This window comes from Akebia trifoliata, chromosome 11 (assembly GCF_017979445.1).
Source record: "Akebia trifoliata isolate Shusen 1 chromosome 11, ASM1797944v1, whole genome shotgun sequence".
Lineage (NCBI taxonomy): Eukaryota > Viridiplantae > Streptophyta > Magnoliopsida > Ranunculales > Lardizabalaceae > Akebia > Akebia trifoliata.
The window spans coordinates 47,828,200-47,900,288 of NC_141385.1; the positions used below are offsets into that span (position 1 = coordinate 47,828,200).

Below are 72,089 nucleotides of genomic sequence, written 5' to 3' on the forward strand. Positions count from 1 at the left end.
CTTGACAATAAATAAAAAGTGGTGAGCTTGACATTGTATAAAAATTTTAGAATCTTAACTTCGTTCTACATTTTAAGTATAAAATTGTCAAATTAAATATAAAAAAATACATTTAAGTGATCAAAATTAGAAGTATATAATTTCCATTAGTTATTCTTGATATATAAAAAAATCGTCAAAAATGATTGCAATCACCGTTGGAAAATCTAAGTATGTAAAGACAATGAGAAAATGGCAATTTAGATATTTCAAGAATAATATAGCGTGATCATTAAGAAATAAAAATTTTACTACATTGACCATCAAGTTACCGTCCAAAACTTAGGGACTATTTAAAAAGAAATCCTTCCGCCAGGTCCTTTAAGTAAGTTTTCCAAAAGTATTTCACAAGATATTGGAGGGCTTACATAAGCTTTTTGTGTATAATATGAGGGTGGATCAAAAAATTTGTGCTCATAATAACATGTAGAATTCGGAATCTAACCAAACCTAGTAATAATTTTCATCTGTTCATCATGGATTCATTATTCAACTTTAATAATAAATATATTAATATAAAATTATAAATGATGCAAGTGGTCATTAAATTATACAACAAGACAGGTTGTGAGTTGTGACCCCTTAATGTATTTAGAATGGGTGATTAGCTAGGTTTTGTCTTTCTAACCTTTAGGGGTCTCTTCCATGTTTTTTACTTAGGTTTTCACTAAAGTAAGAAAACAAAAACATGTTGAAATGATTTTGCCTTGTTTGTTTGTCTAATTTTACTTTAATTTACAAAATTTCACCTTATTCCCCATTGGTATGCTATTTTTGGGACAACACAATCCACATCGTACACAATGTGTCATAACGCCTTTTATAACAGCGAAGGAGTGATTTTAGTCCCTATTTTTACCTCTAAACACTAATAATAACCATATGTATATATTGTGTATAACGGTCGTTACGCCATTTTTTTTCTTTTCCATCAGATAAAATAATTTATGTTTTTTTCTCTTTTTAAATTTGATGTTCTTTGTCAAAAATACTTTTGGGAGGACTTCATCTTTCATAATAAAAATATGAATTTGATTTGTTTTATATTTTTATATACTAAGCACATAATATATCGTTTAGTAATAAAAATGATTTACCATGGATTAGGATCCATAGACTCGGATAAACATGAATTCTAAGGTTGTCACATATACTTAAGAAAAATACGGATTGTTGGATTACGTATTTTAACAATGAGATTGTTTGTTTTTATATGAGTCATTTTTCATGCGTGCGGATGGCAACCCATTAATGATGGAGAGGGAGAAACAATATCTATACTTTATATAAAGCGGACCCACAACCTATGGATTTTTCGAATAAATTCCTTAAAAATAATTTTTGTTTATAAATTAGATTTTGCGGATTTAGACATACATATTTTGGTGAATATTTGAAACACCTTTGTATTTTCAAACTGATGACATGCACCTTTTGACAACAATATTTTTTGTAAGAAAATAACCTAAATGTCCTTATTTTCTACGTCTTTCAAAAAATCATTAATGCGTGTGTGTGTGTGTGTGTTTTCCTTTCTAAAACCAATCATCTTCAACCTTTTGAGTAATAAGTTTTACTGTCATCTTCGACCTTCAAACCTTAAGGCAATATATGATTTTTGGTGAAGTATAATATAATAAAATTGGGGTAGAAACATGAAGGATTTTTTATTTTTTATTCTTTAACGAAGCGTTAAGGTGATGATGGCAATAGTGGATTAAAGATTGAGACGTGATTTTCTGACGCCCCTTGATGTGGCATGGGCTAGAATCATAGATTTTTCCCTCGGGATTCACAATTGTACATCCCTATAAATACTTGCAGTTGTGTTTGCCTGAGAAAAATAATCTATGGTTCTAACACACATCACGTCAGGGAGGCATATGGAGGTGTGTGTCAGAGCAGGGCATTAGAAAAACATTATTCTTAAAGATAAGGTTGAAAATAATTTACCATAGAGTTGAAGAGCTTCATGATGACGATTTTTTTCCAGAAAAGACCCACGTCAAAGAGTCATGTCATTGATTTAGAAACATGGGTATGTCCAATATTCAACAAAATGTGGATGGTGCATGTCTAAATCACCCATTAGATTGTGATTGAATGATCATTAATAAAGTTTATTATAACTCTAATATATTTACTAAATTTGCCACACACACACAAAACTCCTTTTATTTAATTACAATCTCTCTCACTTTCTCCATCATATTAATTAGGAACATATCAAAGGGAAATTGTAAAAGATCCATATATCTATCGAGATGCCAATTTTCTACAAGTAGAAAAAAAAATCCCTTAAATCTAGCTGTTAAATTTCCCAATCAAGCACATCAAATAAAAACACATATTTAATGACCCAATCCATACCTCTATTCTTCTTCTTCTTTTCTTTTTTCGTAAAATCTGTGAGCAATAGTACCACATCGCCTAGGTATAAGGACCTTGGGCTATATATAAACTTGGGGCAATCCTAAACTTACAAATCAATTTTTTGAAGATGAGATAGGCCCATGGGCTTCTACAAAATCTATTCATACATTCCTGATTTGGGTTTGGGTTTGCCTGGGCAGGTGCATGAAAAGCTTTGTTTTGGGCTTTTTACAATAACTTCTTAAAAGAGCTAGATTTGGAAAATATCCCCCATAAAGAACCTAGTCCAACTCTAACTCCAACTTTCATACAAAAGAACCAAATCAAACTTATAACTAACTGTAGACATTCTTCTTCTTTCTTTTTTCCTTAGATAAGATAATTTATGATGGATTAGATGGTCTTTCAATGGGCTGGATTGTAAATGGCCCGTGTTAATCGATCTTGTACTCCTAACTAGGGCTGCAACCTGGGAGGGTTGGAGGATAGACCAAGTTCAGCTCAAGTGACAGAGCACCCAGCCCAAGCTGACTAACCCAAACGCAGCCTGAGTTTGACATTCTATACTTGGTTAGCCCAGGCTAGGTAGTTTTGGGAAAGTTGGGCTCATTAAACAAGTCTAATTTTGATTACTTTTCTTTTCTAATTTTGATTTTTTTTTTTTTCCTTCCTACAAACATATTTAGCAAGAAATAATTAAAAAAGCACAAAAAAAAAAGTATAATTAGCCTAGTAACAAAGTTCGGATTTGGTAATTATTCGGTGAAGGTTCAATTTGGATAAATTTTGGAAAAAATCAGCAAAATTCCGGAGATTATACAAAATATTTTATTGGATTTCTTAACAAAACCTATCATCTTCAACCTCTCTCTAAATCCTATCTTCTTCTTGATGTTTGAATATTGAAGAAACTAAGGCCCTGTGTTGATACACTTCTCTGCCGCAAGAGCAAAAATCTATCCAAACATTTGCTAGCTCCCTGTAGGAGCAGAAGTTGTCAAGAAGCTCTATCCAAACAATGAAATTTTTTGGGGGTGAAGGGTAAAAATTTACCATATTTCATGATTAATTGAGGGATCATCGATTAATTTGTCAATTCAGCCAATTAATCGGCTAAACTCTAATTCGGAGAATTTTACAAATATTTTGAAAATTTTGGAGAATTTTGTGACTATGATAATTAGTATAAAATATTCGTGTATTATTATTATATAGCTTCGGATTTGGTTAGAGCTGGATTGATCGAGCCCTTAACCCAAGCTCAACTCATGTTCTACATAATTTGGCCAATCGCTCTCCTATAATCGAGTTTAACACAGGCCAGCCGCTAGCCCGACCAAGTTGTAGCCCATGGTTATAGCCCAAGCTTGGCCCGTCTAATAGTTGGGCTTGACTTCACCAAACCTGCAAATATTTGTCCTCCTTTTATGGGCCAATTGCAAATTTTCTTATATTATAATTAAAATCATAATATCAAATGTATCATTAGGCTTTAAAAAGAATATTTGCTTGTTATAGCGTAATGATATTTTTATGAATAATTTTTAATGATTTGTTATATTGACAAAAATGCCATTCTACAATTGCAATAAAACCTTACCTTATAAATTGTAAAATGCATATTATAATTATTTTTTGAAGGGTAGTTATTGGAAAAAAAAAATAAAAATACAACGTTAGAATTTTCTTGTGTCCAATACTTGCATTAAATATTATAAGATTTGGATCTTTTGACTCATGAAAAAAATACAAAATCGTAATCACTAAAACACAAAATCCTACAATCAAGATAAATACAATCGTGATTGGAGGATCCTAGATTCTATGAACACTATGAGCAAAAATTTTCCGAGCAATCGTTGAAATCCAAAACCAATAGTCGAGGAGCAATACATATCCTGAACATGGAAAAACACTAATTCCCAATCGTTAAAATCCAAAATCTAACAATTGAGGAAAAACATAAATCCTGAAGATATATCACATATCCCGAAGAAAAATTCCATCTGTTCGATTTCATGTTTTAACATTTTCGGGATTTCGTGATTTCCCATGATCATCTTATTAGAATATATGGTTTTGTCGTAACCAATTAAGGAAATCAATAACAAAAAAAAAAAAAAGTAAAAAAAACATGAGTTAGTATACTGAAAATGAATATAAACAAAATTAAAAATAATATTTAATCAAATAAGATAGAGAGATATGATTGGTTCAACTAACCCAAAAATTTTAACATTAAATATTAAATAATCGGTCCTTTACTTATCCATAGCTAACCCTAACGTCACCAAAGATATTTTTTTATTTTTAGTTGATCAAAATGGTGTGCCGTCCTATACAATTATTTAACTTATATAAATATCAAAATCCAACAACAAATAAGAAATTAGAAAATGATCTAATGGGACGGCGCTGACGGCTGACCCTACACTTCAAATTCTATCATCTCCACTTATATCTACTATTCTAATATCTATCTCACTTTTTTAATTTAATAAACAAAAAAGACTAATGATAAAATGACACGCTGTGGCTGATGTGGCAAGTGCACAGAATCATAGATCTTTGTTGTGTATCCCGAAAAAAGATCTATGATTCTGTGCAGTTGCCATATCACTACTACTCAATAAACAATCCAAGATATTTTTCAGATTGATCTAAACTATTGATTGGTGGGCAATAGATAGATTAAACATTTGCTTTTGAATCATTGTATTAATGGATTGGATCGAATGTGATGTTTGATCCATCGCGATGATTTGATTGGAAAAATTCAAATTTGGATTTTGATAGGGATCCGATTCAGTCCAATTTGTCAAACTATCAAATCCATCAATAATTTGTTGATCTGTTAGCTTAATTGGTAAAGTCTTTGGGTGATGTACGAGAGACTTGGGTTCAAATCCCACCAACACCGATTATAATTAAAAATAAGATTAACAATAATATATAATAATAATAATTTTCCAATCTGATAAGTATTAAGGAGCCGATCTAGTATGTGAGAAATTTTATAAAATATACTTTACTTTTAAATTAGATAGTAGGATTATCATTCATATTTTCTTTATATTAAATCAAATTTGATCTAATCTAGACCTGACTCGATGACTAATTTAATCTGATTTGGACAGATATACTAAATTACAATAAAAACCCAATCTAGTGATTGATCCTAAATTGATCCAATTCAATTCAAATCCATTGGTAACCCTTAACCCACCAATAGAAATAGAGATGTGATTTTCTGACGTCCCCTCTGACACACACACCCTTGATGTGGCATATACTAGAACCATATATTTTTTCCCTCGACATTAACAATGGTACATCCCCATAAATATGTGTAGTTTTGTATCCCGAGGAAAAGAATCTATGATTTTAGCACATGCCACGTCAGGGGTGTATGGGGGCGTGTATCAGAGAGGGGCGTCAGAAAATCATTATTCATAGAAATATACTTGACCACCAATCAAATTATGCTATAATGTATGGCAGAAACTTCATGGGCGTGTGTGACTGGTCCCCTTGTTTCTTTCTCTTCTTTATCATTATCAATAATGGAAACTAGTATCTATGTTTTTTTTTTTTTTTTTGAAAGGTCAACAGGGTTAAGGCAGACCTAGACCAACTACAACCTCAGGAAAAGACAACTATCTATTACCAAGGTGTCTTGTACATTTTCTTTCCACGTGCCACTATTTCATTAGTTGGATCTCGAAAGTTTGGCAAAATTTGGTTGAATCCTATTATTAGGTACAACATGGCCAGGACCAACCCTATCTTGAACCAAGCATAGGAGTGTCAATGGTTCAGTTTTGATTAGCTTCCTATCAAAATCAAAACGAGAACTGTTAATTTTTCTTGGTTCTGGTTCTTATTGATTTTGATTTGATTTTCAAATCAATGGAATCGGAACCAACCTCAGCTCTCAGTTTTTATCGGTTTATATTGGACTTGGTTCTCATTTGATTCAATTCCAAGAGACCTGACTCTAATAGGTTCCTCTATAAATTGACTCGGGTTTCAATTCGGTTATCGTAAAATGGGTATCCAATTATACCCTTTGGGTTTAATTTTTCCTATATTTAGTGGGTTTTGGTCAGATCTCTAAATCTAAGTTAAAATTGGGCAATTCTTAGTCTCAGCCATGGTAATCCAACCTAGTTCAACCGGTGTGTCTCTTCCCACATGTTTCCTAATTTCGTTTGTTGAGGCAAGTTTGGCAAAAATTTGGTATAACTTACATACATTAGGAGGTGCAAATTGAATATTTCTGAACTACGCTTTGACGAGATTTCAAAATCTAAGGCTAAATCGGGCGATTCTAGGATTATAGCCTTAGGCAACCAAACCTAATCCAAGCCTCGTATATCTAATATAGGTAGTAAAATTGCCATTTTTTTTTTCTCTTTGCTGAGACTTGATGTCATTAATTAATAATAGTATTTTTATTTGGACAATTTTACTAATTTAAAAAAAAAAATGTCTTTTTGTATTATCTTATGGGTTATGTAGGTGAGACAATCTAAAATCTCTCTTAATTGTTTTTTTCTTATTTTAGAAATCAAGATAAACCCGTAAAAGGTCACCTGAAATTCACTCAACTGCATAGAATCATAGAAAATTTTCCTCTTGTAACCTGAGGAAACAAATCTATGGTTCTATTGTGCACATGTCATGTCAGTTGAGTGAATTTCGAATATTTTTTTTGAGTTTTTTCATGCTTTTTATTTATTTGACTAATTAGAGGGAAGTACTTAGACTACACATGATCTTTAAGTAGTGAAATAGTCACCACATCATAATGATTTAAAAGCCTTGAAGTTATCCATTCAAAGTGAAGATCAACCTTGGGGGTGTGCCAAGAAACATGTGACATGAGACAAACATAATTTCTAGAAGTGCCAAGATTTTTATATTGGAAGTAGAAGCAACATCAAAAATTGAACTATTTTATTACTGAAAACAGGAGCAAGAATATGATTTCATAACATAATCAATTCCTACTACAAATATTTACGATAAACAATTTAGATTAGGGATTTTTTTTTTTTTAAATTTTTAATGCAGTCACTAAACACTTTTTTTTTTAATAAAATTCATCCGACCATATATGATCATGTAACTTGACCAAATAATGCTTGATGTTCGGGTTAAACACCTCGGGTCAGGTTGGAATTTGGTTGATTGGTTTGAGTTTTGGGTTGGGCACCGGTTGACACGTGCCATCCCACCTGCCACTTATACAACATTAAATAGCCATCTTTTGATGGAAGGGTATATAGAATTTCGAAGGTATGTCATGAAATCAATTTGAAAAAAATAAAATCAAACTAATACTTTATAATAATAATTATACAAAACATTTAAAATTCCCTCTAAAAATAGGGTTCAAACATGATGAAAATGTACAAGAAACATACAACAAAGCCCTATGACGGACTTTATAGGAGAGGAGATCACAAAACCGTCTCCTGCTTCCTTGATGATCCCGCATTACATCAAACTACATAGCTATAACAACTACTTCTAATTTAAAGACATTTTTTTCCATTTTAGGGTACATATAGCTTGGGATAAGGCATCGATGAAGATAATGGGATAAATAGGCTTTTGGGTTTTAAAATTCACCTAAACAAAAGCTACAAGAACTGCTAAGAAATCACTGGTTGTCATTGAAAAAAACTCTGCAACCAATGTGATTATAAAGGGATGGTTTAATATTCAAATGTATTTGTGAATATGTGTGAGAGAAAGAAAAAGGGTTACTTCCAAAAGAACATCTCCATGGGACAGGTCGACGAGGAAGAAACCGAATCCCGGTTATCTTGCCCAATTTGAAAATCCGAACTATTGAATTCTAGTTCTTGAGAATTGGGGATGGCAAGGTTGGATTGAAGAAACAGATTATTTGAAGCATCGAGATCGTCCCAGGCTGGACTAGTTGGACCCCAACCAGTCGATATCGCATTGAGCCAAGCCTCCTCCATATCACCCCAAACCAATTCCGAAGACTCGGTAAGGCCTTCTTCCCCTGTTAAAGGAGCTTCACTATTCGTAACCTCACTTAATCCCAATCCCGAAGGTGAATTTTGCTCGAAATTGTGCTTATTCGAATCATCATTGGAACTATCTTGAGGTGTGGGCGTAATCTCCTTATACTGAGGTTCCAAAATCGGGCCTTTTTTAGATCGATGGATTTGGTTTGGTTGCACATTGTCTTGTGGAGTAGGTGGTGGAGACGAGGATGAACTAGGGGCCGTCATGGTTGATGTGTCGCTCTTAGTCTTGCCAAGGAAGAGGTGAGGGAAATTGAGCCGAGCGTTCTCGCCTCGTAATTTGAAGGCCTCGCGATCGTAAGCCAATGCGGCGTCTTCAGCCGTGTCGAATGTTCCGAGCCAAAGGCGAGTCCTGTTACGAGGGAGACGAATTTCGGCAACCCATTTGCCCCAATGTCGCTGCCTCACTCCTCTATAAAGCTTGGTAGCTGTGGAGACGAATGGGTTTGGAGGCCTTAAAAGAGTCTGAGGATTCTGACCCAATCTGTTCATCATCATCATTTGACCTCGAGGGCTGAGATTAAGAGCTTCACTCCAGTATTGGAAAATCTGTTGCTGCTGATTTGAAGCAAAGGAGATCATTTGTTGTTGTTGTTGCTGTAATGATGGTTGTGGTGGATGAGCCATTGGAATTGGTTGAGACCCATTGTAGGAAAATGGGAATAAAGGCTGAGAAGTACTAATTGGAGTAGTAGAAGAAGAAATGGGAAGATGGGATGGTTGTTGATTGAGTGAAACAGAGGAGAGAGAAGGGTTTTCATATTCTGGACTTCTGGTCTTCTTGAGAGGTCTAGGAGATATGGACGCCTCTTCAAAAATGGGCCTCCATTGATGCCTCTCTAACCTACTCGGATCCTGATTATTGTTGTTCTCAGCTTCCATTTCTAATTAGAAACAAAACTCAAGAAATTTGATTAACTAAAAAACAGAGGAAATCCACAGAAGATTTTTTTTACAGAGAAGGGGAAGAGATGGGTTGCTAATTTGAAGAAGAAAAAACTGATTTAAAACAATTTAAACAAGGAAAAAAAATAAAAAACCCAGTTCAAGATTTGGTCAAAAAAGGAAGAAAAATCCCAACTTTCAGAGTTTGGATTCAATCTCAATCGATAATCCAATCAGATCAAGATGGAATTGGAAGCAAACCCATTACCCCCAAAGAGAGAGACAGAAGAACCCAGAAAAGGATCTTTGAGTTTCTTCTGTGAATCTAGAATCGAATCAAAATCTAAAAACGTAAAAAAAGAGAAGACTTGAATGTGGTGATTTGGCAGTTAGAGATGGGAGGAGTGCTTTATATAAGAGAGACAGAGAGAGATGGACCCCTCACCTTCAGCTTTCACATTTTCTCTTCTTGCACTCCAACTTCTCTTCCCAGATTTCGACTTTTGGCAGATAAACACGTGGCGCATAATCAGGGTGTTGGGCCCACCCACTCCGTTTGGTGTAGCATTCTTTAGAAGCGTCGGAACTATCCGGACTCCTAAAAAGTCAAGAAAAGACGGTGCATATTTTCTAGCGTGCGTATCATTGCGTTGAAAATATTAGTTGGAAAATTAATTTCCTAGAAAAAAATTATTTAGGAAAAATAACTTTTGCAGATATTTTTGCCAGTGCTTGATTCACAAAAAGGAAAATGTCAAAAAGAGTTGATTTTGATTTTGGATGGAGGATTTTCCCTGTTGATGGAAAAATCATTTTCCTTCTAAGTCCAATGAAGAAATATTTTGGACCAAAATCATAATATTTGTATACCAATCTATTTAACTTTCAAGTAATGAGGTAAATGAGATTCTTTAGTTGAGTCAACCTTTTCCTTACCAAAATCTAAATTCGAATTATTAGAGGGTCTATTTATTAAAGTATCAAAATCAAAATTACCTTGTTTTTAAATAGTTTCATATACAAATCAAGTCGATAGACGAGGAGAATTGATCAAAGTTGAAAATCTTAATCTTTTAAAGAATACACATCTTTTCGATATTTGAAACCGTTGAAAAATAAAATAAAAAAATAAAAAAATAAAAAATTAGAACAAGTTTGAAGGTGTCAACTAGCTTATTTGATAAAAATTATGGGTGATGTCACTATAAACTTGGGTTCAATTTTCACCATCATTAAGTTACTGAACTCATTATAAACTAACTTATTGATATAAAAAAATGATTATGACAATTTTGATATGAACTATACTTAAAAGGGTTAATACATCCATAAAATGTCAATCCAAAGGGACTGGTTCAATGACAATTTTAGATCCAATAAGCGGTGAGAGTTTGTAGGTTGTGAGTTGGATGTCTAGTATGAGTGATATTTCTTCAAAGCCACCCATGAGGGGTCACCCTTACTTACCCGGTGTGTGTGATGGGCGGGTGTTGCATGTGCTCGGAGGAGGGATCCATATGTATTGGCTCTTTTGGCCCCTGTTAGTAATTCAAAATATCGCAAAAATTTGATTAGTGAAAATTTTGAGTTTTATTCGATTTTGAATTGTAAAAATCCAGTCTAAAATTTGGTCAGAAATTCAATAAATGAAAAATATACGACATATACTTTCATACGTATATTATTTGTTTTATTTTAAAATTTTGAAAACCAAAAGTCAGACATATAATAGTGCTGGTGATAATGAAATTGGTGAGGGTAATAATGATGGTGGTGACAATGAGGACATTGAGGTTATTATTTCATTGATTTTTAAAATAAAACCGAAATCAAGGGGCAAATCATCAATTTGAGAAATTAAGGAGTAATCTCAAATAAAAGTAGAGAGTCATGTCATTATTTTTTTTTAAAGATAAACTAGACATTTGTCACGTAAAATTTTTTGAAGCATAGTCGCTTCAAAGTCAATTTGTACTATACATCACAACTTACAAGTTTACACTTTGCAACATACACCAAGTTATAGTAACATTTTTTTTTTCTATTGAATTTTATAAAAATTCGATAAAAATGTGTTTTATTCTTTTCAAACTTAAAATCCGTGAATTATTCAGAATAGTACAATAATCTGGAGAATAATACTTTCATTGAAAAAAAAAATGAAAAACTTATAAATTTTTCAAGAATTAAAAGGGAGATTGCTAGCAAGGCTTCCAACCCCCTAATTAGACATAAGTTCAGACACCTTTGTCATAAAAAAAAAAATTCAATGATCCATATTCATGATAGAAATCACAATTTCTAACTACAAAAATTATAGATAAGAATATGAAATTAAACATCGGATTAGGAGCTTAACTTGTGCTTTTTAACTCGATTTATATAACAATAAATAAATAAATAAGATAATATTTAAGAATTTATTTGAAGGATAAACATGTTAAGTCCTATATAACAAAATAATAAAAATTGTTATAAATTTATTTGATGGATGAACATATGTTGTCTTTGTCAAACTCTCCTAATATTAGGAGAAAAAGTATATCATGTTTTAAGAGACTAACGTGCGCATGTATAAATGCTCGTGAGTTCTACGGGAAGGGGTCAGTCTCGTGTTCAACGTTTAGGCTCTCACTTTCGGTGTCAAGTCGAAAACAGGGGCGGTTACAGTCGGTGGAATTCCCTGGTCCACCTGTCACATCTTCCAAATCATTTCCATTCCATCAAATATTTAAAAAAGTCAAACATATAGGACAACACGCGTCACCTCTTTATTGGTTGTTAGCCTTCCCATAAATATCTGGGTAATGCTTTCCTTCAACTTAACCAATGGAGAGTGGACCGTCCGGAGGACTTGAATTTCATGTTTTCTTATAGTACTCAATTTGATGTCTTTCCTCTAGAAATGATTTTTGTTTTTCTTGGATGCTCAATTGTGTCTTGTAACTTAAAAACTCGTTGAGTCGAATCAAAACTTGATTGGATATTGAGTTAATTTGGTAACAAAACTCGATAGAACCAACTTATCAGGTTAATTCAGAAACTTCGAAATGTAGAGGTGGAACTAGGATTTTGCTCTCGTGGGAGCAATTAAGACTAAAATTATTTTTGTGGGGTCAACAAATAAAGAAAAAGAAAATTGTATGGAGGTAGTAGCTACCGATTTTTTTTATTCATAGTTATATTTATTGTAATAAGTCATGTATACTCAAAGACTTTAAAAATTCTTATGGGGGCAAGTGCCCTATTGCCTCCACTGTAAATTTGCCCCTGTTGAAATGCATTGGATCAGAGGCTACTTTTAATTATTATTTTTTTATTTTTCTTTCAAAAATTTATCATCTCTAAGTTGTTTAACATATTTAATCTCATTTTCAATTCATCAACTTCAGACTCTTGAAGTATTAGTATCTATCATCTTTTATATCTTAGGAAAATTTACAATATTTGTGAGATATTAATGTTAAAGGAGATCCATCTTAAGGTTGAACAAGAGGGTAGATTGAGGATGCATTTGAATAAACAATGAAGAGGAGTGTATTTTGTCATTTAATGTTTAGTTTGATTCGATAGTTTTCGAAAACTTTGCCCAATTTGAGGGGCATGCAAGTCGAGTTTCTGAGTTCTAAGCTCCAACCCCGTATCCACTTTGATGGATTTATACCCCAAAAAAAAAGTAACTTTATTGATGATTTATATATTATTTTATTTGATATATTTATATATTATTAATTGATTTATATATTATCAATAGAATATTTTTTGATGTTTTTCATAATTTATTTTGACAAAAATTTTCCTAGGTTATAAGTTTTAAGACAATCATATTACATCGATCCCACTATTTTTTTAATCCCATTAAATATCAAGAATTGTTATTTTTCTGTGGTTGTTTTTAAATTTTAAAATGTCTAAAAGTAAGGTGAAGCTTTTAATTCAATTGTATGATAAGAGAAGTGCCATGGCTATTGACATTAATACATTTTGGCGCTTTTTTACAACTTAAGAGAGCGAAACATTTTTGAAAATAGGGGTTAATAAGTTTCAGAAAGGACTGATTTTTTTATATTAGGATGCTCTCTATGGTGAAGAGACCATCTTTACCAAAAATCAGCTCATTCCAAAACTTCTAACCCTAGTTTACAAGTTGAAGAATCGTGAACCGTCCGACTTTTATAAATCACTTTTGATGGGGTTAGAAATTTTAGAATCGGCTGATTTTTGGTGAGGGTGATCTCCTCATTATAGAGATCATCCTCACTAAAAATCAGCCCATTTTGAAACCTCTAACTCATACATTGATAAGATGTTTGGCACAATATTTGACTCTCTCTTTAGGGCCTCGGAAACACCACCCAAGTTGTAAAGGGCAAATCCCCAAGATAATTTATCTAATAACACTCAAACTACAATAATATTTAACGTGGTTCAAGAATGTCTATGTCCAAGGATGGATTTACAATGGGGAACTTGGCCCATAAGAAAAGTTTAAGAGAATAATGATTTTTTGACATCCCCATCTGACACACGCTCCCTGATGTGGTATTTGCCTGAACCATAGACTCTTTTCCTTGGGATACACAACTGCACATATTTATGGGGATGTACGATTGTGTATTTCGAGAGTAAAAATCTATGGTTCTAACCCATGCCACATCAGGGGTGTGTATCATAGGGGGCGTCAGAAAATCACGACTCTTTTTGAAATTACTAGGATATATACATCGACTGATAATAGTGGCAGATAATAAAATTTGCCACTATTGCCCCCACAATTTTTTTAAATTTTTTTCAAAGGCCTTTGTTTCCCCCATGTAAACAAAATCGTGGCTCCCCCTTAACTATGTCCACAAATGAGAAGAACAATTCACTATTGTAAGCAAGAGTTAATGACACAAAGCTTATCTTAAGGAGGCTTTGACTTTTTGGTTTATAGCCATCATTAGTATTAAGATAAACGATAATCAAGAAAAAAAAATTTATCGAGGTTTCAAAATTTTATTGATTAATTTAACCTAGATTTCCTCAAAAATCAATTAAATGGAATCAAAGTCAACCAAAACACCGAGTGGGGAACATAAACCATATTATTAATCCATTTTGGAAATAAGTCAAACTCATATTATCATGATAGATTATTCAATAATGCAATCCCACTCCTTGTTTTATTTTATTTTATTATGTATGAAGAACTATTACAGAAGATATTAGTTAATCCCTTTAGATAGCTTGAATTAAAATCCAAGTTATAAGATATTAATGTCTAATTGTTTCAACGACATGATTACTGGTTTTGACTTAGTTTATTTTTTATTTAATCCAATTTGATCTCTTTACATGAAAATTATGGAAAGATAATTAGGATGAGATGACACCAAAATGAACAAGCCCTAACCGGGTCACTCAATGGATTTGTGCTGTAAAGTTTTAGCCCAAACCTCTTAATATTAAAGATTAACATAGGCCAATCTGAAAACGATTTGGACTTAAATTACTTTTTGAAGCCCATATCCACTAAGAGCAGTAGGTCTCTCAATGGATCGGGCCCAATTCAGATCAGGGTTGATCATGGACCAATACATTCTGGAAAAGATAAAACCTGAAACTGATCCGAATAAAAATTGAAGGGGATACTTGTTTGGATTGGGTTCTATTAGATCTCAATATTAGGATCCAAACCCGATCTAATAACAATTTGGTTAGGTCAAGCCGGGATCAAATCCCATTTGATATACAAAATATAAATAATCTTCCATGTATTTAAACAAGTACATATTTTCTTTAATATTTTATTGGATCATGGCCCTGTTGGATCAAGACATGGTCGATCCATAGCTGATCCAATAAGTTATGAAATCGGATCCTTATTAGAATCAAAATCCGTGATCCATATCCAGAATTATTGCATCCGAATAGATCAAGTTTTGGGTCTGATGGGCAGAGCCACACCCTAATGAGAATATCATGCATGTGATATCAGCTGATGGTTACGGTTTTCTTTGTAAGTAATATAAACAGTTTTGTCGTTGGGCCCATCACTGCAATGTCTAAACCATTGGATGGTCCTCGCGATTCAAATCATATCATGAGATTCATCAATGTATGAATCTTACCTCTAGAGTGTTCTAATCATTTAGTATAGGATGAAGATTTTAGAAGATAGCCAAAGAAAGATTGGTGTGAATATTGATCCAATTCCATGAATAATATTTGATAATAAGGGGTAACACATTCACTAACCAATCATATTAACCCCCGCCCAAGCCATCATGAGTTATGCTTGGCACCCAAGCCCATCCTTGAGTGGTTTGGGCTTGGATTGAGCCCCAACCACCAAATCCACAACCAAACCCAACAAAGTTTAAACCCAAGAGAGAAATCAAGGAGGGGTTGTAGGAACCTAATAATTCCACAAGTCAACAAAAGTTGAAACCTCATAATTCACCATTACATATTTATATTCATATATGATATAAAGGTCAATGAAGAAATCCATAGTAATATCAAAGAAATTTTTTTGGAAGGCCTCCTACCAAGTATATACTAATCAAAGTGAAACTAAAAACAGGCAAGGCAATAATGGATGAGTAAACTAATCAAACCAGAGTCAAAACAATATGATCCCTCGCATGGTGTTGAAGGTGATGGTGGACGTGGTCGAATATCAAGCTCAAGTAAGCTTAACTATAAGTGCCCATCCCTACACCGGTCTCTTTTCCATAGGGAGACTGGAAGCTATCATTAGCCTTTGAGTAGCATACATAATAGAGCTCGGTAAGTATCCCAGTAAAGACAATGAAGGCTGCGCCTGCCCCAAAAACTCCCTTCCTCAAGGTCTCGCAAGAAGGAGGGTCCTCTGCGAAAATTTTCCTATACTTGGTGTGGTAGGCATTCGTCACCGAAGCCGCAAGCAAGCACACCTCAGCAATAAGAAATGTCACCCTAAGACACATCAATCCAACATTGTAAGGTATGTATGGATAGGGCATAAAATGGGTTGGATTTTATCCGAAATCCAAGTGATCCGAAAATCGAATTTAGTGGGTTTGGGTCCTTGGATTAGATCCATGATCTGAGTCGGATATGGGTCCATCCATGTATCTGCCTAGATCAGAATTATACATTTCTTTGAAAAAGTAAACCTACCAGCAGGAGATGAACAAGATGATTGCCCACGCCCTTGGGCCTCCGGGGCGTAGAGCCTTCCCGCAGCAGAAGCATTTGCTTGCCACCATTATAAAGACTTGACTAGCCATGAGGAACAAAAGTGATCCAACACCCATGCCAGTTGCAATATCTGAGTCATAGACACAGTAGTTATAAACCTTCTCATTGTCCAAGACGATGTGTGCCTGCCAGAGAAGATATCAACGGATCAGTTGGGATCAACCAAACCGAGAACTCAGAGTGAATCAGCTAGCCACCCATTACAAAATTAATAAAGATATTTATAGGTCAGGTCGTTCTATGTGTCTTTTATTATCACATAAAAGTATCAGAGTCTGTTGAATCACTTTTTTGCACAAAATACTCTGTTTAAAGAAAAGGGCTTTCAAAAATATCTCTCTTAATGCAAAAATGAAGGTATGTACAACGAAAAAATATACCATACATGGAAAAAATAATAATGTACACCAGTAGTTTTTCTTCAAGACTAGTGTTTTTCTTGGATTACATTCGTGTGTGCGGGGTTGGGAAGTGGGAGGAGGAATTGTATATCTATAAATTAGTAGCCACAAAATATGAATGGTTTAGAGTTTCAAAGCTAGGCGTAGGGTTTTGGTCAAGTTGATGCCCTCTGCTGCCAGGGTACGGGTATATCAGAACACGTGTTATGGGTATGGGTCGAAGTATTCTTAACATGTTCGACCTTCAAATCTTAAGTTACTAAACCCGCTACAACTCAGTAACTAACCCTCTTTCTTATCCCATAAGTCAATCGGGTAGACCTACCTAAATGCAGAGAAAAAAGCAAGAGAAACTAAAAAGAACAAACATCTGAGCCGTATCTAGAATGGATTTGATGGCTTACTGTTCTATCTAACACCGATCTAAACCAAGAAATTATAGATCGCAATTTTATTTAATGATTTTATGATCATTTGAATCGTTTAAGAACCTAGTAACTTGATTGAAGGGGTTGTTTATCAAAAAATTAAGCCCACTACATTTTTAGCAGCAAAAGCTACTCAAGTCATACTGATTAGTGATTATTGATTATTTCAGAGTCACATATATGACTGGAATTCCTACAAAATAGTAGCTAAAAGTCGAATTGCTTTGGTGTTCTTAGATCTGTCAATTAAGTTTTTCAAGGAAGAGGATTGGCTTAAGTTGAAACCTGGAGTAAAAATTATATAAAATCTCCACACATGGATCAAAATTCGTCGATTTCGTTCATTGTGATATAGATCTAGATAAGAGCCGAATGGTGATGTAGGATTCAAGTTGCCTAGAATAAAAGATTTTTCTTGCCCTGATCAAATTGGGTGTTTATGCAAGATCTTGTACAGGAAATTATTTTTGGTTAGAGATTACATCTATGTGCAGATCTGGAGTCTCTCACTAAATACCAAAATGACTACTAATTACAAAGTTGGAGACTAATTCAGGGAATTGGGTATCCAAATTAGCCAATTTCCCTCCTAAATTCCACTGAAAATGGACAGAATCATAAAACAACTTAGCTTGAGATTCAAAATAAAGGTATATAGAGTTCTCTCACTAAATACCAAAATGACCACTCATTACAAAGTTGGAGACTAATTCAGGGATTTGGGTTTCCAAATCAGCCAATTTCCCTCTGAAATTCCACTAAAACTGGACAAAATCACAAACCACATAGATCAAATCAGCTTCGAACCTGGAAAATTGTTAGACGAAAAGAGGATCTAAAGATCTATCAAAGAACAGCTCATCAGAAAACAATAATAATTAGATGGAATAATAGATAGATATTTGGGAGAGTTTCAAAAGGAGAACACAAAAGGACTTACAGTACTCCTTCTCTGCTCAGCCGCAACAGCAAGAGCGAAAGCAATTAGATCAAAGATGAAGACCACTACCAATAGTATAGTCGACGCCATTAGAGTTGCAGATCTCTCTCTCTCTCTCAAAAAGAAAACCACAATGGTGAAGAAAAGAAGCAGAAGAGCCGCAAATATAAACTAAAAAACACACTCTCTCTGTTTTTCTAACCAAAGGATTGTTTGTCGGTGAAGTAACTGAACTACCTACCAGATCTTGCCTCGAGATGCGTGTAATTTTTTCAAAGAATAGAAGTAATTTAGATATACCCCTTTGAGTTTTGATGAATATTTGAGATACCCCTGACGTTTCAAAATTCAAATTTTTGTGTGAGTTTAACTGAAAATGACCAAAATATCCTTTCCTTCAACCTCTAGCCAAAATTCCTCCCAAAAATCGCTCAATTTTCTCAATCATTTTTGTCTTTAAAGATCTAAAATAATGTTTTTTCTCCTTCTAGAAGGAACCCAACAAGATTATCATTTGATCGTGTATGGCATTTCTGACTACTTTATGCATATAGCCATAAAGTATCATAAACTATATTTGAACGCTTGTGGATCACATATACAATTTGTGATTATATTATATGCTCGAATGTTTTATTGTGACACATCTTCACCATCACAACCTATAATTTTTTTACTTCTTAATATATTATAGTCTCGTACTAAGTAATTAAGGCTTAGAGCTTGAAGACGAGAATGTGAAATAACCCTGAGAGGTTGGCTCAATGGTAATTTTGGACCGATAAGTGATTAATGATCGTAGGTCGTAAGTTTGATACCTAGTATGAGCATTAGTTCCTTAGGGGGTACTTGCGAGGGTGCACCCTCACTTATCTAGTGCGTGTGATGTGTAGGTGTTCCACGTGTCCCGGGACTAATCCTAGGATAGAGGTCTATTATGGATTGGGCAAAACCCAAATATGGGTCTGGTCCAATGTCTATAGGGATACTTGATTATTAAAAAAAAAAAAAAAAAAAAAATTGAGAATGTGAAATAAACGATTATAACGTTAACGATCGACATGTGTCATACTAGGTTGGAGAAGGATATATAGACATGATTAACATACATCATCAATGGGATTATGTTCTTGAATCAAAGTAAATATATAATTTTTTAAATTAAATTCATTCCCTACACTTGTTTAATTAGCAAAAAAAGAAAAGAAATCATAATAAAATTAATAAATATTATATTTTCTTTTCAATTTAGAATTTATGAATTCTAAAATACCAATCAAATATGCAAATACAATAAATTATACTCATAATTTTCTTAGATGTATTATGATAATTACAATTTTTTAATTTTTGTATTATTTTTTAATTTTATTTTCAATATATCTTGTGGGATTGCATATGTGCACAGATTACATTGATCTCACGATATGGCATATATTATTTCACTATATTGATTGTCAAATAAATCAAAAAAATTATTCTAAGATTTGGGCAAGGGGTTGTTTAATACAGGAAAAAGGTCAGAGGGTTTGTTATAAGAATAACAAAAACACAGGGATATATCAAATATTTCCTAAAATCCTGAGGGGTATGTTTAAGTTACTCGAGAGAAGAATGTGAAAGGACACCTGATGTGCGTTGTAAGGTCTAATTTGTTTCGTATTCTGGTCGTTTCTTACAACTAATACGTTATCATCTCCTTCACGCAATAAGAGGAGAGTTATGATTGCGTACTTTGCGAGACCACCATTTTAAGTGCTCTCTTGTTCTGAAACCGCTGATCCTTAAAATGTATGTTTCCCAAAAGATTAGTCAGACATTCATTGATCTATGGTCACAGAATTTGCAACATAGATAAGATCCACTTATTTATCTTTGTTTAATAAAAAAATTATTTTATCGAAGATGACATAGAAATGAATGACTAAGTATCAAAGAAGAGTTGTGCTAAAGTGACTTTAAGATTGACCTCATTTCGCCTGACGTGGAGGTGTGCATAGAATCATAAAAGCTTTTCATTCGTAACTCGATGAAAAAAAGCTATGATTTGTATACACCTCCTGTTAGGAAAGTGTGAAATGAGATCAATCTTTGAAGTCACTTCAACATTACTCATCAAAGAATATTTGGGATGCCCATGTGCTTTTAAATTGATGACACGTTCCTTGACCTCAGTCTTTTCAAATATACTAATGAAAAATGATTTAATTGTCCTTGAATTCAACTTCTTGGCAATTTTTTTTGATTTTTCTCCTAGAAACCTATCATCTTCAAGTTCTTTAATTTCTAGGGTGGTGTTACTTTTTACCTAATCAATCACATCTTCAATCCATCCTCGCCAACCTTCACTTAATCTCTTGCATAAAATCTTTGATTTTTTTCTACCTAAATTCCTTCTACCTCTTAAAAAAACCTTATCTTATTCTCGAGCTTTGTAAATTTTTTTTTCCTTGTGATATCGTGGGTATCTCCACCCTTCAGGTGGATTTAATCCCACAGTCACATGTGCCGCCCCCTCAAAAAGTCTTATGTGCAATAGGTTGAATCAAATGTCAAGTCAACCAAACCTTAGAGGGTGGCTCCAAGAAATTCATAGCTTCGTGAAATTTCGAACACTTGGGCTTTATAGGTTGAAATTGTTGAAGTAAATAGAATCTTAAGATTGAAGAAAGGAATATACCTAAAAGTTCTAAAACGATTTGCTTGGAAAGAAAAAACAAATGGTTTTGGTTAGAGGTTAAATTTGAGGGCATTTGTTTTATTTATTTATTTATTAATTTTTTCTTAATAAAAAAAAGAAAGAAAGAAGGAAAAATAGATTCTTTTCAATGAGATACAAGTAAAAACCATCTATGGTTATGTATGCACCTCCACATCAGCAATGTGAGAATCAATTTCCATTTCAATGTTACTCCAGCATACTCAAAAAGTAAAAAAAATGGCAGAAATAAAGAAACTCCCAAGTCCCAACTAACAAAAAAAAACTATTTAGTGATGGAACTTTTTTGGCACGGGCTTCTTGATTAAGATACTTGTTGATGCCAACACCACAACTACCACCAACGGCCACATACTGAGGATAGTCGACTCGAGAACTCACTGAATCATAAGAAAAAACATTGTCGAATGAATCGTTATTTTTATTATTATTAATATTCTGTTTTTTTTTTTTTTTTTAATAAAATAAAAAGGTCTATGGTACTAAATTTTAAATATTAACATATTTTACATATTTAATAAATTTATTTAACTTGGCTGAGTCAACTTGTGAGTTGTCAAATTAACTTGAGTCGACTAGTTTTTAAAAAATGGTAAGTTTTATAAATGTCTTCAACAATTATAAAGAGACTTGTTCGAGTAATAAAAAATAAAAAAGACGAAATGCCAAGACTATCATCTGAGGACAAACAAAAAAAGCCAGCCTGTGTAGTAGTAATATGTGTGTAATATGTATAAGCTTTTGAGCAGTTTTTGTTTTCTATTTAATGTCTTTGGAGCAACTTGATATATTAAACTACTTTTCAGTGTAGTTTAAAATGAAAGTAAGTTAGAGGAGATTGAAAAAAAAAAAAAAAAAAAAAAACTCAAATACACTCTGATGGCAAAGAGCCATAGATTTTTTCCCTTTGGCATCCCGAGGAAAAAATATGGTTTTGTGCACATTCTAAGTCGTTGAGTGTCTTTTGTTTGAGTCACTTTAGCACGATTAATAAAATAATAAGTAAAAATGATAGATTAACAAGAATGTTCCAAACTTTCAAATACCCTAAAATATTGCATAAGACCACCATCTTCAACCTCGATCTTGTAAAAAATCTTTGATTTTTTTTCCTCTCAAAATTCAACATTTTCTATCTTGGGTTATGGTGATAGATCATCCTTTGTTCTCATCATTGTTGGGATAATCACTTAATTTTCCACCTTGTTTTCATATTCTAAATTAATAATGAAACTTGTAAGCGTAAAACAAAACGAAGAACAATTCAATAAGAAAATAAAGATTACACAAAGGAAAGATAATTTATGTGGCTTGGCAGTGTACGTACAACCCTAACCCTAATGATCCCTAATTGCTACACATAAAAGGTAGAAACCTTTTCTCTAATTTAAACCCTAATCCCTCAATCAAGAGAACTTAATTAAGAAATGTTTAGACTATTATTAATGATGCACTGTAATAAGGTGTATTGCAACACATCAAATTATTATTTACGTGATTAGATTAAGAATCTGTCAATATTAAGATTTTATCTAAATCTCTAACTAACAAATTCCATCTAAATATCTATCAATATAATTCGATGTATTGTAGTATATCTTATTATACTAATTCAGACCAATATTTTAACAAAAAATATTTAGATTTTTTTGATAGGGTTATCATGGATGAAATGCACTTGAACCCTTGTTGAAAGGGATCGACCAATGCCCAAACCCCTTGTGGTGCTAGGGAAACCTTCAATATGCGATATTTATCACTGCAAAAGGATAATATAATTTAGTTTTTTTTTTCAAGATTATTTTGTCAAATATAAATAGAGTCGTGATAATCAGACTCCCTTTTTTGTACATTGCCTTTGTAGAATCGTAGATCTTTTGCTTCGAGATACACAAGTAAAAAGATTTATAATTTTGTGAACTGCAAGGTCAGGGAGCGTACAAAAAAAAGGGAGTTATATTATCATTAGTTAGATGGATAATGTTTGTGTGCATGTACTAAGATTTCTGCACACACACATTTGAAACTAGTCAGATTATTTACTCAAGGAGAACTAAGATTCTGTAAGTACGAAGTTGCTGAGGGTATTTACTCTAATTGAAGGCCATGGTCGAAAGGTAGTACAAAAGGATAAGTGTATCTCAAATATTTTCCAAAACCTTGAGGGCATGTCCAAATTATTATCTTGCTCACGCAATAAGAGGAGATGTATAATTCCATAACTTGGGGACCCTCATTTTAAGTGTGACAATTTGCAGCACGGCCACATGGGCAGTTTAGGTCTATTGGATATCATAATTTTGTTATTATGAGAAAGTTCTTTTAAAGTAATTATTTGATTTGTTTATCTGAAAATGTCTTTTAAGTAATCATTTAATGAATTAATTATAACTAAAACCATTTTCTGCTATATATTATTCCTTTTATTTGAGAAGAAGAGGATTGTAAATGCAATTACTCCAAATCATCAAATTAGGTTAAGCGAAAAAATAAAATGGTACTTGTCGTTTACAAATGACACGGTTCGTACAACGTTAAAAATATAATGTAAAATCTACTATATTATATATAAGAGTAATGATTTTCTGACTCCCCCATGTGGCATATTCAAAATACTCAATTGATCATGTGGCATGTGCACCATAGATCTTAATTTTATTACCGGGACACAATTGCAATATTCATGGAGATGTGATGACGTGTATCTCGAGGCACAAAATCTACGATTCTAGCACAGGTCATGTCAAGAGAGTATTTTGAGTATGCCACGTGAGAGAGTCAGATTATCACGACTCTATATGTAAAATCTACTATATTATATGCCCTATCCATTGAGTTATATCGGAACGATGCATTATACAAGATAAAGGGTAAGGTTTGGTGGTTTCATCCAATTTCATTCATGTGGTTTTTAGGTCAAAGTAGATAAAATCTTGAGTTTGAAGGTGAGTGCAGTGTAAATTTTTTTCTCCAAATGGTTGAAGCTGATTTGTTTGGAAAGAAGATTAATTGAAACCAAGGATGTTTGGTTAGAAGTTGAAGGTGGGTATTTAGGTCATTTTTCATTAATCAATCAGATAAGATTGAGGTAAAGGGATTCATATTTTAAGTTAGTATAATGAGGGATATATCAAATATTTACCAAAAGGTGGAGGGCCGAAAAAATAGAGATAAAGAGATTCTAACTACCCAAAACAACTGTTTTGTGCTGGAAGAAGATGGCACGGGCTTCTCGATAAGTTTCACTCTTCTCATGCCACCATGGCGACTACCAACAAGGGCCACATACTAACTTGAGTTAAATCGAAAACTCATTGAGTCTAACAAAACATTGCCCAATGAATCATCATATTTAGATTTATGTTCTTATTTTTTTATTTTTATTTTTTATAACCGGGTATCCTTGTAGGCAGCGGATCTGCCCCATATCTGGGCTTTGTTCAGTCCATAGACAATGGTCTTGTCCAAGGACTAGTTGGGGGCACGTGCAATGCTTGCACATCATATACACTAAGTAAGTGCACACCAAGTAAGTGAGGGTGCGCCCTTGCGGGTGGCCCCTGAGGAATTAATGCTCATACTAAGTATCGAACTCTTGACCTATGGGCATTGATCGCTTATCAATCTGAAATTTCCGTTGAACCAATCCCTTGGGTTTTAATGTTCATAGTTAAAAAAAAAAATAAAGAAATCTATAATGTAAAATTCTACAACATTAAAATAATTTAACTATGGGTTGGTGTAAGAGAGTGGGATGCATCATATTATGATATATGAGATACATTGTGTCATTATCAATGTATCTCATCACAAAACGAAAGTAGTGATGGAGAATAACATATTTAGCAATATCTATTAAGATATTTTATATTAGGAATTATTATAGATAATTGGTATCTCTATATTAGGCTATTGTCTATATCTTGGTTGATGCAATCTCTATAAATATCCTAGAGTGGTTCATGTAAGGATCATCCAAGAATTCTCAATATAGAGATACTAATTATCTATAATAATTCCTAATATAAATTATCTTAATAGATATTGTTAAATACTTTATTCTCCATCACTACTTTCCTTTTGTGATGAGATACATTGATAATGATACAATGTATCTCATGCATCATAGTATGATGCATCATATTATTTAGCTGTTGGAATTCTTTGACTCATGAAGAAATACTAAAACGTATGATTTCAATTGTGTAAACCTTTTTAACTATTTAATAAACTTATTTGATTTGCCCGAGTCAACTTGTTGGTTGTCAAATTGACATGAGTCTACTTAGTTTTCAAAATTGATGGACTAGCTAATTTAAAAAAGGAGAGATTTACCCGACAGACATAACTTTTGCATTTTTATTGCAAAAACTTCCTTAGAGTTCTCTAAGGGAACCTTACTTTATGAAGTTTGTTACTCATCAAACCTTAATTATCAAGTTTGTTACCCAGCAAACCTTCGTGTGGGGATCCTTGTCATAGAGTTCAAATTGATGAAGTTAATTTGTTAGAGTATTAGACATGGAGTATTGTAATAAGGTGCATTATGTTTCACCAAATCGTCCTCATGAGGATTAGGATAAACTTCGTATTATTAGGGATTTGATTAGATTAGGGTGGATCTTAATAGATTAGGATTGATTCTATTGGAATTGTCTTTCTATATAAATCCCATTAGGGGTGATTGTTAATCAACGAAGAATAATCAAGTTTGATTATGTGATAAGTGTTAAATAACCAAATCTGATTGTTCTTCACTGATTTATAATCATCCCTAATGGAATTTTTATAAAAAGACAATTCCAACATAATCCATCCTAATCTAGTAAGATCCAATCCTATTCTAATCAAATCCCTAATAATACGAAGTTTATCCTAATCCTCACAAGAGGATGATTTCGTGAAACATAGTGCACCTTATTACAATGCTCCTTGTCTAATACTCTAACATAATTTGTTACTTAACAAACGTTGGAGTGATCCCTACTGCATCAATTTGTGACATCTAAAAACATGATTTGATGTCACAGAGTTATAAAGGAAAAATTCTAAGAAATGTGAATTTTTATTTGAATAACAAAATTAATTGATCAGGGCCTAGAAAGTTGATTCTAGGGCATTATTTAAAGAGAATTTAATGTTGAAAAATGCATAAAATCCCTTACATAGACATAATACGTTGATAGTCCATTATTATTATTATTTTTGAATAAATTATGTATTTTTGGACTAATTATAGTTATTTATATATAATAGGTCAAAATCGCGAGAGTCAAAAGGATAAATCAGGATGAATAAAGAAGTGCATTGTAATCCAAGACCTAAGACAAAGTTGTAGACCAAAATGCAGATCCATTGGGCCCACAAGCACCATGGCGCGGTGAACCCCTTGAGCGAGACGGTGACATCATTAAGATATACCTTGAGATTCGTATTCTAGTAAGGTGGCTTGATTTGTAACCTAACAAGCTAGGGTTTATAATCCATGTAAAATACGAAAGTATTTGGAATTTTAAAGGAATTCTAATCTGGTTAAATCTTATCTCATTTCTTTTGAGATCAACTTCTCTAGTTCTCTTTTATTTTTAGTTTTTAGATTTTTAGGTTTATTTTTTGTGGAAACTTTGTAAAAAGAAGGATACTCTGCCAAGTTCAATATTTAGATTAATAAATATAATTTCTTTCTCTTCCCTAATATTTTACTCTTTTATTTTTATTGTCTTTAATATGATTTGTGGTTAAATCTCTATTAGAGAGGTCAATGAAGCCCAAACGAGATCATCTTATATAATTATTTATTTTGATTGTGCATGAATGTTATATTATGATGCCAGTTTCTTAAGTAGTAACCATTGAATAAAATTATTTAATCTCATGATTTTGATAGTTTAATCTTAGATAAGATCAAGTTAAATTATGTTTTGTTAGAGATTTAATATTTTATCTTTGATTTGTCTTATTAAATATGATCATATAATTTTAGGATTAATATTTGGATTAACATATTTCATCTTCTGATCTAATGATATTAGCTTTGTTAATTGGATCGAGATAATAAGAAATAAATAATTTGATAAGGTAAATTGTTTTGATGGATTTGACTGATCTAATTCTTTACATTGTGAATCATATTCCTGTTTATTTTAGATTAATTTTATTTTAGTTTTCTTGAATAATTCAAACCTGATTGATTGTTTTAAGTTAAAAGAAATTGCTGAATCAACATTGTTTCTGTGGATCGATCTTTGTTTGCCAATGTTTTATATATTTTTGTTATGTTATTTTTATTGACAATCTATACAACGAATATTAATTAATTTTCACTGTTAAATTTTAGTTTTAAATTTGGGAGTTCGGTAGGCATCCATTTTTAACACCTTCGATCAAGATCAAAAAATATATTTGTTGAATTTTTTTCTTTTGAATATGAGTTTTTCCATGAAATCTAGAAGGCTCTGATATTAGATTGAAAATTTGATAATTTATGTGGGCCCAATGATCTTTATTGAGATTTGAAATCTTACTAAGTTTGTCATGCTAGCCTGATTCATAATTTACGATTTGTTTAATAAAAAACCTGATAGAATAATGCTGAAGTGACCTAAAGCTAGAAGCTCATATCAGACATCTTGACATGAAAGTGTATGGGTTTCTCATTTTTTTAAGAGAGTACTTCAACGAATACTTGGTGATTGCCACGCCTCGATTTTTGGAATCTATGAACTAGTCTATAATCCGTTATCCAACTCGTGGTCCAAAATTCGGGGGGTGAAAATAAAATTAAAAATAGTAAATAAATTGACAACTTTCATATTTTTTTCATTAATATCTAAATCATTAATATAACACTCATGCTCATCAAATGTAAGAGTTTTTTTTTCTCATAAAAAAATAATAACTAATCATATAATCTCTTTTCTAATCTTCATGCATCCACAATAAAATCATGAATATCTTCTAAAATTGAGAAATGCAAAATGTCCTTTGATTTGGGTTCTCCAATTCTTGTCGCCCTGATTCGATTAAATCTAGAATATTGAAAGGATGATTCACGAAACACAATAGGAAAACATAACATTCTTCTTCCAATGATTCAATAATAATATAAAATTAAGAGCACATGGTATAATAATAACAAAATAATACAAAATAATTAATCCGACATTTCATAAATAACAAAATCACATAATAATTTTCTTATCACTCATTTTAGCCATTTTATCCTCGGTTTGGTTAAACCGTCATATTCAATTTAGCTATTTTATCTTTGGTCTGGTGTTACTGCAACTAACCTATTCTAGGCCCTTCCTCGAGAGCTTTAAAATTTTGCACCTAAGAGCCTACACCCTACTTGCTCCACACACACATCAATTTCTCATAATCACATGAAGTACCACATATTCATTTCTTGCCCATGCAATGATCACAACCTTATCATTGTATCAATTTTTACTCATTTGATGTCTAAGAAAATAACAATTGTAATCATTTCAAGTTAATAATCCCACTCATTCTTATATTAACAATCAACTTTTATATTATTCTTTCATTTTCTCTGATACTAAAGAACCATAAATTAAACATATTATAATTTTCTCAACTACATCACCAACTCCCCTATCATTATTATCCTTTAACATGCAAGCAAGTATTCTTTCATCTTCTATTATTAATAAATCATAAGAAAAAAAAAATGTTAAACTTACAATTTTTTATTTTTTTTAAATCAATTCCTTTCGAAATCTCATTTCTCTAGATAGCATATCATTTCTTAGTTTCCTTATGCAATTTGAAGTTGAACAAATAGATTGAGAGATGAAAGTATGGCAAGAGAGATGAGTGTATGGTGAGAGAAAGATGTGAAAGAGAATAGATGGATAGAGTGAAGGGTGCCCCTTTAGATGGGTTAATTTCTTTGTATCAATTTAAAAGAAAAAAAGAAAAATAAAATCTAGGATTGCCATATGTCCTTTTATAAGCTCCCCTCCTTCAAATTTTAATTTGTTTCTTTTTTAGGTTCCCCCATTCTTGCTCATATGTATATAATTTTTTTTTTTTTTAAATAAATCAAGAAATTCTTTATTGAAGGATAATAGATAAAAACTTCCTAAGAAGATTAAACTTTTTAGTATAAATTTTAATTTTAAAAAAGAAACTTCAAAGGAAAGGGAGAAGATTTCAATTTATTTTCAATTATTAGCTTCTCACACTTTAATCAATGGTGAGACACCCCCATGTTCTAAAATTGGCCTTTCAATCAAATATTAAATGACCTTTTGATTTTATTTTAAAAAACTTGAGATATCCTTAACTATAATTATGCCATGTTCATAAATTTCCTTATTATTAAACCAAAAGTAATAAAAATAATAATGTACTAGATCCAGTGGACTTTGGATTATGGTTCACAGTGATCATCTACAACTAGTCGGTCCCTACTAAAACGTTCAATTATCTAATAAAAGTAACACTTTATTTTTTTGCTGAGCAAGCAAGGGATTTAATAAAAGAAAAGATAGGTATAAAGGGTGCACACTCCCTAAATTACATAATAGTCATTCTAATTCTTCTCATCCTTCTTTAGCATCCTGATTTAAGAATCTGAATCATTTAGAGTTGAGGTTAAGTTTGAACAGCTGTAACAAAGATCTAGACTTATATATATTGTTGATCGATGTAGCCACGACGTTTGCCTAGAACTGAAAATAGGTCCAAAAAGATTGAAAAATTTAAGCTCTTAGGACTAGCTTAGATGATATTCCCACAGAGGTATATAAGAAAATAAAAAGTTTTGAATTATTCTGTCTATTTAAAGCCTTTTTTTTATGTTCGGTAAGATATATATTGGGTGAATAGAGAAAAAAAATATGTACTACCTATATATTAGAATAAAGGAGATTTATAGAGCTATACAAACTATCAAGGAATTAAACTTACGAGTCACATTAAAAAACTATCAGAAAAGGACTCCGAATGAATCAATGTTAAAGTAAAAAAAATGAACATATTAGGGAATCAATTTGGTTTTAGCCTGGATAGAAAATCATCGAGAAAATCTTTTTGTTTAGAAAAATTATAGAAAAGGAAACAAAAAAGGAAGGAAGAAGCTTAGTATGGTTTTATTGACTCAGAGAAAGCATACTATAGGACAGTTAATTTAGTGGATACTGAGAAAAAAAAAAAGCTCATGATGAAGATCTAACACATCATCCAACATTTCCCTTTTTTATGTTTGAAATAGACTATTTTCAGATAAGAACACCAATCTCCTTAATTCTTTCAGACAGTAACGGCACCCAGTGCACCAGGCACCATATTTCCTTCTCGAGATACATGTGATATGGAGTATGGACCAAGAAATATGCTGCAGTTTGTCGTCCAAGCACACATGATCCAAGTGTACCCTACACCGGGCCCTTTAAAGTGTTGGAAAGGACTAGATAGTCTGATTCTGGAAGTCTCACATGAAGGATGATAGATTTTATCTATAGTACTACTCATAGAGGACTGCGAACTAGCTACCATTGTCAAGGGCAGAAATCAACAAATTTACTCAATTAATAACCCTCCAAATTGACACCCCAAAAGCCCCACTCAAATCACCACATGTTTCCCTTCTGTACAACCTATGAAATAGAAGCAAACCCATTGCTATTATACACAACGTGAAAAAAGCCTATATTTAACGACCCAAGGCCGTCGAATTTCATAAAATTTGACGGACCAAGGCATAAAAATTTTACGATGTCAATTCTTTTTTCAACAGACCGAAACATTAAATTAATGGAGGATGGGAGAAATTTGATGGCTCTAAGCCATTGAATTGGGGATCATCTAAAATTTTAATGGCCATAGGCCACCAAATTTTGCTTTCTAAAATTTGTGGGTTTGACCTGTCGAATTTTCTTGTCAAAATTTTCAGTTTTCACAGTGTTACACACATTACTCTTGTGGAAAGCCATAACAATCAGTGTCATGGAGGGAAATTTATACTTTGCCTAGCAAAAAAATAAAAATAAAAAATCCATGAGTCATAAAGAGAATCAGGAGAAGCAAGACATATTTATATGGTTCATCACTGCTAAGGGCTATATTTATTGGCAAAAACATCTGAATGTTCCAATAATATACAAACTCAAATAAAATTACAGAATGAGTCCAATACGATGACTTAGGTGGGATGAACCTTTTTTTTTAGTTTGTGTGTGTGCTAAATAAGCAGAATTGTATTAATAAGAAAGGAAAAATGGGCAAGCCCTTAATGTACAATGCGAACCGAGGACAGACCCAAACGATCTCCCATATGGTTCTATTTTAAAATAAGAGGTAAGTTGCTAACCAAAGACAAAACAGAAGAAGCCTTTGAAGAGCAAACATTGCTAATGCATCAGCTGTAGCATCTCTCTCTCCATGCATGTTGAACTTCCCATGTTATCAACGACGACACTGTTCTAATCTGATGAAGCCAAGTTTCTAATCACCATGGAATAGAGCCACCTCTTAGAGCATTAACCAGCAGTAGCGAATCAGATTCCATAAGCACGTTTGTTTGAGCAGGCTCAAAGCTTTCAAGAGCTACAACAAGAGCTTGAAATTCAGCCCAATTATTAGAGCCCACTCCAAAATTCCAGCAATAGGTGGTTTTCTCCAATGGATACGAACAAGCTTTCCAGGAACCCTTACTCAGAGAATTATTTTAAGTTCTAAGAACTTCAGATTCCTCTGAGGTGGGATGAACCTGATTTGCACAGGGGTTGGGATCCGTTGACTCCTAAAGGATGACTCATGAAAAAAACACATGATCCCAACACTTTAAACACAAAATCCAATGGTTGAGATTTATGAGTAACTTGATAACACAAATCTTGGCCATACTTATCCCAAGGATAAATCTCAACCATTGGATTTTTTATTTAAAGGGTTGGGATCATGTGTTTTTTAGTTCATGAGTCATTCTTTGGAGTCAAGGGATCCTGACTATTTATATAAGATCCCCTCTCAATGAAATGTCATAAACAATGACCAGTGCTAATAGAACGATAAGTCTAACACCAAGTTGCATGTGACAACATCCACAATATCTCTTAAATAACTTGTGTGATCTATAGATCTCAAAACAACAAAAAGAAGGCTAGGAACTTTTTTTCTTTGCTAAATGGCAAAGAATTATATTGAAGAAAGAAAAATTTACAAAGGGGAAGAAAACTCTTACTTTGAAAAATGGATTTGAGGAAGAACAAGAAGGCTAGGAACTAGCTTCATATAATCTATGAAGTACAGAAAGGACTTTCACCCATGGTAATGGAGTGGAAATATGGGGTATGTATAGGCCAAAGAGGGAGGGTTAGCATTTAAAGCCATATTAACTTCTTGAGGAAATCTTTCCAATTTAGTTTTAATTTAATTAACTGCAAAATCTTACCAACCTCACAAAATCCTCAACATACATCTGGAGCTGAGTTGTCAAACTCTATCTGCTTTAGTTGAGATTCTACCTCCTTTTTATTCCTCATTGGGTTGCTAATAGAACATAGTTTTACAATAAGTAAAGGGGTCCACTGGTCCTCATCAGAACGATCAATGCGAATATTACGATCGCAATACTTATCAAAAATGAAAGTTAATTATAAAGATATTAAATAGGGTAAATTACCATGTTATGATCCGAATTTGACGAAATTATGATTCCTGCTAATTGTTCATTTTAATTACCAAAACGTGCATGTGCGAAATCGTAGGGTTTTCAAGTAATGAGATTGCGGGCTTAAAGTGACAAACTCACTGGTTTTTCCCCCCAAAGCGACAATCTCGCTGTTTTGTATGGTGAAAATCTCGCTAAAAGTAGCGAAACCAGTGAGATAGTCACTTGATATCTGCGAGATTGTCACTTTAAACATATGAAATTGTTGCTTTAGAACCTCTGATATCGTTACCATTCATGTTTTGGTAATTAAAATGGACAGTGAGCCGGAATAGTAAATTTGTCAAAAGTTTGTCACGTTTCGTAAATCATTCTATTAAATATTACGATCGCATTAACTCAAGTAGATTGAGGAGGAACACTCATGATCCCACCTGGCCCTATGATCGACATTAAATCCAGATTGAGAAGATTTTCTTCTGATTCACTTTATAAATTTACTCAGCTTAAATATTTTTTTAGGGGAATGCCCATTGTAGTTCTTTAAACCTCATTTTATTATTTATTTAATTTCCTTCACTTTCTCTGGAAATAAAAAATGTCACATGATTATTCAGGCATCACTATAAATTATGTTTTCAAGCTTTTAAGCCGATGAAGCACAATGAGTGAAATAATGAATTTTGCTTGCTAAATAAGCTGAGTAAATTTATAAAGTGAATCAGAAAATTTGAACATGGAGGACCTATTTTTTTTGCTAATCAAGCAAGAAATTTAATAAGAAAGAAGAGAAAAAAATACAAAGAATCAAACTCGTCTCGGATTTGGGAGTTCTAAGAAATTTCCCATGAAAGCCTTACGAGCAATAACAGGAAGAGAATTTACGTTGTTGAAAAAACTAGAGGAAGAAGATGAAGATGCATGTACAGCAAGCGCATTCACTACCCCCATTGGCTTCCCAGAACACATGTCGAACATCCTACTCTAAGTGATTAAGAAGATTCAAACTTCTTGCAATTAGAAATTTCAAATTCAAAGGGAGCTTGTCACCCTTTAAAGCTTGAACAAGAAGCCGAGAATCTGATTCAATGACTATCTTTAACCTTCCAAAGGAATCGATTAGAGACCACGGCATAAAGCATAGAAATCAGCATAATTATTTGTTCCATTGCCAATAAAAGTGCTTGCTGCCTTGATAAGCTCACCTGCATCATTTCTCAAAACGCAACCAGCCCCAGAAGGACCTGGATTTTCCAAACAAGAGTCATCAATATTAAGCTTCAGCCAGCCAACGATTGTTAGTCCATTTCACAGCTAAGGATCCATATGTTGCACATATAATAAACATCAACCATGTCACTCAAAGAAATTTGAATGCTAGCCCTCTGCCCATTCTTTTACCATTTTTTCTTATTCTATCTTCTTGCATATAATATAAATATAAATCATGTTCCACAAAGACATATACCTGAATTTTGTCTATTTATCGCTAAGCAACCAATGGTTTTTGAATTAGAAAAAATAAATCTAAAAGTACTAGGGAAAGCTCCCAGATTAGGTTACAGTTCTAATCAAAGGGAGTTGTAGTTTATCACTCTAGAACGGCTTTCTTACAATGACTGGAATCTCACTCAGACTTGAAAAAACATGAAGAATGAGTCGTTAACGCAGAGTTTGCTAAAACATCTGCCATCATTTCCTTCACGCCTAGTGTGTTGGACTCTACAATTTGCGTTGAGCATAGCAACTTTGATCTCCAACAAACCTGAATTATGTTTTGTTATTGATGATTTTCCTACTAAGGTTTTCTAAATCTAGAATTGCTTCACAATTTAACTGCTCAAGTTTAATCAGGTAATTAATATTTTTTTGCTTGTGTAGACTTACAAAATTCCACTTCATTTAAAAATTCTTGTAGACTCATGCTCACACAATGCATACGTATCCTTTCCTGACGGTTGCCCCCTTAATTTTTACGATTTGATAATCCTTCCGAAAGATCCCGGAACTCAGCTACAATAATTGATTCCTTACCAAAGAAGGAACTACCAGTTTCAACATGTGACGTTGAGGAAGAGTTTGCATGGAATAAGAAAATTCTTGAAGCTTAAGAAAACATGCATTTTCTTAGCACTTCAGCTTAAAGTTCTTTTTTTGTTTTGTTTTGATCTGTTAGTGTTGAAGGAAACCCTCCATTTTTTATTAATCTGAAAATTTCACACGAAAGTAGTTTCATATTACATCGTCTAGTAAAATTCTCTCAAGCTCTTGAGGTATGTCATTACCATCCTCTACATACAAAAATGTCTTTCGTAAACACCCACACATGCTAGGAAATATGCAGCTCGATTTGATACTCTAAAAATTATGTCTATATTTATTATTTATGCTATATATTTATTTGTTAATTAATTAGTAAAAAAAAATATAATTGCAGGAGAAAGGCTTTTTTTTTTTCTTTTTCTTTCTGGGTAAGCTGATCTTGAACTCACGACCTGAAAGCTGCATTCCAACATGTCAACCAACTGAACCTTGTGTCCAAGTCCAAGAGAGGTGTTTCTTGTCTTTGTATTTATCTTTGTTAATTAATTACCGAGTGTTCGAGAAATAGACTATAAATTTAAATTAAACCAAAGATAGTCAAAAACACATAAATGGGAATAATTGGACTATTTATTAAAACAAAGTTTGTATGGGGTTTTGGCGGAAGGAAGTGGTGAATGCATGCCACTAATGAGATATATAACTCAGAGTTAAGACACATTCCCCCCAAAAGGTGAGGGGGTAAATTGGCCTAGAATTGTAGGGGATGAGGAACAGTAAGGATATGAGCAATTTTTTTTTTTTTTGCTAAGTGAGCAAATTGTATTTAATGAATGAGAAGATACAAGGGAAATCCCCTAATGTACACATCTGAAATAGGGAAGGGCCAATCTATCCCCCCAGAAGCTTTTTTTTTTAATTTTTTTCTTTTACAATTAGAGGAAACACCCTTTACTGGTGGCATTGCAACACAACCGTAAGGCCTTTGCAGTGCTTATGTTTCTGATTTGAATGTCATAAGATAAACTATAAATCTATCTAGTCTTGAGTTAATTCCCTCCAATTTTATATCCCAAGTTAGCTTTTTTTTTTTAATTTTTTAGGACTACCGGATCGCTCTCATGCTTTTTCTATGTAAACAATTAATGGTTGGTTTCTGTGTGTGTCACTTGCGGTGGACAAAGACATGTTCTGTTGCAAATAAATGAATGTGTAGTAGCAAATCTTAATCTGTTCCATAATCAGAACTGTTCTTTTCTCTAACCAGTCACCACATTGTATTATGTACACATCTTTTTCTTTATGTGATCATAGAGCTTGTATTGTTTTTTAATTCTGACATGATATTTTCTTTGTGTGATCAGGTCATTGGAACCCAAACTTTGTTCTATAATAGTTTATTAATGAAGCACATTTGAAGAAATTCATGAACCCAACTTACAATGTGAAGACAGTGAATGATTATTTTTTTTTACTTCAACTCAGATATTTTTGGAAGTAGTACTCACAAAAGAAAGGTCTTAGATATTATAGTAGATGAGATTCAAACTTCGTTTGAAGGTGCTACCATTGAAGATGATTCTTCAGTCTAGAAGACAATTCTTGAATAAATGGACTGTGTCAATGGATTTTACCCCTTGGATTAAGGGCTTGCAAAATAAATATTGATGGTCCTCTATCACTAAAGGTCGATGCATTGGTTTCATTGGGTTTGATTTCACTGCCACAAACCTTCAATGGGCTGGTTAAGTTAAGCTGAACATAGATTACTCGAGTGTTGAAAATCAGTGTCCTTCTTCATGGCCTGTAATTGATTCTTATGAATGGTATTAAAATTTTTATTGAATCAAACTCAAGCTTATTGGTCAAGGCGCTAAACAGTGGAAGCTTTCCTTGGAAGTTAGAGAATTTGATAGCTAAAAGGTTAGCTCTCCTTCACCAGATCGAGTGGGGTATCAGATATGTGTTTAGGGAAGCTAACGGAACAGCTGATGCTTTAGCAGTCTATTTGTCATCTACATTGTCTGTCTTTCTCGAGTCTGTAGAAAATCTTCCTTTCATGGACATTTAAGCGATTGTCTTATCTTTTTATTTTTATTAATCTATACCTTTGCTTGCTTAGTAAAAAAAAGCGTTTGTTGGAGACCAAATGAGTCTTTCAAACCCTAGGCGGTTGTAAAGTTGTAAATTTTAATTTTTTAATAAAATCTTTCTTTCTTGATTAGCAAAAAAAAGTATTCGGGTGATTGGGATGAGTCATTGATGAAGCTCTTAATTTCACAAGGCCTAGAGTCTTCTTCCAAACCCTAGTGTAGACATGTCTTCTGCCATTAGCAACAATTTTTTTGGACAGATTGAGATATCCTGGAAATACCAAAGGTTCGTGCATCAAATTAAGGCGAAATCTCAGCAGTTTGCCTTTTTTTTTTTGTCTTTTGTTTGACGATATGTCTTGTAGTTATACACATGATATTTTCAGATTTCAAATGAATTTGGGGGTGGGGGCACCAAAACCCTAACTTACCTATAAAAATGGTGAATACCACAATTTTTTATATTGATGAGATTACAATCGATTTAACATCTTTTTGCGAAGAAGCCCTAATGGTTCACAAAACATCCTCCGATCCAAACTGTGGTTCATTCATTCAATTATCAGATTGTATTTGAAGATCAAAACCAATATTCTTGTAGTTAAAATCTTACTTGTGAAAAAACACATAATTACTAAAGGAACACAGATAACTGATTTCATTAAAAGAAGAAGAAGAAGAGCAACAACTACAGAAGCATAATAAAAGACCTAAAAATGAGACTTGAAACAGATCAACACACACTATCACCGAAAAAAAAAAAAAAAAAAAAAGAGAAAGAAAAAGAAAAAAGATAGACAAACATCTGATAACCTCACTGAGGAGGAACATTTTTTTTCTTTCTATGCAACCAAGTCCTAAACTGGGTACGGGAAACTCCGATCTCTGCAAGGAAATTTCGGATTTCAGACTGATCACCAACTCTCCCAGGCATCTTCCAGCCAAGTTTTGCTCCGAAAGCTGTCATCTTTTCCTTTTGTTCAGGAGTGTACCTGAACACTCCTCCTCTCCTCGGACTAGTCTCAGGCTCAGCTAACTCTGTTGGGCTGGGCTGTTCATTGACGCTCCGGATATGTTCATTGATGCTCCGGATATGTTCTTCTACACCAACCACTATAACTTTGGCGTGAAAACTCCTGTGGCAACCACAGGCTTCACAATATAAGTCACCGGCTGGTCTCATATGATTGGGTTTGAATTCACCGCATCCATCGGTTACGTGAACTCCCAGGCAAGTAGAGTGATTCTTTTGGCAGCTCCCATATATCTCCATCACTTTCTCACTCACTCATTCACTCAGAGGCACGCACACAGACTCCCTCCCAAATTCATCTATTTAATGGAGGACCAGTAGAATGAGAATTACCTTTTACCCCCTGAGGCCTTTGCAATTTACAAAGGGCATTAATGTAATAATTGATTCTCTAGTTGTCAATGATCCTAATTGTTAGACTGAATAGGAATGTTTAGGACCTAATCAGTTATTGGTGTGTTGTTTTTGATTCTGTAGATCATTTGCCATTATTGGCTCACAAGGTGTTTGTGTACTCCACCGTCTCACACGAATCAGCTCGATCTGATCAATAGCCCCAATCATAGATGTTATGATCATATAGAGGATTTTTTTTATTATTTATAATTAATGTGCTAAGGTTTTTTACCTTAGTTTTGAATCTATAGTATTATATGATAGTTTGTGTATTCTATCATCTCACACGAATCAGATCAATAGGCCCGATCAAATATGTTATCATGTTATAGATGATTTTTGGAGGGAAAGTGAGGGTTTTATTAAGACCAAAAGAAAGTTAAAGTACTACAATTTTGAATCGTTCTAATCACATAACTGATTAGATAAGACCATAATAATTAAATAGAAACAAAAAAGTGAAATTTTTTCCATAAAAGTAAATTAGTATAATCAAGATTTTAAATTTTTTCCATAAAAGTAAATTAGTATAATCAATGTTTTAAGTTGCAGGGCATTATCTCAAGCTTTGGAAAACTTCATCAACTATTTTTTTTCCTTTTTTAATCGGTAACCTGAGGCTGTAATGGGCCTCCCCATTTAATAATAAGCAAAAATTATACATGAGTATATATGTATAGGGCGTATCATGGGACATATGTAAAAACAATGGTTTTTCAAAATATGGGTTAGAAGTTTCGGATTAAGCTGATTTTGTTTGAGGATGGTCTCTATGATGAGAAGATCATCCTCACAAAAAATCAGCTTAATCTGAAACTTCTAAGTCCATCAAAAGTGATTTACAAATTATTGATTAAAAATTGACGGTCCACATTCTAAATCACTTTTGATGGGGTTAGAAGTTTCAGATTGGACTGATTTTGTTTTAGGATGATTTTCTCATTATAGAGATCATCCTCACAAAAAATCAGCTCAATGTAAAACTTCTAACCCATATTTTTAAAATTTATTATTATTTCATTGTTTTTACATATGTCCCATATATATACATCGTTGACTCTTAAGAATGACTCATGAAAAAAACACATGATCCCAACCCTTTAAACACAAAATCCAATGGTTGAAATTTATGAGTATCTTAATAACACAAATCTCAGAGATACTTGTCATGAGGATATAAATCTTGATCATTGGATTTTTCATTTAAAGGGTTATGATCATGTGTTTTTTCCATAAGTCATTCTTAAGAGTTAAGGGATCTTGATCGTATCCTTTAAATGCAAAATCCAATGGTTGAGATTTATCCTTAAGATAAATATCTTTGAGATTTGTGCCATCAAGATTCTCATAAATCTTAACCATTTTTTCTTTTGATTAGTAAGTTGGATGGTAAAATCTGAAATAAATATTCCTGTCATTTAAATGGTATGGGACCAAAACTATGTTGAAGTTAACTTCCTAAACCCAATCCTCAAAAAAATTCATAACCAAAGAAAAAGTCTAACCATAAATTGCGACGATATAAAGTAGGTTTGTTTTCTATTCATTTCTTCTATCCATTAACAGCGACAACAAAAATGACTCATTTTAAAATATAATAAATTTTTTTAAAATTCAAAAAAAATATATGAATATGCACATGCGAGTTGCAAAATTCTTCCAAGTGGTATTACATCATTTGAACAACAAATGAAAATTCTATAACCTTTCTCGTGAAACCTATTAAAAGGAATCAACAACACTACAAATCTTCTTTTCTAAATCAATTAATAACCAAGGTCTTTAAAATGAAAATTCTAAACATTTATTCGATAAATTAGTTTTAAAAAATTCTAACAAGCATAAGATAACATCAAGAAATCTCCCTAAAACCCCATACACCCATAATCATGAAAGGAAATCAACTAAAGAAATAAAACAAAGTAAATCACCGAAGACGATCTCAACACTTCTAATGTGTCTTCATCGAAATCTGAAATTTTTGACATAAAACGTCGATGAGCGACAAAGCCCAATTAGGAGCGATATGACACCCCTCCACATAGTCAAAAAAATAATAGAAAATAATATATCAAATTACACATAATGTAATGATAAAAAGAAATAAAACAAAACAATTATTTCACCACTTCATAAATAAGACAATCGCTAAATCATTTCTTACTAAACATTTTATCCTCGGTTTGGTTAAATCGTCATATTCAATTCAACCATTTTATCCTCGGTCTGGCAAAATCGCAAACTACCCTATTCCAGGGTCTTCCTCGAGGGCTTAAGGGTCTTGCACCTAAGGGCCTACTCCCTATTTGCTTTACACCATCATTTGTCCTCATAAAAATTGTATCTTTTTTATATAACTTAAAAATCATGTGAACCATTCATCCTTAGTATAGAATCACTAAAATCATACCAACATTTATGCATACAATATCAATAGATTATATGATTATCAACATTTATATAAGCGTGATTTATTTCTTTTACATCACTATTAAACTAAATTAAAGGGAGTCAAATCATACCTTGATCAAATTTTAGATTCTTTCAAATGGAGTATTCTTAACCTCGTAGTCTTCTTATTCTTTCTATTAGAGAGTCTCCACACTACCTACGTCCCTTTTTCCCTTTCTCTATTTTTCTCTCTTTATCTTTCTTAAGGATGAGATTAAGTTTAAAAAATAAAATAAATGTGTACTCCTAAAAATTCTCACAATAGTGTTATCACCTATTATCTCATTTCTTTACTCTAAATATTAATTCTCTTACAAATCTAGGTCACTCACAAATTAAGAAAATTTTTAACTATCTTAAAATTCTTTCCTTACTTCAACATGAATATAAAATATTAATTTGAATTTTAAAAAGAATTTCCTACTTGAGCTAACTCCATTTAAAAAATGATTTACAATTTTGAATAACTTCCCAATTCAATTCTCATATCATCATTATTCTTTTATTTTTCTACATTATTATTAAAATAAAAAAGAAAACAAAATACTTATTAAGGACCACCACAATATGTAAGTTTTCTATAAATTTTATTTGTATTCTATTTAGAGATTTAATGATACCAAAATAAGACTCAATTTAATCCAAAAATAATTCCAGTAATTCTTGACTTGATTAAGGTCTTTTGAATATTTCTTTTAACACCTATGTCTACACCAATTTTTCATAAAAGCTCTTAATTTTAAATTAAATAAAAATAATCCTTCCTATGCATTATAAATTACATTATAACACCAATGTCAACTAATTATTTTTATAGTGATTCATTTATCCTTGTTTTAACAAATACTTTCCACATCACATAGACTTTTATAATTTGAGATACTAAGTTATCTACTATATTTATTTATTGGGTGCATACTTTTTAATTAATTACTCAATTATATAAAGTCAAAATTCTATATTAGTAGTCACTTTTTATCTCATAATATTATTATTATTTTTAATTTTAACAATGAATGGAAACCTGACATTAATTGTTTCATAATTAAGTTGACTTCAACTTTGACAACTAATTGTCCAACATAATAAATTATCGAAATGTATATTATGAAACTACTATATGTTAAAACCAAAAGTATTGATTATAATATGTCATAATTAAAGATGTTTTCAAGAGTATTACTTATAAAATAATTTCATGAGTTTTAGATTAGGGGTATTACACTACCCCCTTTTGAGGGGCCTGGGTTATCTCTGCAAGCTCCATCTATGATGAGCTTGAACCGACCTACTGGAGGTATAAGCCAATGGATTAGAACCTTTTTCCCCAAAGGAATGAAGCGAGAATCAATGTTCAATGCTTACAGATTCAACAACTCTTCAATGGTTGGACCTTTCTTGGCTACCATGACTATATAAATCTCCTTCAGCCATCTTCTTACCTCATAAATAATTGAGTACAATGACCATATATTCTTCAAATGTAGATTCAGTGATTGAATTGGAAAACTCTCTTGCGTAGATTTGGGATTGAAAGGGTGGTATTATTGGGTCGATTGTTGAAGAATCTCAAATGGTTGCTAACCTCCATTTTCCTAGTATCTCTCATATATGTGGATGTGCTTTTGTGCCACCATATATTATATTTGGCAAGAAAAAAAAATTTAAAGAACCTTTGGCAAATCATGTAGAACAAGGAGAACATTCTGAGATGGATTGAGTGTGATGTGATTAATACCTTTTATCGATAATGGTGGTGAAAGATGATGCTACACAATGTGAAAAAAGCCTAAGGCTGTCAAATTTCATAAAATTTGAAGGACCAAGAGGTCGAATTGACGTTGAATTTTTCATTATCAATTTTTTTTTTGACGAGCCGAATCTATCAAATTAATGAAAGATGAGAGAAATTCGATAGCTCTAAGCCGTCAAATCTGGGATCATCAAGAATTTCAACAGTCCTAGACTGTCAAAATTCGGTTTCTAAAATTCATGGGCCTTGGATTGTCAATTTTTTTTTGTAGAATTTTCCAGTTTTCACGTATTGCTATAAGTGCTTCTATGGTTTGTTTCATAAATGGAATTTCTCCGCTTCGCATGCTTGTTTGGCATGTTGGGAAGGGTTTGAATTTGTTGGTTGCAATAGCAATGAAGATTTTGTGTTCAGTGATTGGAAAGGATATGAGGAGGAAGATATAGGGCTTTTGGCCATTTCTGAAAGCTTGAAATTCACCCAAGCGAGGAATATCCCTAATGTACTCGTTACAATGTATGCTATAAGGAGTATTCAAGGAATCATCAACAGTTTATGGAAATATGAAAGTTTGATTCAAAAAATCAAAATCCTTTCCCCCAAGAATTTACTTCTTGTAGTTTTGAATTCTATTGAAGTGAGGTGAATAGGTTCATTGATTTCTTAACTAAATTGGGAACTATGGAAGGTATACTCATTCCTCAAGAATTAGCAAATATCAATCCTGATGATCTGATTTGTAACTATTCTTGAGCTTGATTTAAAATAAAAGTCAAGGGGCCCTCTACAAGCCAAATTTACTGATCAGAAGAAAATGTTTTCAATGATCCTATCCAAATAATACCAAGCACGTTTGATGCCTAAGAAATGGAGGAGGGATTATATAAGGAATCTGAAGTGGTGGAAAACTAGGAACTAGGGGAGGAGTCAAAGAGTGGTTTTATTGTGAAAATAACAACACAACAAAGAGAATAAAGAACACACAAAATAAAGGATTTACATGGTTCGACAATGTACTTGCATCAATGGATCAAAACAAGAACAATCCTTATTTACATGGTTCTACAACCCTAGAGATCTCTATTCAAATAAACAAAAGCAGTGAAAAACGTGTCTATCTCCCAAAAAATAGAAACCCACCAAAATAGAAAATCCTTAAGAAAATATGATACAATTGCCCTGCATCCCCGCAACTCAGCTTGCAACCACCAACTGAATACAAGACATTTACACAACATCTATAAGAATGATTTGCGTAATCAGTTTGGAGAAATTTTTCAATGAAGTATGGAAGAAATGTTCTGCGACATAGTAGTATATCCTTCATCCTCTCTTGTAGGGAGATGGAATTCTTTCAAGGGAAAGTTATTCCTTGGCTAGTTGATTGGATTATTTAGCTATCCAGAAACCATGCAATTTTCAATGGGAGATGTTGGAGGGCAGCTAAAGTTGTTAGGAAAGTGGAAAATCTAGCCATGGAACCTCACCAAACCTTCTCTCGTTTGATTCCCAACCGAAGAGTGTAGGTTCCCCTTTCTTGGTTGAAGCAAGGGGTGGGATAGTCGAACATGAACTTTGATGGTTCCTGTTTGGGGAGCTCGGGAATTGTTGGAGTGCGCTGTATTATCAGGAATTGTGAAGGTAAATTTATTAAAGCTTCCTTTAAATTTATTGGTCGTTCTTCCAATAACCTGGCGGCGGTTATCTCTAATTCCTTTGATTGGCGTTAACTTGTTGATTTAGTCAGATTCCAAATTAGTGGTTAAAGCTCTCAAAGGCAAAGGAGCTGCTTCGTAGGTGGTTTCAATATTATGTTGGGTTCAAAATCTATTAATTGGAGTTAGATGGGAGATTTGGTATGTTTTTCGTGAGGGTAACATGGTGGCTGATTATCTTGTTAATTTTGTGGTCTGTTCAACTAATTCTTTTCTTTTTTATTCTCTTGATGATCTTCCATTGTTAGCAAAGAAATACTTTTTGGGAGATTTGTTAGACCTCCCTTGTGTTCAAAACTTGTAATGGGCTTAAGCCCCTCTTTTTTTTTCTTCTTAAATAAACCCCTTGCTTGCTTAGCCCAAAAAAATAAATAAAAAATACCCCGATTAAGTGAAAATAAATGGAACATCAAGTCTAAACCAAAAAAGAAGACCTAAAATTGTAGGTAAAGGAAAATTAATAAAGTCTTGGTTCCTCACTTTGAAATCTAGATAGAAAAAAGGTAAATTTCTAGGAATTTTTTGGCATGTTATTTTTTTGTCTGTGAGAAAGAACTTCATTGGGGACTCACTGGAATTACCCCAAATCAGATTTGTAAACTAGGGGAATCCCCTATGTAATCTTTTTTATTAATAAAATTTCTTTTACTTAGCAAAAAAAAAAATCAATTTTATTTTACCTATTTCTTTTTTTTTTTTTTTTCTTTTCTCAAGTCTCTTTAATGGATTTCCTCCGATTTTTTTTTTTTTAATTTTTGGATGCCACTGGGTTTTAAAAGTTATGCAGTGCCATGATGATTTGTAATCTTCTTTTATTATTTATCTTTAAATCCCTTAGTTTTGCTTGCTTAGAAGAAATTTTATTTGGTGGAAATGGCACTTTCTAAACGCATTCTCTAGGAAGTATCTCCTGAGCCCTGCCACATCATGTAGGGTTTTGTCATTGGTTACATCGAAAACTTTTTTTTTTTTTTTCTAGCTTTTCTTTTCCTGTTTTTTCCCTTTAACCATTGCAAGGGTGACCAACAGTGAATGATCCCTGCAATTTTCGTTAATTAAGGCTGAAGAACAAATCAAACTCAATAATAAAACATATGTAAAAGCAGTAATCTATTAAAACTCCAGCTACAACAGTACCATCACAAAGCAGACAACTAAAAAGAACAAGAACAAAAGAAAGAAAAAAGAAAAAAAACCCTAAATTACTAACTTTCTCAAAAGTAAAGACTAAATTAAGGACTGATATCTCAAGAAACTCATTTAGGGGAAGATGCGGAAGCAAGAGCAGCAAGATGACGTTTCTTATGGTTGTTCATCCAAATCCTGAAGTTGGCCCTTGGAATTCCAGTCTCTTCCAAGAACTCTTGAAACTCAGCCTCACGATCACTCTTCGGCATTTTCCACCCAAGGCTTTCAGCAATTGCCCTCATTTTCTCCTTCTGTTCTGAAGTGTAGACGGTAGTCTTCTTCTTGTTAGAGTCAGGAGTTGCAGACTCAACTGGCTCGGGCTGTGCATGGTTAGCCTCGATCAGCCTTAGCTGAACGGGTGCTCTTAAGTTACTGCCACTGCCTTCTCCTCCGTGGACAGCATCACCCTCAGCAATGGCGTCTTTATTCTTCTTAAGAAGCACTGGGCGGTGGAAACTGCGATGACAGCCGCATGCAGCGCAATTGAGCCCGCCTGCAATGGTATTGTTAGCCATGAATTCACCACAACCGTCTCTTGCGAGTATGCCGAGGCTAGCAGAGTGATTCCTTCGGCACTCTTTGTATACCATGCTTTGACTGTTTCCTTCCATCTCTCTCCCTCTCCCTCTCTCTCTCTCTCTCTCTCTCTCTCACACACACACACAGAGTCGCACCACACATCTATATAATGTGGTTCAGGTAAGATTGAAATTACTATTGTGTCCCTAGGGTTTGAAGAAGAGTTGTGCTGGAGCAACTGCACAAGACACTACGTTTCACACTGTGCTAATGTGGATCTGCCCACACAACCACAGATGCTTTTCACCTGTATTCCAGCAAAAACGTGTATGGTTTTGTGCGCACATCCGCATCAGCGCAGTGTGAAACATGGTGTCTTGGTAGTCACTTCAGCATTTTCCTTAGAATAATACACAACTAGCGTGTACTATACGCGGCTGACATGGCAAGGGCACAGAACCATAGATATTTTTCTTCGGGATACACAAGAAAAAGATCTGTGGTTATGCGCCCTAGTCGCGTGTATCCCAAAGAAAAATATCTATGGTTCCCCTTGCTGCGTACCAGAAATCACATGCTTTCATCATTATTCTTATATATTTGAACATAATTTTGTATTTATTTATAATCTTAATTTGAAGAGTTGTGCTAGAGTGACCTCATATCCCACTTCTTGACATGAAAATGTATAAGAACCATGCTATTCGTTTAGAGACAAATGAAAAATCTATGGTTCTTATCCATTTTCACATCAAGAAGTGCGATAAGAGATTCCAGCCTGAGGTCACTTTAGCATTATTCTAATTGTGATCAATTGACACATAGTCATAATAACCTGACGTAGATGAGTTGTTTTTAGGAATCTGGGCAGTTTTTGACAGGTTGGGGTCTGATTAGGTAGATTTTGATAGTGTACTCTCGGGCTCATTGATGCCATTAATCCCTCCGATAGCCATTCTAGAGTATATCTGACATACTAAAATTGCATACAGGATTTTTAGCATGGAGATTTAGGTTAATAGTTAAGAACCCTTCTTTTCCTTATTAATTAATTAATTTATTTATTGATGGTCAGGGATGTTATGGGGATCCAATCTTCAATTAAACTAAAACATTACATTTGCACGTAATTATACATTTTTTCTTTTCCCAAATGCGCAAATGTGTATTGATTATAAAGAAATGTACAAAGGGAAATACCTTAATTTACAAGACGAAATTGGGGAATGGCAAGAATATCACAAAGGACACTTCCCAGATATCAAAAGATCTGTTATATTATAATACATAGAAGAACTTCGACTGATAACAATGAACTTGGCTGACGAATCAGCCACAATATTTTTTTTCTCTCTCCAAACATACTTCACTTGCCATATCAGAGAAGAAAGGTTGCTATGAATCCCATGCATTAAAGCTTCCAAATGTCATGGAATTTCTCCGTGCGAAAAACCTCTAGTAAGAAGAAGAGAATCAATTTCTATTTGCACCTAATTATACATTTAGGGCGTGTTTGTTGGCAGAGAAAATATTAGTTGACAAATCATTTGCTAGGAAAATGAATTTCATGGCAAATGATTTATTGGGAAAATCATTTTCTAATAATTTAAACATTTATTTTTTAAATAAAATTATGATTTTGTTTGATTTCATTTTATTTTATTTTTTGTGCTTTTTTATTTTTTTAGACTTTAATTATAAAAAAAAATATTGATTTTGTTTGATTTGCCATGTGCTAGCAAATCGTTTTCCAAGGGGGGAGGGGTAAGAAAATGATTTGCCATTAATAAAGGAAAATTGGGGGTGTTGGCAAATCGTTTTTAGTGCAAATTAAGAGTTTTTGATGCGTCAAACACTGGAAAATTACCATTTTCCATGGAATTTCAAGTTGTCCCTATTTTCCATGCAATCGAACATACCATTAGTTTTCATACAAGATCACATTTAACTTATCAAGAAGTAAATGGTAGTCAAGAATGATTGAGAAATTTGTATGTCTTACACCTTCGTTCCCAAGGAAATATGTTGCTCTGTGGTTGGAGATCAAATTGGTCTCCCAAACCTAGGTGGTTGTAAAGTTGAATATTTGATTTATTAATATAATCTTCCTTGCATGAGTTTGTTGAGCGTCTTCCTTTGTTAGCAAAATGTGGTTACGTTGGAGATCTTAATGGTACTCCTTGTATAAGAAAATTGTAATGGCCATTGGCCTCTTTTGTTCCTTTTTCTTTTTTAATAAAATTTAATTTCACTTGCTTAGAAGAAGAAAAAAGGTAGCTCGGTTAGTTTCCCTCAAATTGAACTCAACTTTACAAGTACCGAATCTATTCTTGGAAGTGGGTTTTGCAAAGTTCTCATTTTTTTTGTCGGGAGAGTAATGGAGTATGCAAACATCATTTAATTGCTTGGAGGAAGATTGGGGCTTTGGGAGTGCGATCAATTCCAGATATCCACAAAGCAGTCATGTCAAAGATTTGTTGGTGGCTTCAATTGAAGAAGGGTCTTTGGGGGGAGTTCTTGAAAAACAAATACTCTTAAATAGAGTTGGTTAAGTTAGTTTGATCAGTTTTGATTAGTTGTCAAAGTGTGTAGAAAGTTAGTTTTAACTGATTCAGTTTATACAGTTGGTTAAGTTAGTTTGATAAGTTTTGATTAGTTGTCAAAGTGGTTAGAAAGTTAGTTTTAACTGATTCAGTTTATATGTAACTTAGATGTTTATATATAGATCAATGTAAACATTTTGTAATAGACACAATTTTCATAATACATTTTCTTAATTCATATTGTTTCTTCTACTTCTGTTATGGTATCAAAGCACATTTTTAAAGCAAATTCTCTGTTTTCTTCAAGAATGAGTGAAATTCTTCATTATTCCTTTCTGTATTCATTTTCTTCTGAAACTCCATATCTTAATGGAGATCAATCCAATCCTTACTATCTTCATAATAGTGATAGTCCCAGTTCCATCCTTGTTTCTCAACTGTTGGATGGTGAAAATTACCACACATGGAGTAAATCTATGATGATGGCTCTGACTGTGAAGAACAAACTTCATTTTGTTGATGGATTATTAAGCATGCCAGTCAATGATGTAGCATAAAAAATGACATGGAATTGATGCAATACAATGGTATCTTCTTGGATCCTCAACTCTGTTACGAAGGATGTAGCAGCCAGCATTATTTGTATCACATCTGCAACAGATGTTTGGATGGATCTCAAAGAACGTTTCTCTCAAAGTAATGGCCCTAGGATTTTTCAAATCCAGAAGTCAATCTCTTCTCTTACTCAAGAGAACCTCTCTGTAAGTGTATATTACACTAAACTCAAAGCTCTTTGGGATGAGCTTCATACATACAAGCCTGTTCAATCTGTTCCTAGTTGTTCTTGTAATCTAACAAGGCAACAAGAATATGTCATGCAATTTTTGATGGGCTTGAATGATACTTTTTCACACATAAGAGGCCAGATATTATTGTATGATCCTATGCCTCCTATAAACAATGTATTCTCCATTATTCTTCAAGAAGAATGCCAACGTGAGGTTTCTTCTTCAGTTGGATATTTCAATTACAATACCACTACACTGCTGAGCCAAGCATCTCCAGTACCTCAACGATTCAACAAATCCTTTAACAAGAAGGAGAATCGTTTTCTTTGCAATCACTGTGGCATTCTTGGCCATAATGTTGAAAAGTGTTACAAGCTTCATGGCTATCCACCAAAGTATAAATTTACCAAGAATAGGTCTGCTCCACCAATTGCAAATCACATTGAATCTGCAAATCAGACTTCCAATGTTTCTCAATTGTCTCTAACTCCGGAGTAGCTTCAACAAATCATGGCAATAATCCACCTTCAACCATTTGTAAATTTACATGCTCCTCATGCATTTGTGCATCAAGTAGGCAATTTACACACTCCTGAAGATCATCTTATTTCCTAGATGTCAAGTATATCTTCCTTGAATATTAAACATTCTGTTTTTTATTCTTCCAATTGCTTCAATGCTACAATCTCACTCAATCATAATCTCTCATGGATTATTGATACCGGGGCTACAGACCATATGGTTTGTTCTGTTTCTTTATTTACAACCATAACTGCTGTCATTTCTACTCATGTTAAACTTTCCAATGGTCAGCTTGCATTAGTCACACATATTGGTATTATTTGTATATCAGATTCTCTCATTCTCACTGATGTATTGTGTGTACCCTTTTTTTCATTTAACCTCATTTCTGCCAGCAAACTCATCAAGTCTCTTCATTGTTGTTTTATATTCCTTGATACTTTTTATTTTTTGCAAACTCTAATTAATTGGAGAACGATTGGAGTGGGTAAATAAAGGAATGGGTTATACTATCTACTGCAACAACCATCTCAGTTTTCTTCTTTATCTCTCCCTGTTTCTAGTCCTAAGATTTCTGTACATTCTGTTAAAAATGTTTTGGATTATCTATGGCATTATAGGCTAGGTCATATATCATCTTCTAGATTACACTTATTGTCTTCTTTCATTCCTGAAATTTCTGTTAAACAAAATAATGTTTGTACAATATGCCCTCTTGCTAAATAATGCAGGCTTCCATATCCTATTAATGTTTCTAAATCAAATAAAATCTTTGATTTGGTGCATTGTGATATTTGGGGACCATTTGCAATTAAATCCCTTACTGGTTCTCAATATTTCTAAACAATTGTTGATGATTACTCAAGATTCATTTAGGTACATCTTATGCATACCAAATCTCAAGCTCGACCACTTGTCCAATCTTTCTTTCAAATGGTTAAAACTCAATTTGATTCCAATATCAAAGTTTTTCGTACTGATAATGGTCTAGAGTTTTGTATGGATGATTTTTATAGTTCCAAAGGCTCCATCTATCAATTAAGTTGTGTTGAATGCCCTCAACAAAATGCTATAGTTGAGAGGAAACATCAACATTTATTGAATGTGTTTAGATCATTAAGATTCCAAGCTCATTTACCTTTACATTTTTGGGGTGATTGTCTCCTTACAACAACTCATATCATCAACAGACTTCCCACACCTCTCTTATCCAACTAATCTCCTTTTCAGCTTCTATTTTCAAAAGTACCAAACTACTCTCATCTTAGAGTCTTTGGTAGTCTTTGTTATGCATCTACTCTTGAAAGGTCTAGAAGTAAATTTAATACTCGTGCAATTCCATGCATCTACATTGGTTATCCTTCAGGAACCAAGGGTTATAAATTGTTTAATCTCTCAATTAAGTCAATCATCATTTCCAGAAATGTGATTTTCTATGACCATATTTTTCCTTATGCTTCTAATCTGTTAACATCTAATTCAGATGGTTGTTTTGTTTTTCCCAATGCTGTTCCTAATTTAGAAACATAAAATTTTGAACATTATGCTATACCTCATTCATTAGTAACTCCTGCAGTTCCTATTTCATTACTTCCTGCTGTTTCATCACCATCTAATGTTCCTACTCGACAGTCTTCTAGAATTAGAAAAATTCTAGGTTACTTGCAGAACTTTCATCATAATGTATCTATTCCTTCTACATCACTCTCATTAGTTCTTTAAGATAAATCAGATTCTGCATCAGGTATTAGGTTTCCTCTTTCTCAAGTTCTTAATTACTCAAAACTTTCATCCAAACAACAAATTTTTAGCATGTCAATTTCTGCCAATGTTGAACCAAAATCCTTTAAACAAGCTGTTCAGTATGCAGAATGGCGTGAGGCAATGAAAACTGAGATTGATGCACTTGAGAAAAACAAAACCTAGATTCTTATGGATCTTCCTCCTAGAAAAATTCCCATTCGATGTAAATGGATTTATAAGATTAAACATAATTCAGATGGTTCCATTGAGAAATATAAGGCTTGTTTAGTTGCTAAAGGTTATAATCAATCTGATGGAATTGATTACATTGAAACCTTTTCTCCTGTGGCTAAACTCACTACTGTGAGAACTATGTTAGCCTTAGCTTCTTCTAAGAAATGGCACATTCAACAGCTAGATGTGAATAATGCTATCTTACATGGAGATTTACCTGAGGAAGTGTACATGGAACTACCTCCTGGTTTTGATTCCAAAGATAAAGGCCATGTATGCAAGCTCACAAAATCATTATATGGCTTAAAGCAGGCATCAAGGCAATGGTTTTCTAAATTTTCAAATTTCCTTTTGGAGCATGGATTTCAACAGTCCACGGTTGATTCCTCTCTGTTTACTCGATTACAAGGAGATTCTGATATTGCACTTCTTGTGTATGTTGATGACATTCTGATAGCTGGTAATAGTTTAAATGCTATTAATGTTCTTACTACATTTCTAAATTCCAAGTTCAAGCTTAAAGATTTAGGAAATGTCAAATACTTCCTTGGTTTGGAAGTTGCTCGCAATTCACAGGGGATTTCTCTTTGTCAAAGAAAATATATTCTTGAAATTCTTTAAGTTTGTAGTTTATTAGCAGCTAAACCTGCTTCTTCTCCAATGGACTCCAATTTGAAAGTCTCTCGTGAAGATGGTGATCTTATTTCTGATCCCACTGTATATCGAAGATTAATTGGCAAGTTGATTTACTTGACAATCACAAGGTCTGACATTTCATTTGCAGTCCAAATCTTAAGTCAATATATGGACAGTCTAAGACAACCACATCTTGATGTAGTTCACAGGGTCCTTCGATATCTGAAAACAGCTCCAGGGCAAGGAATTTTTTTCCCTGCTACTTCTAGTTTTCAGCTAAAGGCCTTTTGTGACAGTGATTGGGCCGGCTGTATTGATTCTCGAAGATCAACTTCTGGTTTTTGCTTGTTTCTTGGAGATTCCTTAATTTCCTGAAAATCTAAAAAGCAAGCTACTGTATCCAGGTCGTCTGCTGAGGCAGAATATCGCTCTATGGCGTCAACAACATGTGAAATTACGTGAATTTTCTCCATTCTTAGGGATTTTCGAATCCATCATCCTCAACCAGCCTTACTGTTTTGTGACAGCAAAGTAGCTATTTCAATTGCTGCAAATCCATTATTTCACGAACGCACAAAACATATAGAAATAGATTGTTACATTATTCGTGACAAGATACTGCAAGGTTCCATTCGCACAATGCATGTATCATCTAACAACCAATTGGCAGATTTGTTCACCAAAGCCCTTGGAGTTGCTCCATTTCTTTTCTTACTTTCCAAGATGAATGTCTTAAATGTTTCCTCTCAACCTTCATCTTGAGGGGGGCTCTTAGATAGAGTTGGTTAAGTTAGTTTGATCAGTTTTGATTTGTTGTCAAAGTGGTTAGAAAGTTAGTTTTAACTGATTCAGTTTATACAGTTGGTTAAGTTAGTTTGATCAGTTTTGATTAGTTGTCAAAGTGGTTAGAAAGTTAGTTTTAACTGATTCAGTTTATATGTAGCTTAGATGTTTATATATAGATCAATGTAAACATTTTGTAATAGACACAGTTTTCATAATACATATTCTTAATTCATCTTCTTCCTTCTACTTCTGTTAAGTACACTAAAGAGGAGGATTGGTGGACTGCTTGTTTTCATAGTGAGGGCTAAAAAATATGGAGGGTATTTGGAAACAAATGTGATACCATTTCCAAAAAAAAGATCCCTAGTCTAAATGGTGTTATCGCATTGCTTACTTATTTAATTTGCCTATGTTAGCCTGGAAAGCCTTTGTTGGAGATCAAATGGGCCTCCTTAGCCCTAGGCATTTGTAAGTTTCTTCTTTATTAATACAATTCCTTGCTTGATACCACAAAAAAAAAAAAAAAAAAAAGTTAAACCATCACTTTTTCTCCAAAAAAAAAAATAATAATAATAAAATTGAATAGCTTGAATTGATATTTCGCTCAATTTATCACTTGCACATGCATGTGATGTCATGCACCTCTACGTACGTCAACCGTGTAAGGCTGCATGGGTCGTCTCTTCCATGCATGCAGATGCCGCCCTTAATGCAACTGCAAGTTTAGCGTGCTAACCAGGCTTCAAGGACATCTACTTCTGGGGATTTTATTCGGTTGTGGGCCTTCTTCCTTAATGGCTCAAAAAGCCTTTATAGATGATGTTTATGGGTCTTCCATTGATAAGAATTATTAACCATGTGGGTATGTCTCTTTTTGAAAACTATTTCTATTTATACAATTTACGCATTTAGCAACAAAAAAAAATAAAAATCCTGATGAGAGAGAATTTGCAACATGAACAGTAGAGGGGCTACTGGGCCTAATCGCTTTTTTGGGATGTTCTCTCAAAAATTGTGGAAATCATCAAGGTGGACCTCCTATTAGTTTATGCAAAAATTGTTTTTTAAGAACATGTTGCCTTTTGATGGTATTTCAATTTTGCAAGATGACATGTTTGCTCAGGAAAGGAATTTTCTTGCATCTTTTAATTGCTCTTCTTGCCTTCTTCCAGCTCAAACTTGGGGAGTGGCATTGGCTTCATTGGAAGGAATCACCTTGGCAAATTCCTTTTAGGAGCTTGGAATAAAAGAGAGGAAAAGGATATTGTCCTCATTGAGCTTCAAGCAATCAAAAAAGCCATTCGATTTGCTTTAAATTGAAATCTCCATAATATCCTGATTTCTGCAGATTCTTGTTACGCTATTCAATGCATCAATAATGAATTATAAATTTCATAAAAATACTTCTGAATTATCCACAGATTTCTCCATCTGAGTAGTCACTTCTTGATGTGTGCTTTTGAATTCTATTGGAGGGAGGCCAATAGAGTCGTTGATTGCCTAGCAAAGCGAAGTGCTCAATCTCAAGTTTTTTCAATAATTTCACTACTACAAAAAAGACTTTAGACATCACATCTATTTAAATAAACGTTGGGTTTTGAAAAGATGATATCTAAAGTGCAGTTTTTACAGGTGGAGGGATTGCGCCAAAATATGCTGGACTTCAGAAATAGGTTTATGTATGAACTTAACAATCAATTTTGGGAAAACAAATATCTAAAATCCTCTTTTATGCATATTTTTTCATTAGAAGAATAGACATTGCATAAAAAGTGATGTCTAAAGTCCTTTTTGTTGAGTGATTTAACCACCAGTAAGGACTCCATCTCAACTATAACATTAACATCCTTCAAGTCGAAAGTTAACAAAGCTTCAAAGAGGGTTCTACACTCTACTAAGTTGTTAGATGAGGACTCCCCTTAATTTACAATCCTTAAAATTGGGAGATTCAGCCTATCTTCATTTAGAGAATCCTTGACCAATAAAGGGTGATTGATGGGATTGAGAAAGCTAGAGGAAGATCCTGTATGAACAACATAACTTGCCAAAGATTCTAGCCATTTTTGAAAGCTTGAAGTTTTCCCAAGCTTGTCAAGTTCCAACAGTTATCACCAATTCCAGTTCAAGTTCCAAACGCTATAAGAAGTATTCAAGGTACATTGCACTCATGGAGGTACGAAAGCCTGGTCAGGAAAATAAATAAAAAATATTTCTTAAGAGTACTCTTCTTGCAGTTTTGAATTCTATTGGAGGGTTCGGAAGTGAATTGAGCTGTTGACTATTTAACTATATTGGGGGGCCATGGAAAAAAAATATATTGGGTGCAGCAGAAGGGATTTTTTATTGTTATTGATGGATCTTATATCCGTCAAGATTTATGGAGAATTATCCATGATGATCAAATATGTAACTATTCTTGTCCTTGATTAAATAAAAGGGAGGGCCCCCTCTATTTCCCCAACTTACCAATAACTGATAAAACCGATTTCTGGGTAATTTCACTAGTGTGTGGCACTTTTTCTTTTTCTTTTTTCTGTTAATGGCCCCTCTTATAGGTGTGTTAGGGGAATGATGATATGAAACAAGATGATCCTTTCTCACCTGCTGTTATTATTGTTGAAGAAGTTTTGAGAATAGGCCTGAATATTTAGGTTGAGTTTAAATAGAGAGGTTCGAAGGAAAACATCATTCTCTAACCCTTTCCCAACTTTTTGTTGATGAAATCACTTTTTTAGGGCTTCAAAAATAATTCCTATTTAATTTATGATATTTTTATGGCATACAAGAAAGCAGCATGGAAAAAAAATTGACATTGTGAGGAGTAAATTTTTCATGTCCAAGTACACCGAAACAAAGAGAATTCAACATGGGTGCCGATAAACTAGCTAAGAGGTTTTCATTGAGAAAGGGTTAGAGAACACAAGCCCTTAAGAAGAAGTAGAAGAGTCTATTTCAAACCAGGATTTTGGGGATAACTTTGTCATTAAAACTAACTATTACTCACAACACCAAACAAAGCAAGCCTGTTAGACTAAACCCTATGATCTGAAGTATAAATCAAACAAGAACACAAGAATCTCATATGACACAAGATATACGTGGTTCAATCAAAGCATCAACCTTCGTCCACGGGTGAAAAACGACGATTTCACTATATTAACCAAAGAATAACTAGGTTACAATTTCTCTCTGTCTCTCGTATATCTCTCACACCCCTTTAGGGTTTCATCTCTTACCCTTAATATACTTAGGGTGACAAAGAGGTTAAACGGGTCGGATCCAAAATCAAATCAAATGGGCCCAATATTACCAATTAAACGGGTCATGCAAGTCTTTAATGGATCATCAAAAGATCCGGGTTGAATTCACGACAACTTTCCATATACAAGAATAGAAGACATAACCCAACAAAGCCATATATAGTTGGAAAGGTCTCTGAGTCTATTTTCCAACGCCTCAAACGTGCACCACTTGGAGCTCTGTAGAAGAAGTTATGGGCAAAATACTAAAGGGTGTCTAAGCAGCAAAAACAAAATTTTAGAAGTTTAAATTCTTTTTGGCTTTTGGTCCAGCACTTGTTCTTAGACTTTTGACTTTGATAGTTGTAGTTGTTTAGAGATTAATTGTCTTTCAAGTCCCTAAGTATCTTCTTTCTTGGAGGTTAAGTCAAAAATTAAGTTAGTGAAATATTTAAGCTCTTAAGTTGTAAAAAACAAGGTAGTTTTTTTGGAGAATTTAAAAGAAGGTCAACACTTTGTTTTGAAGAAGAAAGTGTTCATCTTCGTTTCTTGCTCTTATCCCTTAGTGGATTTCCAACGGATGACGAGCTAAATTAATTCGAGTTACCCACGTGTAGTTCCTTCTCATTTCTCTACTTTTCGATGTCAAATCTTCTATGTTAAAGAGTCTGAAGTTGAGTTGCCCATGGATCTTAAAAAGGCTTATTGGGATGATCGTATAGGTCTCTCCAATACTCACTCTTCAAGCTTCCAAATTAAACACACATGTGTATGTATACGTGTATGTGTGAGAGAGAAAGAGTTCCTTCAAGTGTGTGTAAGTCCCTAAGCGAATTGTGGTGACTTCTAGAACAAGTGGGTAAGGATGACTTGAGCTAGATCGTGGGGATTAGCTTAAATATCGGCATAGGGAGTGAAGTAACAAGGGCTTAAGGCCGTGACACAATGCTATGATTCTCTACATATGGGGAATGCCCCTGATATTTCTTATACTGTATATATATTTTTGCTAAGTAAGAGAAGGATATACTGATTGAAAATATCCATTGGGAGGATATGCATATTTTCAGAGAAGGAAACAATTGTTGAAGATATGATCAATTAGGCCCGGTCAAAGTGTGTGTGTATGTGTCTGGGCGCGTGTGTTTTTGAGTCGGTCCACATTAATTTGTGTTGGGTTTGTAACTAACGTAAGTGACTCACTTTGTGGTGCTTCTAAAAGGATGGGGCATAATGTAAGTCTAAGTCTTATCTAGAGAAAAGAGTAGAGAAAGAAAGAAAACCTAGAAAAAAGAGGTTGAAAGGTTTGGGAAGATTGAGATCTAGAAAAACATGAAACTAAGTGATAGAGATAATTCATTGGATTGATTTGGCCCGTCTTTCTTCATAATGAAATCGAACTCCAACACTCATACCTCCGTGAACATAGCTTTCAGGTGAATCACGGAAAATCTTGTGTTGTGGGTATTGTCGTCTTATCCTTTCTTTGTGTGATTGTTTATTTTCTTTACATTTGCTACAATTAGTTGGGTTTATCCTTCATTGTCATTATCAAATAAGGTCTTAGAATGTGTGACATACAAGGTATTTGGTGAAATACCCAATAGATGTTTAATCAAATTACTAATTGAGCTTCATAGAGGTGTTCACATACCTAACAAAAATGTGACTGGTGTTTTAGCTGACCATGCATGCCTCAAAATCCTGTGCCTCATTACCTTCCATTTCTTCTATTGAATTCTCCCCATTAAAGCTTTTAAGGGGCATGATGTATTAGTTTGTATCATGCACAGTTGGTTTGATGGTCCTTCATTATTAGACTCATTTCTAGATGCTAAAGGAAATAAAATATATGAATTCTGGGATCAAGGATGTTGCAGATTGGAAGATGATTGGTTGATGCTAACATTTGACGATGAGTAAGTTAATTTTATTTCCAGACAGGAATATATTGTCTTGGGCATCCAAGAACAAGATCATTTAGATAGCTTCATCTTTGGGGATACTTTTGTCAAAATTTGTTTGGTACTCCATTAGACTAGCAGGCATGAACTATTAATTAAAAATAATAATAATTGATTGAAGCTGTTGTTGCTGGTCGGGTAGCCATTGCCAGGGCCACTAACTGTGAATGGCCACTTCTATTCAACACCAAGACATCTGTAATCTTTTTAATTCCTATTGTTTTATTTAATGAAATTCTCTTGCTTTTCCCAAAAAAAAAAAAAAAGGTGAATAACTAATCATACTCAATAACAAAACATATGGGAAGACAGTAACATATATATTTTTTAAAACAGGTATAACAGAAATCAATTAACAGTACCACATGGCAGAAACAAAAACAAAAGCCAAAAATAAAGAAAGAAAAAAACAGAAACAGAAACAAACACGAAGACACACATATATAAAGAAAAAAACCTTGAACAGAACTCCCAACTCTTAAACTTCACTGAGGAGGAGGATGAGGGTGAGGATAAGGAAGAGCAAGCTGCTTATTCTTGTGGTTATTCAGCCAGATCTGGAAGTTCTTTCTCGAAACCCCGATCTCGTCACAGAAATGTTGAAGTTCAGCCTTCCGATCCCTCTTGGGCATCTTCCACCCAAGACTTTCAGCAAAAGCCCTCATCCTCTCTTTCTGATATGAAGTATAAACAGTACTCCTTCTCCTGGTCCCCTGCGGTGCTTCGGTCGCAATTGGGACAGCCTCTAAAATTCTGTTGTTCATACCAACTGCAACTGGCACATCTCTTAAGCGATGACTGCCCTCAACCCTGTTGCCAGTATCAGCAATGGTAACAACACCAGTGTTGTTTTGAACCACTTTGTGGTGGAAGTTTCGGTGACATCCGCAAGCGACACAGTAGAGCCCAGTTATCATGGTATAGCCGGCCATGTATTCATTACATCCATCACCGACGAATACACCCATGGTAGCAGCATAGTTTCGTCGGCACTCTTTGTATACAATCCTCTCGCTATTTCCCTCCATCTCTCTCTCTCTCTCTCTCTCAGACACATAAAAACACAGAAACGCACATCTATATAATGTGCTTGAGGCACTAGGGTTATAAAAAAATTCACAGCTAGGACATTAATTTACACACAAATTGGTATTTGTTCTGGATGGAAACATTTTAGTGGATTGACAAAGGAGCAATAATAACCTGATTGTGTATTATATAGTCTCATCTGTCAGATCAATCCTTTCAATAGATCCAATGGAAGGTATTTGTAGAGACATGATTGAGCGTAATTCCTTGTTGCATGGTGACAAAAAGTAGAGAGATTTATCCGGCAGAGCTAACTGTTGCATTTTCCTTTTATTTTTTATTACAAAAACTCCCTTGAAGTTCTGACAACTCCAAGGGAACCTCACTTAATGATATTTGTTACCCACCAAATCTTAGATTGGGGATCTGCATCATAAAATTCTAATTAATGCCTTTAATTTGTTACTTAACATGTCTTTTGAGTGGATACATCAATCTATGGCATCCAAAAACAGATCTGATTCAACTGGCTTATAAAGGAAAAAAATTTAAGAACTTAAAAAAAAAAAAAAAAAAAAGAGTAAGTTTTCCCGTTTAATTTAAGTTTTAAATTTAGGATTTTGATAGCCATTTTTTTTAACACCTTTGATAAAGTTCAAAATGGATTGTTTTTTGAATTTTTTTTTCTTTGAATTTGAGTTTTTCCTTGAAATCTAGAAGTCTGCACTGTTGGATTTTCAATTTGATAATCCATATGTGCCCAATGACCCTTAGATAGATTTGAAATCTTACTAAATTAGTCGTGCTAATCTGATTCATAAAAAGCAAGGTTTGTTCAGTAACAAACTTATAAAGTAAGGAAGTTTTTGTAATAAATTACAACAGATAAGTCTGCCCAGTGAATTATCTCTCTTAAAACTTATAAGTAATAAATTGGTAAAATAGGAAAGAATAATACTAAAACACACTTTAAAAAAATAAAGATACTTAAATATACTCAGCTGATGTGGAAAGTTTATAGAACCATAGATTTTTTGTTGTATATCTCGGGAAAAATCAATGGCTATGCTCACATTCCATGGCAGTTGAGTGCATTTGAATATCTTTTTTTTATGCAGTTTAACGTGGAAATAAGCATCTAACTTGGACAGCATGCGTTTTGTAAAGGTTCACGTGATCGACTCTTTGGTGACGCTAAAATACTATAATTTAAGCAAACAACAAAACACTTAATTATAATTCTGATTGCTAATTTAGCAAATAAATGAATTAATAAAATAAACTAGTTTAAATTGATTTTTTTTTTCTATCAATAAGCTAGGGTTCGAAGGGAGACCTCATCTATTCAATAAACTATCGACAATGCTACAGATGAGATCTAACTAAATCATCCAATAGGATTTTGCTTAGATAAGTAGGGATGTAGTCCTTACCCTCAAAAAAAAAAAAAAAAAAACCTCCAAAAATGAAGTAGTCCTTAATTTTTATTTTATTTTTTAAAACACGGGAAAACACCTAATTTAGGAAGGAAATCTGTGGCGCGGTTGGTCTCTCTTCAATAGAAATTAAATGAGCATTCTTAGATCAAGAATGTATCATTCCAATAATGAATAAAATCACCATTAATAGCTTTTATGGCATAGTTAGAGTCCATACAAAAAATAATTTTATCGATGCTCCTTAAATTCACAAATTTCAAGGCTTCAAAGAATCATTTATGAATGGAAGCCGAATCCTTGCACGATTTGTTGGACCTTTGATCATTCAAATGTGAAATGTCCTAAAGGTGGAAAGGGGAGGAAAATTACACCAACAAATCACCATTATTTTGTTTATTAAGGGTATGTTTGATTGCACATGGAAAATAGGGTGCAAAATCAATTTCCGTGGAAAATCAATTTTTCAAGTGTTTGATTGCACATGGAAATGGAAATTCATTTTCCACTCAATTTAAAAAGTCCACTAAATCATGGATTTCACTTTCCCACCCATATGGGTGGGAAAATGAAATCCACCTATATTTTCCATCCTCAATTCTTCCTTACCACCACCACTACCACCACCATCACCACCACCACCACCATTACACTAACCTTGCTGTCGTCGTCACCATCGCCATCGCCGTCACCGTCGATTCCGTCTCCGACCACCTTCTCTCTCTCTTCTTATTATTTTTCTTCTTCTCCTTCTTCTCCATCCCTCACCTCTTCCGCCACCACCACCACCACATTCTCCCTCCATCTTCCTCACTTACCTCTGTCACCGCCCTCGTCGTCGTCGCCGTCGCCGTCGCAGTCGCAACATCCTCCCCCCTCCCTCTTCTTCGTCATCTTCTTCTTCCTCTCCCCCTCCTCTCATCTTCTTCCTCTTTCTCCTTTTCTTTTTTCTCATATTTTTCCATGATTTTGTCCAGATGGAATCAAACAATGGAATTTGATTTTCCAACCCTACCTATTTTCCACAACTAATTTTCCATGGATTTCAAATTCCATGGAAAGTGACTTTCCATGCAATCAAACATACCCTAAGATTACTGGGTTTTGTCCAAGGGTATTTTGGGTAATATCATTTCATTAGTTTAAGTAGAAACAAAAAGGGTTCCTAGATGGTAGTTGTTGTCTATAAAGGGAGTTTCTTTAAAAAGGGATTTTCTCTTTGTTAGAGAGTGTGAGAAAACATTGAGTCTTTTTGTACGTATTTTTCTTCTCTTGTAAAATTTAAATGCACAAGATTTTTTAAGGTGATCTTCACATGATTGTTGAGGGTTTGTAACAATGGGAGTGAGATTCATTTCTTGTTTGGGTTCTTACTAGAGTTGGGTGTAGAGATTTGATGGGTTTCATTGGAAAGCTGAAAGTAAGTATAAATCTCCATACTTGTAATTTCTTCCTTGAGTAGTGGATTTCTATTTGCTGGCTTGCTCGTGGATGTAACCCCATTATGGGTGAACCACATGTATCTTGTATTGTGATTGTGTTCATTTCTCTACTCTCTTTATTATTATTTGCATTTGCTTTGCAACACATTATTAGGATTTGATTGTTGAAATTGATTGTTTTGAATGTTAGAAGAGATTAGTTTCAATAATCAATTTTCCGTGTGTGGCTTGGGATCTAGCCACAGCAAATACATTTGCATTGAACATTAATCTAGCCATGAATGTTAATGGAAAAAAACTTGTGACAATGGACCAAAAAGATCAGGATGGTGACCAGGCTGATGTGACAGTCTAGGTAGGATTGATGTGGCGATTGAATGTGTTCAGCTTGATGTGGCAATGCATGTGGAGATTGTGTTGAACACAAACACTTTATCTATTTTATTTGTTACTAAATTTATAGATTATTACAATAACAGAAAATCAAAAATACAAAGAAACACTATTAACAAATTTCTTAGAAACACTGCACTACTCAACAACCTTCTTAGAATATCACCTAACTAAATTGAGTCAAAGAAACAACTAATTCCTAAAATTTTGCTACCAAAATAGAAACAGTTATTGAAACTATTTTTTGTCACACATTCTCAGTCAAACACAGAGATGTTGATGTCTCTCAACACTTCCTCTCAGCACCAACTCTCTATTTATCACACCAAGTTCCTTTTTGAACTTCACAAACTTCTTGTAACACAATTCTTTGATAAATATGTCAGCAATTTGCTCATCTGTGCGGATTGGTATAAGATGAACTTCTCCTCAAAGCACTTTCTCCCTGATGAAGTGATGATTGACCTCCACGTGCTTCGTTTGAGCATGGAAAATAGGATTTTCTGCAAGCTTGATTGCACTCTCATTATCACAATGCATCCTTACTACATAATTTGTAGATTAATGCAAGTTTTTCATCAGTTGCATCAACCATACACTTTCCTGTGGTGCCATCACTGCTGCATGCTATTCTGCTTCAGTTGTAGACAAAGAAATAGTTGGTTGTCCCTTGTTGCACCATGAAATAACTCTTGAAAAGTGCAAAAATAACTTATGGTTGGCCTTCTATTTGAAAGATTGCCCGCGTAGTCAGCATCGCAAAACCCCACAACTTCACAATTGTTTCCCTTTCCATACAAAATACCAAAACTCAGTGTGCTTTTTTACATACCTTAATATACAATGAATTGCATCCAGATGTGGTTTTCTTGGATTTTGCATGAATCGGTTTAAAACACTTACTGCTTGAGCTATGACAGGCCTAGTTAAGGTTAAATAAATCATGCTACCAACTAGTTTCCTATACATAGTCTAGCCTTCAAGTTCTTCTTCTTCCTCTACTTGAAGCTTCGCATTAACTTTCATTGGAGTTGCAATCGTATTACGCTCAATCATCCCGAATGACTTAAGTAAGTTTGTGGCATATTTATGTTGGCATAGAAAAATCCCTTATTCAGTTTGATTCATCTCAAGACCAAGAAAATGCTTAAGCTCACAAAACTCCTTCATTTGGAATCTTGTACAAAGATTAAGTTGAACATTTTTTATTTCCTCTTGATCATCTCCAGTTATAATTAAGTCATCTACATAGACTAATATAACTAAAATTTTATTAATCTTAGCCTTTATGAACAAGCTTGAATTTAAAGGTGCTACTGAGTATCCACTAGCTACTAAAAATTCTGCAATCTTCTCATACCAAGCCCTTAGAGCTTGTTTCAAACCGTATAAAGCCTTTTTCAACTTGCAAACATATTATGGATTTTTAGAGTTCACGAACCCCTTGGGTTGCTCCATGAAAATTTCATGATTCAACTCACCATACAAAAAAGCATTTTTTACATCCATTTGTCATACGTCTAATGTTTACAAGCAGGAAGAGTGATGAGTACATGAATTGTTGTAATTTTGGCTATCGGGCTAAATGTCTCGTCATAGTCATGATCAAATTTTTGAGAAAAACCATGAGCAACAAGTCGAGCTTTGTACTTTTCTATTGATCCATCTAGTTTGATTTTGACATTATACACCCACTTGCAAGTAATGGGCATTATTCCAACTGGCCTTGACACTAAATCCCACATCTCATTTTTCTTCAAAGTTGAGATCTCCTCTATCATTACTTCCTCCCATTCAAAAATGCCTTGAGCATCCTCATAAGATGCTAATTCTATGATACCATCTTTATCATTAACAGCTATTGCAAATGCTACATTCATATACTTTGGATTTAGCTTGCGAATCCGAGACGATTTTCATACCTCACTCCCAGCTTCTTCAACTTTGAGCTCTTCCAATTGAGACTCCCTCATTTCTTCAGTTGTTTGTGTCTGATGAAGACCTAATTGCCATGGATTTTGCTGATTTGAAACTTTTGAAATCATTGGAATATCTTGTTGATTTACTTCATTGGGATTCTAATCGTTGTAATCTCTAAAAACGAATGAATATTTGTGTGATTGTGTTTTATTTTCAATGATGAACTAATTTCCATTCTAAGTTTATAATAGAACTCATTCATGATGCTTGATTAATTTTTTTTTCTTTTTTCTATGATTATTTTTACATGTAATTATTTATTTTATCCTATGTTTAATGCGATTTAATTAACTAATCATTGATTGAATTAAATTGGTGAATCTTATAATATCGACAGAGTTGTTTTGTGTTCATGACCTAAATAGAATAACATGTGTTAATTTGAGATAAGCATATACTCACGTTGTATGTAGATCCTTTATGAGAGTTTATTCTTAATGAATTATTCTTGATTTAATTCTCATAGACATATAGGGAGTTAATTTAGGAATGTATTTTTACATGACCTTCAATAGAGGCTTGTAAAGAATTTAGTATTCTTGAGTAATAATTATAGTGGATTAATTTATCATAGAAGAAAGGAGAATCTAATCAAGTGAAAAGTTTAGGGGAAATTATAAACCTAGATTTCATCACTCATTAATCTTAATCTTGAAACTTATTATTTGTGTTATTTTTCTTCTTTATTTTTAAATCCTATTTTTACTATTATTTGGATAAAATTAGAGTGAGATAGATTGGTAATTTGCAATTGATTGGTATTTAGTCTTCATGAAAATAATACTTTCTCAACACTTTATTACTTGTTTTGATACGCATACTTGTGTGCGTAAAATACGCAACAGATTCTCCATTTCAGGATCATCTGAGGTAAGCTCAAATTTAACTGAATCTTCAGAATTTATTTTCTCTTGCAACTTCATTTAAAGTTTATCATTGTCTTGGAGAGTGACTTGATCAAATGACCACCATGAAAACGCCTCATCGAGCACAACATTTCTTGAAATGTATACACAAGCTATTGTGGGATCCACACATCTTCAACCTTTCCTCTCCTAGTCATACTTGGTGAATATACACTGAATTGCTTTCTTATGAAGTTTGTTGTGCAATTGATTTGGTACAAACATTTAACATACTGAACCAAAAATTCGAAGATGCCTTACAACTGGTTTGATTCCAAAGAGTTTTTCATATGTTGAGATAAACCTGAGTTTCGGTTGAGGAAGACGATTTGTAACATAGGTGGTTGTTTTCATGCATTCTACCCAAAAACAAGCTGGTACATTCTTCTCATGCATTATGCTTCGAGATGTTTCTGTTAGATGCCTACTTTTCCTCTTCACCACCCTATTTTGTTGAGGTGTGTGAGGACAAGTAACTTGTATGTGTATTCTATGTTTAAGCAAGTACATTTTGAACTCATTCGATGAGTACTCTCTTCCATTATCAGTCTTTAGACATTTGATCTTACAATTAAGATCATTTTCTACTTCTTCGCGGAATGCCATAAACTTTCCAAGTACTTCAGATTTTTCTTCCAAAAAATACACCCAAACATAACGAAAAAAATCATCAATAGATTTCAACATGTAACACACACCTCCAATAGATGGTACTCTAACTTTTCCTAACACGTTTGAGTGTACTAGTTCGAGTGATTTCCTTGCCCGAAAAGATGACTCGATGTAAGGAAGCTGATGTGCCTTCTCGTATTGACAATCGGGACATGCTACATCATGACAAACATCCAATTGGGGAAGTCCTTTCAATAGTTGCTTGTTCATCATCGCTTTCAACTTTTTATACCCAACATATGCAAGTCGAGCATGCCATAGATCTGTAGTTTCATTCTTTCGAGTTTTATCTACGTATGCGTCTTGATCACATTAACTAATTCTAGTCTCCTTCCCTCCAAAAGAGGAGTACTTGAAATCTGTAGTTGCTTGTAGATCTTAACATCATCAAGTCCAAAAAATACAAAATTACTTGATTTTGTTAGTTGACAAATAAACGTTAGGTTCTTCTTCATATCTGGAAAGTGGTAGACATCCTTGAATAAAGAACACTCCTTGTTAGATTACATCATGCATGTAACATCGCCTACATGAGTAATAGACAATTTTGCATTGTTTGTTGTCACCACCATTCGCCCTCCTTTGTATTCAGATTTTGTTACAAACTTTTGCTCATCACCAATCATGTGGTTTGAACACCCTGAATCGACTATCCAATCCTTAGAATAGTATATTCGATCTGATTTGTTCGCCTCCATGGAGCTAGTAGCAACAACTATTTTTGTGGTTGTTAATGCTTTTACAAATGAACCTTGTTGATCTTCAACGATGCACATAAAGGCACTCCATTCGTCTACATCATCATCATCTTTATGTTGATGACCATTTGATGTTGCAGCATTTCCTTCCTCTACTTTTTTTTTCTTAGGAAAGTGACAATCTCGAGTAAAATGGTCAAATCTTTCACAGTTGTAGCAAGATTTCTTCATTGCGGAGTTTTGAGCTCATCTCCCAAACTCGTTAAATTTTGAGACTTCCTCACCTTGAGTACCATTTTGCCCCTATTTTGGCTTCGGCTTAGGCTTGCCTTTGAGATGCTTTCTTCCCCGACCAACAAAGAGCACTTCTTCATTCTCCTTCAATGAGACACCAGCCATTTGTTTGGCTAAGCTTTCCTAGTTAGCCAAAAGGCTTTCCAATTCAAGTATACTTGGCTAAATTGACCATCCCTGGATTGCAGTAACAAACCCATTGCACTCCGGCTTCAATCCACGAATAATTATTCCTCACATACGTGCATCGGTGATTTTAGATTCTTCATCAAGTTGAGAAATCTCATGAAAAATCCCTTTGACCTTCATGAAGTATTAAGAAATGTTATGTTCCCTTAAAGATTGAACCGACTTCATTCTCAAGCATTTGTAGTCGAGCATCATTTGTTTTAGAGAACAAGGTAGCAAATGAATCCCATGCTTCCTTTGGAGAAGTTCTAATCTCTCGAATATGATCGAGCAGTTGATGGTTGCTTTCAACACGAATAAAGCCTTGCCAGCTTTAACCCTCCACTTCTTGAAGCATCTGCAGTCTCTGCAATACCATTGGGAGGTCTGACATTAGCACCATTCACCACCTCCCACAGATCCTGTCTTTGAAGTTTGGATTTTATGCAAGAATTCAAGTATTGGTAATTTGTGTTGTTCAGCTTCTAAATGTCGTTTACTGAATTGACAAGATCTATTTGATTGATCAAGCCAATAGCAATGCATAAGGTGAGATGCTAGATCTGCAATCTTTTTAACCTGGTCCTTGATCAAAGTTGTTCTGGATTTACTTCTATCTTTGATTGAGAACACCAAGTGTTTTGCTCTTATACCAAATTGTTGAACACAAGCACTTTTTATAGATGATTACAGTAATAGGAAACCAAAAATACAAGGCAACACTACTAACAAACTTCCTAGAAACACTACACTACTCAACAACCTTCCTAGAATATATCACCTAACTAAGTTGAGTCAAAGAAGCAACTAATTCCTAAAATTCTGCTACCAAAACAGAAACAATCATTGAGACTATTTTCTGTCACACATTCTCAGTCAAACACAGAGATGGTGGTGACTCAACAGACTAATGTGGTAATTCAAAGTGTTCAGATTACGTCTGGTGAAACCAATCCGATTGGTGATCTAGTTGGAGAAAAATCGGGAGTATCTCAAGCAATTGTGGTTGCACCACTCTTTACTCCTACAAAATCACCATTGAATGTTCAGAATTCGAATTTTGGTTGGGAATCTGTCAAAGGTAAATCACAAACTAGAAATACTTCTAACGGTGAGAAAATTCAACCACATGATGGGAAACAAATCAAAGTTTGAGGTGAGGATATCTCCAAGGGATTGGAGATTACGTTATTCATTGAGCCAATGAAAATTGCGAATGCGTTTGATGTGTTGGACTCTGAATTTGAAGGCAATTCTCAAGATAATGGAAATAACACAACTGTAGACAGCTCTTTTTCTGAGTCTGTGCTTGAGATGCAGTTTCATAACATTGAAAAGGATACCAAAGCTTCTAGCGTCCCACCTGTATCCAGAAAAAAGAAGAAGGGAGGAAAAAACAAGACTAAAAATGCAGAAAATCTTGAGATCAATATGAGGAATACTAGATCAAAAGTTACCCTCTGGAAGGAGAAAATTCCAAATATTAGTTCTTAATGTCGGTCGTCATGTGGAACGTGAGGGGCTTAATGATCCTAATAAAAGAAGATCAATTCATGATTTCAAGTGGACCGAAAAAGTGGAATTTGTCTGGTTGGTTAGAACCCGATGAAGTTCTCTCTTATTAAAATCTTTGAATCTGAACAACTGATTCACTGTCAGTTAAAAAGATTGAGGGACGAAATGGGATATAAAATAAATTTTGTTTATGCGGGTAATCTAGAATCTGAAAGGATAATTCTATGGGAAGAACTTCAAGTTATTGCCACAAGTAATCCTTGGGTAATCTTGGGCGATTTCAATACAATTCGATTTCAGGAGGAAAAGGTGGCATAAAGGCCAGTATCTTTACATTCAATGAGAGATTTCAATGAATGCATTACTACAATTGGTCTCTTAGACTTAAAAACTTTTGATGATTGGTTTTCTTGGTGTAATAAATACTCTAGCTCAAGACAAATCCTGAGTAGGCTTGATAGAGCATTGATTAACTCAGAATGGTTAATTCGATTCCCTCAAATGGTGTTAAATTATCTCCCCCAGGGAGTTTCGAATCATGCGCCAATTCTGTTTATGTTTCCGGAGGGGAATGTTGGTGGATTTGCAACAAAAAAAAAATTCTTTAGTTTCTGGATTGATCGGCCAGAGGTGAAGGAGATTGTGAAATATGCTTGGAGTGCTCAATTTTTTGGAAATCCAATGTTTAAAGTGGCTTGGAAATTAAGATCACGAAAAATTGATCTCCGATCTTGGAATAGGGATACTTTTGGTAACATTAATATCAGAATAGATCAAGCTAAATAAGATATTTTTTATATTCAAAAGAAAATCCAAGTAGATCCTCTAAACTTCAGGCTTGCTGAGCAAGAAAAAGTGGCTCTGAAGATGTATAATCCGGAACTGACAATTGAAGAAAATTTCTATCACCTAAAATCCCATATACAGTGGCTTAAAGAAGGAGACTGAAACACAAGATTTTTTCATTGCTTGGTGGCTTCTAATATTGCAAGAAATGGTATTATGGAGCTTGAGAATGGTCGAGGGGAAACTCTTTCTGATGAAGCTAGTATTGAAGCTTGAGAGGTTGAATTCCATTCCAACATTTTCAAAAATAGATCACCCACTGTAATTACTAATATTCCTTTTAGTTCTAAATCTTCTTTGGAACATAACCAGATTTTATTAAATCGTGTGACTGCAAAGGAAATAAAATAGGTGGTTTTTAATTCTCTGAGAAATAAATCCCTGGGGCCAGATGGTTTTGGCACGGAGTTTTTCACTGCTTATTAGGATATAGATGGCTCTGATATCTGTGATGTCGTGCTGGATTTTTTCAACTGGGGAAATTACTGAAAGAAATTAATACCACTCTCATGTGTTTAATTCCTAAGGAGGAAAATGCTAAAAAACTTGAAAAGTTTAGATCGATTGCCCTTTGTAACTATCTATCTGTGTGTCTCCCATCTATTATTAGTCCGTTTCAATCTGCATTTGTGGAAGGGAGGAAAATCAAGGATAACTTTATCCTAGCCCATTAAATGGTCCATAACTTCCAATCTTCTAAAGGCCCTAAATCATTTTGGGCAACAATTGATCTTCGCAAAGCTTATGACTGTTATTTGGTTATTTCTTGAGTTGGTTCTTCAACTGAGATGTCCTTTACCATGGGTTAATCTCATAATGGAGTGTATTTCCACTCCTAAATTTTCTGTTCAGGTTAATGGATCTTCCCATGGATTTTTTTAAAGTGAAGAGGATTACGAGAAGGAGATCCACTTTCTCCCAATCTCTTTACCCTAGTTATGGAAGCATTCACTTGTTTGATTTTCAAGGAGGTTTATTCTAATGATATTCTAATCCCTAGTGTCTTTGGTGTTCAAGGTAGTTCTCATTTGATTTTTGAGGATGATGTGATAATATTTTCCCAAGATGATAAAGATTCGCTTTTAAATGTTCATAAAGTGCTAGATCATTTTTATAATCTTTTTGGTCTGCAAGTGAATGATAAAAAGAGTTCGATGAATTTTAGTAACTCTTGTATTGATCAAACTTCGGCGTTGGAAATCCTTGGATTTAATAAACGGTCTTTCCCTATTCGTTACTTGGGTGTTCCATTTTTTAATCTTGGTTAACCCACTCCTTTTGTCAACCCCTTATAGATCAAATAGCAGAATGAATGGAAGGGTGAAAATCTTTATTTCGATCTTACACGGGCCAGATAGAACTTATCAATTCGGTTCTCTCTAGCTTCCAAATCTATTGGTCAGCTTCTTTTAATATACCTATCAGTGTATTAAAAAAAAAATAGAATCTCTCTTCAGTAATTTTTTATGGAGGAGTCCCAATTTACCAGACTCTATTCATCTTATTCGATGGCAAGAAAAATGTGTAAACCTATTCTTTTTGGGGGCCATTGGCATTTGAAATCTGAGGGAATCAAATAAAGTGGGAATGGCAAAACGTTTTTGGTATATGCTTGAAAATAAGACTATTTGGTCCAATTGGATGAGGTCTCGATATATTTGGAATGTAGATATTTGGTCTTATCAAGCATCACAGAATACTTCCTCGGCTTGAAAAGTAATTCTTAACACCATGTGAAAATAGCCCATATTTGACAATCTCGGTCTGTCAAATTTTGAGAAATTTGATGGATTTGCCTGTCAAATATTTTCTTGTAGAATTGCTTTTTTTTTTTTACGGCCTTGAACTGTCAAATTATTGGAGGATGAGCTTCAAAAAACTTTTAAAAAAAATTCTTTAGTCTATGGCCGTCAAATATGGAGGTTTAACAAACAATAAGACGGTCCTCTAATTCACCAATCACAACAAATGAAATTGTAATAACAAAATCAGGAAAAAAAAAATCATATTTGGGGATGTATCCCTTTGAATGATGCTTCTTGGGCATGGAGAGGTATTTTGAAGGTCCAAGATTTTACTAAAAATCATATTAAATTCTTACTAAGGGATGGATCTACAATATATTTTTGGAAAGACCCGTGATTAGAGGATAGCACTTTGGTTGACCAATTTGAGAGAAGACTTGCTTTTCATATGAATACCAACCTTAATGCTATGGTTTCTGGTTTTGCAGGGAATAACGGATGGGAAGGCCTTGTTAGAGATGATATCAGACTAACAAAGATTGCAAATAAAGTTGAAGCTCACCATCCTCCTTGGCCGAATGAAAAAGATAGTATAGTTTGGA

The 72,089-nt window shown here is 33.8% G+C and overlaps 5 protein-coding genes and 1 pseudogene across 5 annotated transcripts; 1 reads left to right on the plus strand and 5 right to left on the minus strand.

The window, feature by feature from the left end:
* Positions 1-7,741: 7,741 nt before the first annotated feature.
* Positions 7,742-9,735, minus strand: LOC147392244 (ethylene-responsive transcription factor ERF054 pseudogene; annotated as a pseudogene).
* A 6,004-nt stretch (positions 9,736-15,739) lies between these two features.
* On the minus strand, positions 15,740-18,525 carry LOC147392245 (uncharacterized). Its single transcript, XM_086460029.1, has 3 exons — positions 18,359-18,525; positions 16,509-16,714; positions 15,740-16,304 (listed from the first exon to the last, which is right to left on the minus strand). Exons 1-3 carry the CDS (start codon positions 18,446-18,448, stop codon positions 16,043-16,045), a joined length of 558 nt encoding a protein of 185 aa, XP_086316155.1. The 5' UTR covers positions 18,449-18,525; the 3' UTR covers positions 15,740-16,042.
* Positions 18,526-33,837: 15,312 nt separating this feature from the next.
* LOC147392246 (zinc-finger homeodomain protein 12-like) lies at positions 33,838-38,127 on the minus strand. The gene is made up of 2 exons (XM_086459157.1): positions 37,725-38,127; positions 33,838-33,962 (listed from the first exon to the last, which is right to left on the minus strand). Exons 1-2 carry the CDS (start codon positions 38,125-38,127, stop codon positions 33,838-33,840), a joined length of 528 nt encoding a protein of 175 aa, XP_086315283.1.
* Positions 38,128-45,297: 7,170 nt separating this feature from the next.
* LOC147392247 (zinc-finger homeodomain protein 13-like) lies at positions 45,298-46,266 on the minus strand. The gene has a single exon (XM_086457336.1). It carries the CDS (start codon positions 45,999-46,001, stop codon positions 45,459-45,461), a length of 543 nt encoding a protein of 180 aa, XP_086313462.1. The 5' UTR covers positions 46,002-46,266; the 3' UTR covers positions 45,298-45,458.
* Positions 46,267-49,036: 2,770 nt separating this feature from the next.
* On the plus strand, positions 49,037-49,738 carry LOC147392248 (uncharacterized). The gene has a single exon (XM_086459158.1). The coding sequence runs from the start codon at positions 49,037-49,039 to the stop codon at positions 49,736-49,738; it is 702 nt and encodes a 233-aa protein (XP_086315284.1).
* Positions 49,739-58,849: 9,111 nt separating this feature from the next.
* On the minus strand, positions 58,850-59,392 carry LOC147392249 (zinc-finger homeodomain protein 13-like). Its single transcript, XM_086459159.1, has one exon. It carries the CDS (start codon positions 59,390-59,392, stop codon positions 58,850-58,852), a length of 543 nt encoding a protein of 180 aa, XP_086315285.1.
* Between the last annotated feature and the right edge of the window lie 12,697 nt (positions 59,393-72,089).

What these genes read in the sequence shown, in the direction of transcription:
- LOC147392245 (XM_086460029.1), bottom strand. Translation starts at nt 18,448, where the DNA reads ATGGCGTCGACTATACTATTGGTAGTGGTCTTCATCTTTGATCTAATT. An exon ending in CTGAGCAGAGAAGGAGTACT is followed by an intron (nt 16,715 to 18,358) that starts GTAAGTCCTTTT and finishes CTTCTCTGGCAG; the next exon opens with GCACACATCGTCTTGGACAA. An exon ending in ATCTTGTTCATCTCCTGCTG is followed by an intron (nt 16,305 to 16,508) that starts GTAGGTTTACTT and finishes GATGTGTCTTAG; the next exon opens with GGTGACATTTCTTATTGCTG.
- LOC147392246 (XM_086459157.1), bottom strand. Translation starts at nt 38,127, where the DNA reads ATGGAGATATATGGGAGCTGCCAAAAGAATCACTCTACTTGCCTGGGA. An exon ending in TGCAGAGATCGGAGTTTCCC is followed by an intron (nt 33,963 to 37,724) that starts GTACCCAGTTTA and finishes TGGAAAATCCAG; the next exon opens with GTCCTTCTGGGGCTGGTTGC.
- LOC147392247 (XM_086457336.1), bottom strand. Translation starts at nt 46,001, where the DNA reads ATGGAAGGAAACAGTCAAAGCATGGTATACAAAGAGTGCCGAAGGAAT.
- LOC147392248 (XM_086459158.1), top strand. Translation starts at nt 49,037, where the DNA reads ATGGTATCTTCTTGGATCCTCAACTCTGTTACGAAGGATGTAGCAGCC.
- LOC147392249 (XM_086459159.1), bottom strand. Translation starts at nt 59,392, where the DNA reads ATGGAGGGAAATAGCGAGAGGATTGTATACAAAGAGTGCCGACGAAAC.